This window comes from Megascapheus bottae, chromosome 3 (genome assembly GCF_031878675.1).
Source record: "Megascapheus bottae isolate mThoBot1 chromosome 3, mThoBot2.hap1, whole genome shotgun sequence".
NCBI classification, from domain to species: Eukaryota; Metazoa; Chordata; class Mammalia; order Rodentia; family Geomyidae; genus Megascapheus; species Megascapheus bottae.
In genome coordinates, this window is record NC_143511.1 from 17895551 (window position 1) to 17965043 (window position 69493).

At 43.5% G+C, this 69493-nt stretch overlaps 1 protein-coding gene across 4 annotated transcripts; it reads right to left on the minus strand.

Annotated features, from left to right (window-relative positions):
• Positions 1–23472: 23472 nt before the first annotated feature.
• On the minus strand, positions 23473–53045 carry Psat1 (phosphoserine aminotransferase 1). 4 transcript variants are annotated; one of them, XM_090329605.1, is made up of 12 exons: positions 52963–53045; positions 46806–47020; positions 46553–46632; positions 45839–46023; positions 41789–41849; positions 39771–39840; positions 37833–38038; positions 36958–37130; positions 35540–35709; positions 32468–32596; positions 25971–26108; positions 23473–24617 (listed from the first exon to the last, which is right to left on the minus strand). In XM_090329605.1, exons 2-12 carry the CDS (start codon positions 46811–46813, stop codon positions 24512–24514), a joined length of 1326 nt encoding a protein of 441 aa, XP_090185731.1. In that variant the 5' UTR covers positions 46814–47020; positions 52963–53045; the 3' UTR covers positions 23473–24511. The 4 variants fall into 4 exon arrangements, with proteins under 4 accessions (XP_090185731.1, XP_090185732.1, XP_090185734.1 ...); XM_090329606.1 differs by lacking the exon at positions 45839–46023; XM_090329608.1 differs by lacking the exons at positions 41789–41849; positions 45839–46023.
• Between the last annotated feature and the right edge of the window lie 16448 nt (positions 53046–69493).

A 69493-nucleotide genomic window follows, 5' to 3' on the forward strand; every position in this document is an offset into this window, starting at 1 on the left:
TCAAGAAACATTGTAATCATAACCTGATCTGAAATTGTAACCCCTTTTATATAACTCTTCAAAATAACAATTAAAAAGTAGAGGAGAGAACTGTTTATCTGGAAAGTATTGACTGGGTGACCTGGTTTTGGTTGATTGCTTGGACATAATACTTTTTAATTATCTTTAAATAGTTTTACAAAGGAGTTGCCATTTAACAAAACTGTTTATGAATATAATACATCTTGGTCACTGTCATCTCTTTCAACATTCTCACTCTTCCCCTTTACCCATCTTTTCCCTCACTAAAATTTGTTGTATATCCAATGAATTCCTGACCGCATTACCCTAATTCCTATGTGACACCCCAATATTCTAAGGCATTCCCAACGACACTTCCCCAGAGCCAGATACAGAGTGAGGGGTAAACTGGAAGAAACGAGCACTCAAGGAGTTAATGTGGTAGAATTTCTATGGACACCAGCTCCTCTCAAGCAGCCTCTTAACAGAGATGTCTAATTGATCTTTATTGAGCAGAACCTTCCCTTCTGCTTATAAAAGAAATGATCGCTCTTCCTCATTGCTTCTGTCGTAGGACTGCTTCTGTCGAACAAAGTTAATCACTTCAGTTTTCTCTTATGGCAGGCAGAGATACTTAATGACCTGGAGGCTATCATAAATAGAGTTTATTGTCTAAAAGACAAGCCACATTCTAATCAGCCCCTGACATTGAGAAAGCCTTGTCTGTAGCTGTTAATTGTTCAAAGGATTTTTTTCCCAGCTGACAAGTCCATGGTTCTTGCTACTGGCCAATTAGCAAATGCCTTTAGCAAATAATCTATAATCTGCTGCCAAAAACCCCTAAAGAGGCCATAATCTATACCAATTTGATCCTCTGAGGCAGTAGCTCCCAGATGAGACCCAAGATTTGATCTCTAATTGCTTGCAGGCACCATACAGGAAAATCTACACAAGTGAAACATTTCACATCTTCCAGGATCCAGAGACACCTCCCAGTCAATGCTGCTTGCTACATAGGAAGAGTGGCTGAGAGAACGTTAATACTTTCCAACTTCCTCTCGTTGGTTGTTCAAAGATTTCATGGATATTAGCATTACTGCATGCAATAACCTTCAAACGCAGCCAGCAGGCATGAGTTGCTTCTATTTTACAGCCAGGAAATTTTGGATTAAATGTGCCTTCTAGCACACCAGGTGGAGAATGGATCTTGCCAGTGATCCAGAGGCCAGTACACACAGCTACTGTAAGTGATGATGATATGCAGACGTTCTAAGAGTCATGGGCTTTTCTGCATCTCCTGGCTTCTGGCTTTGCCCACCTGTCACCTGGCAATCCTTTAACCTGTGGCCCCAACTAGCCATTGGAATGAGGTGGACACCTGGCTATAATTTCCAAAGGAACTGTTGGAAAGTACTTGAGACATATACAAATGTTTTTCAGTTAGACAATAAGTCAAAGCTTTGAAACCATGATTGTCCAGAAAAAGCTAACATATGTGATCACTCCTACGGTGTGGCTCTAACAGACTCCCAAGTGACTAGTGAGGTTGAGAAGAGAGGGCCCCCACCATTTACTGACACCAAGAAACCATCAGGACAGGGGAAGGCCCTGAACCTCGGATCTGACCTTGATCCTGAAAAGTAGAGGAGACTAGGAGAGGAATAATCCTTGGTGTTATGACTGAGATTGTTACCAACTCTTTTCAAATGTTATACCCTGAATCCCCTAGAGTAGTTATATTAGCTTTTTCACTCAAGGCTGGTGCTCCACCACTTGATCCACACCTCCACTTTCAGCTTTTTGGTGATTACCTAGAGATTAGAGTCTCATGGTTTTTTCCTGCCCTGGCTTTGAACCACAATCCTCAGAACTCTGCCTTGTGAGTAGGTAGGGTTACAGGCATGAGCCACCAGCACCCAGCTTCCAGAAAGCAGCTGAGTCTCCTTCCTGATTTTCTCTCCATCTGCCACATCACCAGCCCATGAGGACAGCCCAGAAATCCATCCCCTGCCTTGAGCCAGGTCCATACTATGTGATTTACAAGTATTAGCTTTTTAAAAAGTTTTTCCATAGATGTATGAAGCAGGTGCTGATATACTCATCATATGAAGAAGAAATGAGATCCAGCAGGGATTTAAACTCAAGTCTTTCCAGCTTGGAATAGGAATCTATATATGGATGATCACCTGGCTGACACAGGACCTGACCTCTCAGCAGTGACTCTCACACCTCAGCAAGCATCAGAATGGCCTAGAGGGATCCCTGTGTAGATTGGGCTGCCCTTGAATTTGCAGACCTCCAGTATGCTGGGATACACACAGATGTCTTGTGTGTGTGTGTGTGTGTGTGTGTGTGTGTAATATATATGTATGTATATATAATATACATATATATATATATATATGGCCAGTCCTGTGCTTGATCTCAGGGCCTGAGTACTGTCCTTGGGTTTTTCTCAAGGTTAGAATCCTACCACTTGAGCCACAGCACCACTTCCAGTTTTTTCTATGTATGTGGTACCAAGGAATGGAACCCAGGTCTTGGTGCATGCTAGGTGAGCACTCTAGCACTAGGGCAAACTCCCAGCCCAGTTGTTTATATTTTCATTAATGTTTATTAACCTTACATATGAGTGGGGTCCCGCATGATATTTCAAACAAGTATACAAAGTACTCTGATCATAATTACCCACTCACGACATCCTCTTATGCCCCTCTTTTCTTTCCCTCTTTGTTTCCCTTTTACCTCCCTAGTAGCCCCCTCTGGGCTTTCTTGACCTCTATTTCTTTTGTTTCCCCCTCGATTTCTCAAGTAAGAGAAAATATGTGTTATTTCTCAGTCTGGATTATCTCCTATAACATTATGATCTCCATTTACACCCATTTTCCTGAAATTGACAATTTCATTCTCCCCCACTCCCATCAGGCTTGGGGCTTGAACACAGGGTCCGAGTGCTATCTCTGAGCTTTTTATTTCAAAGCTGGCATTCCACCACTTGAGTCACAGCTTCATTTCTGAGCTTTTTGATGGTTAATTGGAGGTAAGAGTCATGGACTTGCTTGCCTGGGCTGGCTTTGAATTGCAGTTCCAAATCTCAGCCTCCTGGGTAGCTAGGATTACAGATTCAAGTCAACTGTGCTCAGCTTCATTCTTCTTTGTGCCCAGTAGAACTCCTTTATATGTGTATATGTGTGTACGTTTGCATGCATATTCTATATGTATGTATGTATACGTATGTATACATGTATGCATATATGTGTGTATGTGTACACACGCACATATATATACATATATATATACATATAACATTTTCTTTATTCATTCCCTAGATAGTTCTTGGGGGCAGGGGGGTTCGTTTTGCTCTGTTCCTAGTATTCTAGGGCTTGAACTCAAGATCTCACCTTTGCCAGGCAAGCGCTTTAGGACTTAAACTATGTCTCCAGGCTTTTTTCCCCTTATTTATATTTCAGATCAGTTTTTGCTCAGAGCTAGCCTGAGACCTCAATTTTCCTACCAATAGCCTGTGGGGTGGCCAAATGACAGATGTGTACCACCAGCCCCCCTTCAAGGAACTTTCTTGTACAGTGTAAAATCTGTCAACCACGCATTGGCAGTCCTTCTCAGCTTGACAAGAATGAAGTTAAGCCAGGTGCTGGTGGTTTGTACCTGTAATCCTAGCTACTCAGCAGGTCGAGACATGAAGATCATGGTTCAAAGCCAGCCTGAGTGAGAAACGTTGTGTGACTCTTATCTGCAATTAATCACCAAAAAAGCCAGAAATGAGGAGAAAAGTATTTTTTAAAGAATGAAGTTAATCTTCCCGCCTTTGTACTTCTTTCTACTTTGTGAACTTTTGAGTTGCTGACAGGAACACAAGAGCTGACAACACCATCAAAATTCACACTTCCTGACTTCAATTTGGACTTGAGTTTGCAAGTAACCATTCTCCACCATGAGGGGAAATCTGAGCAAACAAAGCCCATGCTGAGCTTTCTGATTGGCTGAGCCAGCCATTCATGTAAATTGGCATGAGAGGCTACTATCCCCCTCATTGCTGAAGCAATACATAAATGAGTCTCTTCCCTTAATCCTATACCAAGCCTTATTAATTGGGAAACAGAGCAGTGACAGGTTGTCTTAATGGGCTATTAATGCCTGCCCATGGCTAGGAGCCAAAGGCCAAACATTTCCAGTATTCTAATAGGCAATTAAATTCCACCCAGAGTTGCCTCCTCTCTCTGGGTGAGGAACTTTTTCAATATAAAAAGTCAAGAAGTTCCCAAGAAAGCATAGGTCTGTTTCTGCTTTCATGTTCATTGTTCCTTTTCTTTCCTTACAAATAAAGGGGATTCTGCCCACAGAGGAGGAAATCAAAGACCAGGCCTGAAGGGACCTTGAAGCTAGACTCTGATCTGTTAGCTGGAGGCGCATAAACCCTAAGAGTTGTTTCCTTGCTCTTCCCATTTCCTGTCCGTCTGCCTGCCTGCCCCATCCCCTGGCAAAGAAGGCTGACATTTTTTTGTGAAGCTTCTTCTGGCTGTGGCCTTGTCTTCTGACCATGCCTTGCTCATGAAAACAAGAACTAAGTGTATTCTGGGAAATTCTGGAAACTTAAGGAAGTGAGGCCTGGCTGGTGGAAGTAGATGTTTGTATCCTAAGAGGCCTTCTTTCTCTCTTTCTCATGTTGTTTTCTATTGTAGGCCCAGAATTAAAATTAAGGTTTATGGATTAAAACCTTTGAAATCCTCAGCCAAGATAAACTCTCTCTTAAGTCCCTTAAGCTGTTTATGACTGTTTTCTAGTGGTGATGGCGGTGGTGGTGGTGGTGTGTATGGGTGTGTGTGTGTGTTTGCCAGTACTGAGACTTGAACTCAGAACCTGTTGGTCTCACTTGGCTTTGTTGCTGATGGCCAACATTCTACCACTTGAGTCATATCTAGCCTGACATTTTGCCGGTCAATTGAGATGGATTCACATGGACTTTTCTGTCCAGGTTGACTTTGAACCTCCGCCTTCCAGGTCTCATCCTCCAGAATAATGAAGATTACAGCCACACATGCCTAGTTTATGTCTCCTATTTTGACACAGCAGCAAAAAAAGCTAACACAATTCCCATAGGAAACTCCTGAGGAGAGGACTGTTATTTACAGAAATAGGCACGGAAATACTAAATAACCGCTAGAGAAGGAAGAACTCTGTTTGGTTTTTTGTGCACATCCTAGGGCTAGAATTCAGAACCCAGGTACTGACTCTAAGCTTTTTTGCCCAAAGCTAGTGCTCTACCATCTGAGCCACACTTCTACTTCTGACTTTTTGAAAGTGTATTGGAGATAGGAATCACATGGACTTTCCTGCCCAGGCTGGCTTCCAACCTTCTTCTTCAGATCTCAGCCTCCTGAGTGGCTAAGATTACAGGTGTGAGCCTTGCGGGGAGCGGGGAGCGGGGAGCGGGGAGCGGGGAGCGGGGGTGGGGGGGAGGAGAGCCATTTCTAAACCTAACCAACTCCTCCAATTCTAGTTGTCAGGAACTGGTCTCTATGACCAATGATCTCTTCTGTTTCTCTTGAGTTGATAGTGCAGACCCTGTGCCTACCTTCCCCTAAATTATCTACCTGGCAGTCACACTCTTCCAACAGGCAGATGTCTGCTCTACTAGGAGCTAGTGATACAGGGAGGAGCTAATGCCTGCCAATCAAGCACAACCCTCACCAATACCATCTCTGCCCAGCTTGTTGGGAGAGCAGATTCCAGGACCTTGCCCCAGAACTACAGTGCCATGTCTTGAATTTTAACAAGGTCCACATATTAAAACTGGAGAAGCACTAAGCTGGAACCCAAACCCCTCTCACAATGGTCATAGCCTTCAAAACAGCTAGTTAGTAGACAGCAAAGACTCACTGAGCACCAGCTTTGCTTCTGTCACTGCTCATTAATCCTCACCAGAGCCTACAAACAATACTGAGGCCCAGAATTGTCAAACACCCAAGTTTCGAGAAAAGAACATGACTGAGGCTGCATTCAAACCAGAGCACCTCTGGGGCAAGCTCTTTATCCCACACCACAATAGCCCAACTAAGAGTCAAGGTGGTGAGCCAGAGTCTCCAAATAGAGTTCACAGCACTCTGCAGACACCCCTGAGTTCAAGCCCTACAAGTGACACACACACAAAAAAAATTTTTTCCAATGCAATCCCTATCAAATCTCACTCTTCTGGTTTTTTGGTGGTTACCTGGAAATAAAAGTCTCCTGGACTTTCCTGCCTGAGCTGCTTAAGCTGCAGTACTCAGATTTCAAACTCCTGAGTAACTAGGATTATAAGTATGAGCCACCAGCACCCAGCTTTGACATAACTGTTACAAGTAGAAAAACATTAGATTATAGGCATAGCTCAAATGGTAAAGCTCTTGCTAGCAAAACGTGTTCCTGGGTTCAAACTTCAGTATAACCAAAATAAGAAAAGCAAAAACCTTGCTAAAGAATTTTTTTTAAGTTTGGAACTAACAGATTCATGCAAAAATCAACACAGTAAAATCAATTGCATTTCTACACATTACCAATGAACAATCTGAAAGTGGAAATCAAGAAGAAACATTTGTAATTACAGCTTTTAAGCATTTGGGATTAACTAAGGAAGCAGAGGATTTTGTTCAATGGATGCTGAATGAAATCAAAGATAACGCAAATAGGAAGAAAAATATTCCAGGTTCATGAATTTGAAAGCACAAGAAAGCACAATATCGCTAAGATAGCCATAGCTCCAAAAGCCACCATAGATTCAATGCAAAGCCCAGCATCAGTAGCTCACACTGCAATCTTAGCTTCTCAGGAAGCTGAGATCTGTGGATCACAGTTCAAAACCAGCCCAGGCAGGAAAGTCTGTGAGACACTTATCTCCAATTAACCACTAGAAAATTGGACGTGGTACTGTGGTTCAAAGTGATCAGGCACTACTAGCCTTGAGCAAAAAGCTCAGAGACAGTGCCTAGGACCTGAGTTTAAGCCCCAAAGCTGACAAAAAAAATTTTTTTTTCGATGCAATCTCTATGAAAATCTGAGGTATTTCTGAGAGAAACAGGAAACAATCCTAAACTTTATATGGAATCTCAGAGGACCCCCAAGAACCCAAAGAACCTCCAGAAAGACAAACAAAGCTGGGGGGCCTCGTACTTCGTGATTTCAAAGCACATTGCAGAAGGTGAGCAGTTGAAAGAGGCGAAGGCTAACAAGGGTAATGATAAGAAATATGGTTGAAGTAGTTTATTTTCCTAGATGAAAGTAGGGCAAAAGAACTATTGAAGTTGTGAGCAAGGAAAGGGAAAATGATTGACATAGAGGAAAGGAGAGTCAACGGGGGTAGATGCAAGCCAAAGATCCATTAACCACTGATGGGTAAACAAAGTGACTGAGGTCTAGACTCACAGTGGAATACTACTCACCATTAAAAGGGAAGTAATTCTAGTTCCATGTTACAACATGATTCTACATAGACACAATATCTCCAGCAGTTGAAATCACAGCAAGCACAGCACTAGTTGATCTAGACATGGGGTAGGAGAATGGGAAAGGGCGGGAATAATTAAATGGGTATAGTTTCACTTCAGTAAGATGAAAAAGTTTTGACAGACCAATACAAGTGACTCATGCCTACAATCCTAGCTTCTCAAGAGGCTGAGATGTAAGTATACGAACAGCACCAGGCCCTGAGTTCTAGCCCCAGGACTGGCACACACACACACACACACACACACACACACACACACACACACACAAGTTCTGGTGGTCCTTGTATGGCACTGTGTATAAAATCAAGACTTTCGTGGTATAGGGTTAAAAATAGTAAAGATGATGTATTTAAGTTATACGTTTTTTACCACAATAAAAGAATGATGAGCGAGAGGGAAATGAATAAAAGGTCAATATAAGAAGCTAATTGGTATCATGGATTCTTTGAATTTGGTCATTTCTGTACTGGTTCAAACCCAGCAGAATGAGAAGGAGAGAGGACATCTCAAGGTCCCTCGCAGACTTGGAATTTAATGCCTATTTATTGAGAACCACTTGGTGCATTTGCTCAGTGCTCTTTCAAGATGGAGTTCTCCACACACTCTAAAAGCTTATGATCTGAGCAGGCCAGAGGAGCCTTCATCAGACTGGCTTGGCAGGACTTGGTTTCTAAGGCACCGGCTTTAAATTTAATATAGTGTCATGTCTTTATTTTGCTCCAAGTTTGCTTAAAAGATCATATAAAGATTGTCTTCCATGGTAAGACTTTTATATTATATTTTCTTAACACGGAGGACGGTACATTTACCCTTCATCAGACAGTTGCTTATCACTCGCCCCGCTTTATTAAGAGCACCAACTAGAGGATTCTGTGCCCCTAGCAATAAAAATGTATTTTCAGACCCATTCAAACCCATGAAAACCTGAGTCTTCAGAGCACAAGATAATGAAAATTCTCTAGATCGGTGTCTTTTACTACTTTTAATCTGCTAACAGACCTGGAGTGTCTCTGATGAAAAGTGCCCGAGTGTGAATGGCTGACATTAATAGCATCCCATCCAGGTGACTCTTCATTATCCCAATTTCTCACAAATTTGAACACTTTTACTGCCTCTATAGCGTCCCTAGGGGGTAAGAAAGAAAAGTCCCACACAATTTATTTCTCAGAATATAACTGCACATAGATACAACAAAACTTTATAAATAATGGATGAGGACGAACAGCATGCCAGTGATAAAGCCACTCACTGAGAAAGACATTTGTCACAGACAACAGATGGAGAATGTTCCGGGAACAACAGACTAAAGACAGAAGCACAGAGGAATAGGAGATATCTAAAAGGGGAAAATGGGGGGGAGGGGGGGGGTTCCAGTGGCTTATGCCTGTAATCCTGGCTCCTCAGGAGGCTAAGATCTGAGGATCATGGTTCAAACCCTGCCTGGACAGAAAATTCCGTGCATAGGACTTTTATCTCTTATCTCCAATTCACTGCTGGAAAACTGGAAATGAAGCTATGGCTCCAAGTAGTAGAGCACAGGCCTTGAGCAAAAAAAGGTCAGGGATAGCTCTCAGGTCCTGAGTTCAAACCCCCATAACTGACACACAAAATACATACATACATACATACTTACATACGTTATGATAATGGAGATTAGATAGATGGCTAAATAGATAGACAGACAGACAGAACCAAAATTACAATGTGATCTACCAATCTCATATCTGGGTATAAAACCCAAACAATTGAAAGTAGAGTTCAAGATATACACACATGCTCCAGTGATTTTAGCCGCAAATTAACAGCCCTGTCCAGTGAGATGGAGTTACCTTCCAAAACTGCAACAAGTCCCCAAGCAGTCACCTCTTCATGTCACCTAACAGCCAGCTTCTCCCATCAAGAGATGGAGTGTTTCCCCAGTCCTTTCATCTTAAATTGTCTCTGATTTGCTTTGGCCAAAGAATAGAGCAGAAATGACTGTGGCCCCACCAGAGCTAAAGCCTCAATAGTCTGCCCTTTGGGATTCAGGTTTCACACAAGTACCAATCTGAAGGCACAGCTCACTCAGCCCCTCCACCATGCCGAAAGCGGCACTCCAACTCCCCTACCGCCTCATGCACAACTCCCAGGGTAGGCCAGATGTGTGTTTGCTTGCTTGCTTCATCACTTGTTTTTGCTGATACCAGGATTTGAAATCAAGGCCTCAAACTTGCTCAGCTTGTTTGCACAGGGTTGGTGCTCTAACCACTTGAACCACACCTCCAGTTCTGCATTTTATAGATTGAGTCATGATGGAGTCTCATGGCCTTTTCTGCTCAGGCTGGCTTCAAACTTTGGACTTCCAGATCTCAACCTCTGGAGTAGCTAGCAGGCTGGATTTTGAGAAGGAGCTAAGTCTCAGGGAGCAAGAACCCAGGCAAACATGCTACACCTGTACACCTGGCTACTCAGGCAGCAGAGGTCTAAGGATTACAATTTGAAGCCAGTCCAATCCAGGAGACTCTTATTTCCAATAAGCCAGCAAAAAGCTAGAAGTAGAGCTGTGGCTGAAGTGGTAGAGTGCTATCCTCGAGCACAAAAGCTCAGGGACACTCTGGGAATGTGGCTTAGTGGTAGAGTGCTTGTCTAGTATGCATGAAACCCTGGATTTGATTCCTCAGTACCACATAAACAAAGAAGCTGGAAGTAGTGCTGTGGCTCAAGTAGTAGAGTGCTAGCTAGCCTTGAGCAAAAGAAGCTGAGAGAGAGTGCCCAGGTCCTGAGCTCAAGCCTCAGGTCTGGCAAAAAAAATAAAAATAAAAATGAATAACAGAGTGGCTCAAACCCATGAGGACTTGAGAGAAGCCCCCAGGGTGGCACTGATCTCCCCCAGAGGTCTATGGGGCAGAAACCAAGTGGAGGGGAGAGAATGAACAAAGCCCCGACCAGGTTGAAGGCACAGCCATGTCAGAGTCTATCAAACTGACTCTCAAAACTTCTGGGGAGGTTGATGCCATCGCTGAGTGGTAGCACATTCACTTAACATGGGCAAGGCCCTGGGTTCAGTCCCCAGCAAAGCAAACTGCAGAGCTGCTATTTCTTTTGTTCTCTTTATATGCATCACAATAAATAAATAACTCAGAGTTGGCACTCTAACTGAGCTGACCCCATCCAGAGTTCTCAATTACTTGACCAGAGGGAATCCACCTGCCTTGGCCTCCCCACCACTGAGTGGAGGGCAGCAAGCCCAGTGGTGGGGAGGCAGTGCAGGGAAGAGGAGGGGGAAAAGAAGAGAGGAGAGAGGAAAAGGAAGAGAATAAAGAAAAGGAAAAGGAAAGGGAAGGGAATGGAGAGAGGAGGAGGGAGAGAAGGGGAGTTAATGGAGAAAGAAGGAAGAAAAGGGAGAGGAGGAAGGGGAGGAAGGGGAGCAAGCAGACAGAAGAGGAGAAGGGGGGATGAAGACCAGGACTGGAAGAGAAAGAGGAGGGGAGGTGCTAGAAAGAAGAGGAAGGGGAGATAAAAAGGAATGAAATAAGGAGGAGGAAGAGGGGGAAGAAGTGGAAGGGGGGATGAGGCAGAAGAGGAGAAGATCCATGGAGCTGCTTGGTGGCTGAATGACGTGGTCCGAGTTCTGAGGAGCCAGCCACAAAGGAAAATGACCAAGGGAAGGACTTCCTGAGGCTAAAGGCCTGCAACAGGGACATTTAATTTATATGTCTCATAAATTCAAAGCAGTTTGCTCTGAATTTTTTTTTTAAAAAAAAAAAGGGAAGAAGAATCCTTTAGAGCACTGAAGTTAGCAGCATCACCCACCACTTTTGTGTTGTTGTCAGTTGTGGGTTTGAACTCTGGGCCTAGTTGTCCCTGAGCTCTTCAGCTCAAGACTAGTGCTCTGCCACTTGGGCCACGGCACCATTTCAGTTTTCTGGTGAATAATTGGAGATAAGAGTCTCATAGACTTTTGTGCCCAGGCTGGCTCTGAACCACAATCCTCAGATTTCAGCCTCCTGAGTAGCTACGATTACAAGCAGAAGCCACCAGTGCCCAGCTTTCACCATTCTTTCCATGAGCTGTAGTCCCAGAAATCTCAGACCTGTCCCTGTATCTTGCTTGTTTGATAGAGCATGTGCTCCAAAATACACCACTTTGCTATAAAGATTACTTTGACCTAAATGCATTTTTTAATGCAAGAAAGATATTCTAATCTCGGCTCTTCATGAAAATAGGAGATTCAAAATTTCCATGAGAAAGATGTCTGCGCTGGGTCAAGAGAATAGAAACATTCTAATTTGGGAGCCAAGAGAATTTGAACAAATAAATTCGAATTTTTATCTTCCTTTATTTATTTATTTATTTTTGTCAGTTGTGGAGCTTGAACTCACGGCCTGGGCACTGTCCCTGAACTCTTTTGCTGAAGGGTAGCACTTTACCACTTTGAGCCACAGTGCCACTTCCAGTTTTCTGTGGTTTATTGGAGAGAAGAGATTTACAGACTTTCCTGCTTGGGTTGGCTTTGAACCACAATACTCAGCTTCCTGAGTAGTGTGTGACACTGGTACCTAGCCTTTCTTTAGCTTCCCCTATATCCAGGTTTAAGCCTTTGGCCTTTGCCACATTTCCTGGTAAACACTCCCAGGTTGCAAGAAGCTTAGATCTTTCCCCAGTTAATCCATTTGTGTGTGTGTGTGTGTGTGTGTGTGTGTGTGTGTGTGTGTGTGTGTGTGCCCCAGCCATTATTGGGACTTGAAATCAGGGCTTGGATGCTGTATCTTAGCTTTTTCATTCAAGGCTGGCATTCTTCCACTTGAGTCATACAGCTCCACTTTGGGTTTTTCATGGTCTTCAAACCATGATCCTCCTAGCTCAGTCTCCTGAGTAGCTAGGATTACTGTGTGAGCCACTGGTACTCAGCTCCCCTGTTAATCTTCCTATCAGGTTAAGTCTCAGGCCTGGCTGAGATCCTGAGATGGTGTGGGTAACACTCTGCCTCCTCATGCAAGCAACTTTATTCCTAACTGCATGTCAAGTCCTTCGTTTGGTTCTCAAAGAAACTAAAATTTATCACTCTAGCCTTGTGAGATGCAGTACAGAGGTCTCTAAAATAGTATAGGCCTGGAGCAGGATTCAGAAAACCCAGACCTCATGAATGAGAGAGAGGTTTGTTTGTTTGGGCTGCTGTACTGACTCCAGAAGCTAATCTCCATTTAATATTTGCCCCAGGTGCACATTGAGAGGTTAAAAAAAAAAAAAGGGAGGGCCGGGAGTTTGGCCTAGTGGTTAAAGTGCTTGCCTAGCATGCATGAAGACCCAGGTTCGATTCCTCGGTACCACATACATAGAAAAAAAAAAAAAGCCGGAAGTGGTGCTGAGGCTCAAGTGGTAGAGCTCTAGCCTTGAGAAAGTCCAAGGACAGTGCTCAGGCCCTGAGCTCAAGCCCAGGACTGGCAAAAAAAAAAAAAAAAAGGGAAAGGAAAGGATATGGGATTAACAGTTGATCCAAAGAATCAAAGGGCAAATTCCAACCAAGTGTAATGGCTTAAATGATATTCTGGTTATGTGGATGGCAATGATTTGGTGGTGATCATAGTTCAAGAACAGCATGGACATAAAAGTTTACAGGGCTCAAAGGCCAGGAGTTTGGCCTGGTGGTTGAGTGCTTGCCTAGCATGCAGGAAGACCCAGGTTCTATTCCACAGTACCACATATATAGAAAAAAAGCCAGAAGTGGTGCTGAGGCTCAAGTGGTAGAGCTCTAGCCTTGAGAAAGTCCAAGGACAGTGCTCAGACCCTGAGCTCAAGCCCAAGACTGGCAAAAAAAAAGTTTGCAGGGCTCTATCTCACATCTTTGCTGGGAGAGGCAGAACATGCCTGTTATCTCCAAAAGCAACCCAGCCGAAAAGTGAGAAAATAACCAATGCAAAAAGGGGCTGGAGGTATGGTTCAAATGGTACAGTGCTTGACTAGCAGATGAAAGGCCTTTGCATTCGGTCCTCAGTACTAGGGGAAAGAAATGGGGCTGGAATTGTGACTCAGCTGGCAAGGCACCTGTCAGTGAGCACAACAAGTTCAGTCCCAAATTGGGAGGGGTGGGGAGGAGAAGAAAAAGAACCAATCCTTATAGCCAGACATTGGTGGCTCATGCCTATGATCCCAACGACTCGAGAAGCTGATAGGATGGAGGTTCAAAGACAGCCTGGGCAAGAAAGTCTGTGAAATTCTCATCTCCAATTAAGCACCATCAAAGCCAGAAGTGGAGCTGTGGCTGAACTGTAGAGTGCCAGCCTTGGGCACAAAAGCTCAGGGACAGTACTCAGGCCTTGAATTCAAGCCCTAGGACCACCACAAAATTTTAAAAACTTGGCTCCAAAGCAGCAGCTCTCCTTGGAGTCCTTGATTTTTCTTTGTTGATAAACCCCAAGGAGAACTTGTCAGACTTCCCTCATGGCTGGGGAATGCCACTCAATTTCCTCCCTCTCCAAAGAGAAATAGGGGTGGGGACAATGGTGTCTACTGTCGAATGTGATATGGCCACGAAATAACAAGTATTAAATGATTTTTTAAAATAACAACCAGGGTGTTTATTCTACAATAGAATCAACCTAGAAACCTCATTTCTGGAAGTCTCTTAGGTGTCATTGACACTCAAGAGGGAGACAAGGAGGGGACAGCTGCCATGGACGTTTGGTGGCTGATCAGACAGGCAGAAGATTCATAGAACCTGGCTGGGCTGAAATCCAGTTAGTGTGTGCTTTTTCCATGAACCAGAAGCTTTCGTTTGTGTTTATCTCCATACTCCTCGGTTTATATTCACTGTCCAGGTCCCAGTCACCAATTGGTGTCCCAGGACAGCCTCTTAGAAGCTAGCTAACATGAGAGGGCTGCTCTGCTTCCTCAGGTGGCAGGCAGCACTCTCTGAAGGGACTTTTACTGGTGGCCCTCTTGTGGCCACTTTCTAAAACTGCAGTTTCTCAAGGGTACCATCATCACAGGACATTTAGGATTTTGAATATCCATACAAAATCAAATGACAAAATGTCTCCCCAAGGATGTCTACTTTTTCCTTGTCCCTCTCCTTAAGCCCCAGTTGATTAACTCCTGCATTATCATTCAGATTTCGGCTTAAAAATCACTTGCTAAGGGTTTGCCTCTGACACAGTGTCACTGCTCCATGTTCGTTTCCTAGGTATGATGCAGCCATCTCTCAAGTTCTTTATTGTTGAGATCTATAAAGAGGCTGCAAGCTCCATGAGGGAAAGAGAGAGCAGAATTGGATGTTTTTTGGGACAGTGTCTTACAATGTTATCCCTGAATAGCTTCAAACTTTGAATCCTCCCTAGTATGGAAATTACAGATAGAGAAAAACACACTGCTCAATTTTTTTTTTTTGCAAACTACCCCAGGTTTCCATATGAAAACATCATACAGTTTAGAGGGGATTGGTCCCAGCACACAGTGCCAAGGTTGGGCCTTGATTTACCCCAGCCAATGAAGTCTATCCTTACCTTATTGAGAACATGAACATGATGAGAGCATAGGAGAAGACAGCCCAATTAGAATGTGCCTAGATACCCACAGAAAGGCTGTTTTTCTTTATCTGGGCAACCTATGTGATGAGGTATTGTCAAAACTTCAGGTACCCATGTAAGGGTCACCTTCTCATGGAGACTCTGGAGCAAGCCAGACCAGACACTGGATTTGCTACCAACCTCTATTTCCTTTATTTCCAATCTATTTCCTTTAAAAAGATAATTGCTCTAGATTTAAATGCAAGAGCATTCCCTCCACCATGCTTTATAGCAGGACTGTTACTTGAGGTTATTTACCTGCTCACCTGTCATTTCTCAAGGACCCCTGAAGATTTCTGCTTCAACCCTGGCAGGAAGATGGAGTATCTAGCTGCCTTTTACTCTCTTGTATAAGATTCTCTCTCTCTGTCTCTGCCTCTCTCTGTCTCTGTCTCTCTCTCTGTCTCTGTCTCCTCTCTCTCTCTCTCTCTCTCTCCACACACACACACACACACACACACACACACACACACACACACACACACTTAATGTTACATTTCAAGTCTCATTTCTCAGACAGTGAAGACATCTTCTGCTTTCCACCTTGACTAAATAGAAGCCAAGACTTTTGCTTCTGGGAACAATTCTGTTCGAGTCACCAGGGCAACTGTGAATTAAGGCTGTCATGTGACATCTTTCAAAGGCCAATCAGGCAGTGTGGTTTATGAGCTAGCTCTTAAAAGACAAGTGTTATAAACTACTGAAACATAAGCAACTTTGTCTGGATAGGGAAAGAAAATTCTCCACGTTGAAGTGCCTGTACTCTTCTCTTCTTTCTCCTGGCTCACTAAAAAGCACACTGATCCTCTGTGTGTGTCAGTTTCTATCACTGTGACAAAAAATAAATAAATAAAAAGTTGGCTTATTTTCATTCATAGTTTCAAAAGGTTTTATTTGTTTATATTCTGAACCCAGGGCTTGGGCAATGTCTTTGGGATTTTATGCCCAAGGTTAGCACTCTGGTACTTGAGCCACAGCTTCACTTCTGGCTTTTTCAGTGATTTCTTAGAGATGAGTGTCTCACTGTGGTAGAGAGAATGTACCTATAAATCTAGATGTAAATAAGTAGGGCCGGCAATGTACAAGTGGTTACAAATGAATTAACTGAACTGTAATTGATTCTATGGACAGCTCAAATAGTACAATCTTACAAAGACTAGGTCACAGCCCAACAAAATCAAGCCAGGAAGTAGGTACCTCTAAAAAGGGGGCTTGGAGCCAAGGCAAGAGGGACAGACCAACAAGGAAGAAAGGGTGCAAGAATGAAGTCAAGAATTCATTGTAGGGACCAGGAGTTTGGCCTAGTGGTAGAGTGCTTGCCTAGCATGCACAAAGACCTGGGTTTGATTCTTTGGTACCACATACATAGAAAAAAGCCAGAAATGGTGCTGTGGCTCAAGTGGTAGAGCTCTAGCCTTGAGAAAGTCCAAGGACAGTGCTCAGGCCCTGAGCTCAAGCCCAGGACTGGCAAAAAAAACAACAAAAAAGAATTCATTGTAGATTGAAAAGTAAGGGAAGGGGTGGGTCAAAGGTGTGAGAAAGGGATGACACTGACCAAAATACAATGTATTCATAATCTGCTTTGTTTTATGGCGCCTCCTTTGCACAATTAATTAAAGATTTTTTTAAAAACATTTCTAAGTCTTACTGGCTTTTATTGCTCAGGCTGGCTTCAAAATGCAATCTTCAGATCTTTTGTTCCTGAGTTACTAAGATTAGAGGTGTGATCCATGGGTGCCTGGCTCTTTCAAAAGTTTTAATCCATGGCCGTAAGTTTTCATCTAGCCACAGGCTTTGCTGTCTCTGGGTCTGTATTAGGACATAATCTCATGGCAGGGAGCACTTGTATAGGGAAGAAAGCTGCTCACCTATACAGCCAGGAAGCAGAGAAAAGGAGAGGATTTGGAAGGAAAACCCTATCCTCAGTAACTCACTTGCTCCACTGAGGCCCCACCTTCTAAACTTTCCACATCTCCCAACAGCCTATTAAGATCCAACTCCATCAGGGAGGGTGTCAGACCCCTGGGAACCCAGTTGCCCCTCAAAAACTGCACCCCAGAAGACTTACTGCAAAGGAGATCAAGCTTTCAGCCCTTGAGCTATGAGAGGGTACTTCAGAGCTTAACATAACAGCCAGACTGATCATATTCTGAGTTGCTAGAATGCATATCCTTTTCTTTTTACATTTTCAGGTAGGTGGTTGTTTTGGAGAATATAAACAGATCCTAAATCATTTCTTTTTTTTTCGGGGGGGGGGCATGGGGCTTGAACTCTTGGCCTGGGCGCTGTCCCTGAGCTCTTCAGCTCAAGGCTACCACCCTACCTATGGAGCCACAGCCCCGCTTCCCATTTTCTAGTGATTAATTGGACGTAAGAGTCTCAGATACTTTAGTGCAGGCTGGCTTTGAACCTTGATCCTTAGATCTCAGCCTCCTGAGTAGCTAGGACTACAGGCATGAGCCACAGCACTGGCTCATTTCATTTTTTTCCCCATCATATAATACCACTTGTAAGCTGGGTGCACCCAAACCTGACCACACACAAATCAAGAGCACATCTTCCCCACAACTGACCTGCAGAGACTTTCACAGACTGGCAAGAACTCAAATATAAAGAGGCTGTGGAAGCCAGGTACTGGTGGCTCATGCCTGCAATTCTAGCTTCTCAGGAGGCTGAGATTTGAGGATCATAATTAGGAGCCAGTCTGGACAAGAAAGTCCATCAGTGAAATTCTTTTCTCCAATTAACTACCAAAACAGCTGGAAGTGGAGCTGTGACTCAAGTGGTGGAATGCTAGCTTTGAGACGAAAAAACAAGGAAACAAAAATCAACAACAAAAACCCAGGAACAGAGCTTAGACCCTGAGTTTAAGCTCCAGGATTGACATTAAAAAAAGAAAGAAAGGGGGCCGGGAGTTTGGCCTAGTGGTTAAAGTGCTTGCTAAAGAACTGGCTCCTATTTCCATGAAGACAAAGAAATATTCATCACCAGGACTGTGGTGTGGATGTGGGGCTGAGAAACACAACTGCAAAGGCCATGCTCGGGGTCCCTGACACAAGTTGAGAGGGGGCTGTGGCTTAGTTAAAAAGGTATCAGTGGTGCGTTTCTGCTCTAGATCATGTCAGAAAACATCCTTCAGTCTTAGGAAATAAACACCATGGGGTAGATAGACACAGGGGCATGGTGTATCTATCACCCCCTCAAAAGTTCAGAGATACATGTTACCACGGAAAGGTCAAATCCAAAGCCCATGGTGCCAAATGCAAATAGCGGTGACTCTATGCAAAACATACACCAAAAACAAGCTCTCTGTGCCTAGATAGCAAATTTTGCACTGATGGAATTCTATCTACGTTTATATATTTGTTATCATATAGAGACACCATGAGTGATATAAGTTTATAACACATACAACAGACAATTCAAAATAAACCTATGGGCCAGGCACGGTGGCTCACACCTATAATCCTAGCTACTCAGGAGGCTGAGATCTGAGGATCAAGGTTCAAAGCCAGCCCAGCACTAAAAAGTCTGTGAGACTCTTATCTCTAATTAACCACTAGAAAACCAGAAGTGGAGCCTTGGCTCAAGGGGTAGGGTGTTAGCAACACCCAGACCCAGAGTTCAAGCCCCATGACAAAAACAAAACAAAACACCCTCTAGGGCCCAGAGAAGTAACCTAAAGTCCAGTCTCCTTATCAGTTATCTTGAGGCCATACAGAAAAAACAGCTAGATCACCAACAGAGAGGAGACCGGTGAATTTATTAATCTTGTTTGTGTTTATATTATTATTACCATTATTATACTGGGAATTGAAGAGCCTCAAGATCACTGGGAATGTGCTGCATCACCTGAGCCTCCCACCCCCTCCCCAAATCCTTTTGCTTTTAGTTTGTGTAGTAAGGTTTCACAGACTTACCCAGAGTGTCCTGTGATCCTCCTAACTCCACCTCCTGAGTAGCAAGGATCTTAGATGTGAGCCACTGTGCCAGGCTCTTCTCTGTCTATATCTCTATTAACTGACTTTTTCACTAGGGATAAAATATTTCAGGCTTCCTTAAACTTGGTGCAGGCTCACTTGTTCAAAACCTCAACATACAAATTCCTGTTTCCCAAATGAGGTTCAAAGCTGTCCCATTTTCTTGTACACCAACTAACTAATGACCATATAACATGAAGAGTAGATTGGCATCCCTACTTTCACAGAAAATCCAATTTATATCTCTAGGATTTCAAAAACAAAAGCTACTGCTCCTGTCACATCAAATGGATTGTTTTAATTCTTTAGCTTATTTAAAAATTAAAATCAGTAAATCGTTGCTCACTACTGGCTTTCTTGCTCTTAACATCTCTTTGATCAAAATTTTCTAACCACTCCAGAATAATCCAGCAGTAATTAGAACTTCTTACCTGGTTTAGCCCAAAAGGAGCCAATTTATCAAAAACTGTCAGTGTTACATCACCAAGAGCCCAATTACCTACAGAAGCAAAGAATCTTCTTTCCAATTAAAGTGATTGATTTCTTAGCAGACTCAGTAGCATTCCACTTTTTTTATATATTATACTCATTCCAGTCAAATGTGAAGAAATGCCTCCTCATTTTACTTTCCTTCCAAAGGATACAATACAACAAACATGAATCACATAATGAAAAAGGCCAGATTCAGCAAAACCTCTGGCAGACTTGGACATCTAACAATGGATAAGGGCCACTTTTTTCATTTATTTTTTATTTTTTGACAGTCCTGGGGCTTGAACTCAGGGTCTGAGCGCTATCCTTGGGCTTTCCCAAGGCTAGAGCTCTACCACTCAAGCCATAACACCATTTCTAGCTTTTTCTGTTTATGTGGTATCGAGGAATTGAACCCAGATCTTCATGCATACTAGGCAAGCACTCAACCACTAGGCCAAACTCCCAACTTTTCATGTCCATTTTTATGGTCTCAATAGCTTCGTCAGCACTGAAGGAGAAAGAAGGAATAATGTCATTACCCTGCCTAGTTCATCCCACAGTGTGCCACACCTTCCAGTCCCAGTTACAATGCCCTGACAAAGTACACCACGTACTTCAGTAAACAGTCTAGCAAAGGAAAAAGGAGTTGGAGACAGAGCCCAATTTTGCTTTGTGTGTGTGTATACAAGCTGAACTTCAGCACTACAGATAAACCCACATGGAACGCAGGAACATATTTATAGGGTTGTTTTGCGGGGGGGGGGCTTCTCACTGGGATATCAGAATGAGAATATCAGAAATAATGTTGAGAAACCAGGTACTGATGGTTTACATCTTAGTCCTAGCTACTCAGAAGAATGAGATGTGAGAGGATTATGGTTCAAAACTAGCCTAGACAAGAAAGTCTGAGATTTTGGCCTAGTGGTAGGTAGAGTGTTCACTTAGCATGCATGAAGTCCTAGGTTCAATTCCTTGGTACCACATACCCAGAAAAAGCCAGAAGTAGTGCTGTGGCTCAAGTGGCAAAGTGCTAGGCATGAGCAAAAACTGTCCAAGGAGAGTGCTCAGGCCTGAGTTCAAGCCCCAGGACCAGCCAAAAAAAAAAAAAAAAAAAGGTCTGAGATTTTGATCGCCAATCAACCACCAAAAAGCTGGAAATACAGTTGTGGCTCAAGTGGTAGAGCACCAGCCCTGAGGGGGGAAAAAGGTGTTGCAGGACAGCTCCCCAGACCCTGAATTCAAGCCCTACTCCCAGCATAACAACATAAAGAATTCTGAGAGAGAAAAATGCCAAATTCAGTTTGGGATCAGCAACCATCGGGAGAATCCCAAAGACACATCAGGAAGCCCCACATAGCCACAAGATCTCCACATGTCTGTGTACCTCCCTTTTCATCCAAAACCCCAACCCTCCAATCTACTGCCCAGCGCTGGCTGCTGGGCCTCACTTTGCTTGAAGAGGTCGAGTTCACATACCTAAGACTGCTTTCTAGCAAGCTTCAATCTCTGCTGTACTCCAAACCTGTGACAGGATAAATGGCTACCTTTGTACCCGCACATCTGTTCAGCATATTCCAAACCTTTGGTATTCAAAGAATTCTAAGGCAGTCTTTAAGACTGAAGTATGGAGTCTTATGTAACCCTTAAAGTAGGAAATTAAGATGTAGGGCCGGGAGTTTGGCCTAGTGGTTAAAGTGCTTGCCTAGCATGCATGAAGACCCGGGTTCAATTCCTCGGTACCCCACATACATAGCAAAAAGCCGGAAGTGGTGCTGAGGCTCAAGTGGTACAGTGCTAGCCTTGAGAAAGTCCAAGGACAGTGATCAAGCCCTGAACTCAAGCCCAGGACTGGCAAAAAAGAAAATTAAGATGTATTATATGCTAAGCTTTTGGAAATTGAAGGGAATATGCATGTAATGGGAGTCTCTGTCTCCCCTCCTCCAAGCTCAGGTGCAAGATTGAAAAGGCGGGCAAGGCTTTACATTCATTAGATCTCATCTCCAGAGGGCAAGGCAGAGCAATTTAGAACCTCAGTTCCTCCACGCTGCTTTATAGGGAAGAGACAAGCAACCAACTGGTCACTCAAAAAAAAAAGAAGAAAGGTGAGGTATTATTTGCTTTGTGGACACATGTATGACTCTGTGTGTGTGCACACATGCATGCACTGGTTACTAGGGCTTGAACTCAGGGTCTGGGTATTGCCCCTCAGCTTTCTTACTCAAGGCTGACACTTGAGCCACAAAGCCACTTCCAGCTTTTTGGTGACTTAATTGGAGATAAGTCTCATGAATTTTCTTGTCTGGGCTGGCTTCAAAGCACAATCCACAGATCTCAGCCCCCTGAGAAGCTAGGATTACAGGAGTAATTCACCAGTGCCTAAGGGAGGTGTTCACCAAGGGCAGAAAACAAATTCTATCAATAGAGGAGATGCAAACAAGGTTACATTGGTGGGCATGAATTCTGAAGGGGGCACTTACAGAACAAAAACTCTGGGCTTCTGTGCTCATGTGGGTACAGGCATGTCATATTCCAGGAACTGCTAACACAGGAGGCCTGGCCAAGTGATACAAAGCTGTGAGTATGGTGCTAACTTTCTACATATACATGTGTTTTTGAGACAGAAATGCTATTTACCTGCTTCAGATTGCCAGGTGCTGGATGCATAGGCACGATCCATCTAGCCAGGGTTGAGGGCTGGGTTTTTTTGTTGATAATATCGACAAAGAGCACAAGGCAAGTCATAATCCAGTTGGCTAGGGTGGAAAGGATGGACTGAATCTAGCCACAGCTGACACAGTAGAGCTGGTCATGTGAATAACTAGTCTTGAGAAGTGTGGGCTTTATAGCACTGTATGTGGACACATGGTTGGACCCAGACCACCTTTGGCTACTTTAAGACTATATTGTGGTTATGCCTCCTATCCTGCACCCAGCCCTGTGGTATGCGGGGGAGTTATTTCAACCTTCTGCTTACAATTGAGAACCAAGTCTAAAGGTTTCAACCTGTCCAGGGGACCCTACTAAGCAGTGACCAGAAGAGAAACCAAGCAAATGGCACAGGAAGAATACAAAGCCATCCTGTTTGCACACTTCTGGGACTAAGGGGTCAGAGATCACAGAACATCAAGCTATGAGTTGAACTGCAAAATGGTTCGCTGATAATGTCCACTCCAAAAGCCAATGGTTCAAACTTTCAAAACACAGGTTGCACAAGAACTAAATCTGACCCTTATCAAGGGCTATTTTTGGGTTTTTTTGCCAGTCGTGGGCTTGAGCTCAGAGCCTGAGCACTGTCCTTGGACTTTCTCAAGGCTAGAACTCTACCACTTGAGCCTCAGCACCTTTTCTGGCTTTTTCCTATGTATGTGGTACCGAGGAATCGAACTCAGGTCTTTGTGCGTGCTAGGCAAGCCCTCTGCCACTAGGCTAAACTCCCAGCCCCTCACAGGCTATTTTTAGACTCACCCCACTGTAGAAGTGAGAATATTTACTGTCCAAGTGGTCATATGACATTTGAAGGGTAGCCACCATTTCATAGGACAGCTGCTCTGATTAAGTCACATCCTGTTATAACTATTAATTTTCTAGGGGCTGGAGGCATGGCTTTAAGTAATAGAGTACCAGCCAAGTAAGGGTTGTTTTTCCTGACAAGCTGTGGCCAGATGTCCCAGTTTTGGCTGACTGCTCATACAAAACCTTTAACCCCCTTCAAACTAGCCAATCACACAGGATCGTGAACCTAAGTTCTGACCAATCAGAATAAAAGGATAAAAGCCATGCATGTTGCCCACCCAGCATGCTTATTTACTTGGCTTCCTGTCAGTAGGACAGTCCTTTGTACAGAAGGACTAAGTTCCTTTTGAGTTGGTGTCCTTAATCTTATGCCAGTAGCCTGAGACATTCCCAATACTACCTATCACTTAACAAGAAACACTGGTCTGAAAGGCAGGTGGAAGAACTCACTGACAAGGGTTTCAGTGGTATAGGCCTTTAATGTGCTTTACATGTTCAACCCAAAATACCAACAACAGGTATACAATGGGGGAAAGACTCCCGCAAAGACTCTATAAAATGGCAATATTGTCAAACTCTACATAGAAGCCAGTCGAGTGGCTGTAGCACAAGGGAGCCCAAGGCCATTTTGTGGAAAACCAGAACTGGAAAAAACAAAAAACAAACCCACCTACTGAAAGGAAAAGGAATAAATCATAGACGGTCTATGAAGCAGTTTAGAAGGTGGAGGCAGGTTTGCAGGGGGAGTGGGATGCACAGGGGAGAAGAGACAACATCTGATGTTAGTGAAATGTTATGGTGCAGACATCAAGTACTGTAACGAACTCTGAAGCCTCTATGTTCATCACTGAGAACAGTTTTTTAAGAAATACAAATATAACTGGGATTTTTAAAAAGACCTCACCATATAAACACTTATGTAGCAAATCATGTTTTTCTTTATGAGCGTAACAGTATAAAGATCTACATTCTGCCCTTTGTCTGGAACTCTAAAACACTCACAAATGTTCAATACCAACCTCAATCAACAGCTGAGAAGCCCTCCCCTACCCACGATAGTGGGGGAGACCCACTGCTGTCTACGTTCAGCACCTTGAAAGCTCCCCAACCTTCACATGGTAAGTTCATGTGACTCCAGAATTGCACCTAATTGCAACTGGCAGAATTAAGCCTGAGTCAAATTCAAAGACTGAGATTTAGTGAGAAAAAAAAGTACCTGCAAAAACAGAATAGACTGGGATTGGTTAGAAAAGCAACAAAAAGGTTTTTGTTTTCCTTTTTAAATGCTTCCAGTTCAAGTTAGAATGAGGGTAGCCATTGGCTAGTGGTACCAGGAGCTGGTTATTTTGTCATTATACTTGAAAAGAATCTATCACAAGTATGTTCGTTTAGGGAAAAAAAAAATAATGCCATGTTTGTTAAGTTTCTGCAGCCATTCCCAAATGACTCTAAGCTCTGTATGTTGGTCCAAAGCAGAGTACATGCTGGCTCAGTGTGTTCACAGCTGATGCATCTCCAAGAAGTTCTTCATGAAGGTGGCTAGTTTCTCCACGTCTTCCACTGTCACAGCATTGTAGAGAGAAGCCCGGATGCCTCCCACTGACCTACAATGACCAAAGAGCCCAACATGAAGAACAAAAGCAAGCTGGAAGTGCTCATGCAAGCCTCTAACCCCAGCACCTGAGAAGCTGAAGCAGGAGAATGGTCAGTTCAAAGTTTACATGGCATAACTCTTGCCATATAGTCTGGGCTGGGTTGTATGGAAAAACTCATCTCCTCCCTAGGTGAAGAGCCATCCGTGTCTGTGATCCTAGGTACTCAAGATTCAGGAGGCAGAATTATGAAACAACTGTGGTTCAAGACCAGTCTGGGCAAAACGTCACTATCTCAATCCGTAAGCTGAGTATAGGGGTACATGCCTGAAATTACAGCTAGGCCAGAGGCCGCCAGTATGAAGTCCATTGTCTGAGACAGACCACCCCAGAAAAAGAAGATGCAAAACCCTAGCTGAAAAGTAACTAGAGCAAAACAGTTGCCACGCAACTGGTTGAGCACCTGCCTAGCAAATCCTAGTTCAAATCCGGGGAAGGGGAAGGAGGAGGGGGAGGCAGGCATGCAAAGCATGCCTTGGGCTAGGATGCAGGTCAATGCTAGAGTGTTTGGCTAACATGGGCCCTAACTTCGCTGAGTGTTCCTTGGAGGCTCAGCACCCGAGACTATAGTGTCCAGCCTCCCACCTGAAAACCCAACAGGAGGCCCATGGGCCCCACGTTCCTCTATCAGGAGAGCCTCAGCATCCTACGGATCCACTCAAACTCCAAACTCTTCCCTTACAACACAGACAACAGTTGCACGAGGGGAAGGAAAGGTCAACCGGACTCAAGAGGGTGACTGCGGGACACCCACGCCAAGCCATACCATGCCACGCCACACCACATTTGAGACTGAACAACAGGGACCATGCAACTTGTTGCTGATCTTGAATATGAGGATTTTCTTTTCTTTTCTTTCTTATACAGGGGCTTGAACTCAAGGATAAGGCTCTGTCCCTGAGCTCTTTCCTTTTTTGGCTTAAGGCTAGCTCTCCACCACCTGAGCCACAGCTTCTAGCTTTTTATTGGTTAATGAGAGATAAGAGTCTCACAGACTTCCCCCATGACCCCCGACTAGCTTCAAACCTTGATCCTCAGATCTCAGCCTCCTGAGTAGCTAGGACTGCAGGTGTGCGCCACCAGCACCTGGTTGAGACTCTTTTAATAGTTTCCAAAATTACTATCCCCACCTTCTGCTCCTATGGAGGCACAATGAGACTTGATGGGTTCCATCAACAGGGTGAAGACATACCCCACAGCAACTGGTGTCTCCCAGCAAGCTCCTACACAAACTGAGCAGGCCTCTGCCTTTGTTCCACTGTGCATCTGGAAAGCTGAGAAGCTTGAGACTGCAGGTAGGCTCACCTGTGCCCTTTCAAGGAGATCATGTTGAGTTCAAGTGCTTTATCCAGAAATCGCTTTTCTAACGCCTCATCTCCTTTGGCATTGCCAATACGAAAAGGAATATTCATCTTGCTTCTATTCCGAGGCTCCACTGGACATCTGAAACACACATTTGTTACTGCAGATACTTTTCAAAGTGCATGGATGTCATCAATAAATCTATGGGCTTCTAACACGTCTTCTAAATGGTAACAGGAGATTCCAATTTAAAACAACAGCAACAAAAATAAAACTTCTCCAGGCTATTTATACAGGAAAGACAGGCCAGGGAACAACCTGAGCTGAACTTGTCAACCTTAGTCATTCATCTGAATATCAGGAGTAGTGCTCCATTTCACTCTAGATGTGATGGTTCAGTGCCACAGCCTTCAGTGCCGAGCAGCCATTCTGTGTCAGGCTGAAGAGATTCAGAAGTTGGCACTAAGCTGGACGCCAGTGGTGTACTAGCTACTCAGGAGGCTGAGGTCTGAGGATCATGGTTCAAAGCCAGTCAGGGCACTAAAAATCCATGAGACTCTTATCTCCAATTAACTACCAGAAAACTGGAAGTGGCACTGTGGTTCAACTGGTAGAATGCTAGTCTTGAGCTGAACAGATCAGGGACGATGCCCAGGCCCACAACTGACCAAAAAAAAAAAAAAAAAAAAGAAGTTGGTTCTAACCCCATGAAGACTTAGATCCAATGAGAAGCAACTTTCTAAAGACTCACCACCATGTATTGTTCTACTGTTCTGAGTTGTATAACCTTAAGGAACTTACTTAGCTTCTCTCTCATCTAAACAGTGGAGACATCGTGCAATCTACTTTAAGAGATGCTTTATACTAGTCTGTGTGGCAGTACACCCTGTAATCCCAGCTGAGGTGGGAAAATCTTAGTGTGACCCTATTTAAAAAAGAAAAAGAAAGAAGGAAGGAAAGAGACAGGGAGGGAGGGAAGACAAAGAAAGAAAGCTTGCTTCTGTCTCAAAGTGGTAGAACAGTAGTCTTAAGTAAAAGAGCTCAGGGACTCAGTGCCCAGGCCCTAAGTTCAAGCCCCAAAACCAAAACTACACATAAATACAGAGAGAGAGAATGAGGAAGAGAGAGACAGAAATAGAGACAGAGACAGAGACAGAGAGACAGAGACAGAGTTGAGTGTCAGTGGCTCATGCCAGTAATTCTGAGCTACTAAGGTAGGCTGAGATCTAAGGATGGCAGTTCAAAGCCAGCCTGGGCAAGAAAGTCCATGAGACTCTTTATTTCCAATTAGCTGCCAAAAAAGCTGGAAATAGAGATGTGGCTCAAGTAGTAGATTGCCACCCCTGAGCAAAAAAGATCAGGGACAGCACCCAGACCCTGAATTCAAGCCCCAGGGCAGGCACAAAAAGGAAAAAGTAATGCAAAAGAAGGAAGAATGAAGGACCTAGACCTATAATTCACCACACCCCCACCCTATAATTTACCCATCCTACTGTGGAACAAAAACCACAACAAACAAAACAATCATGTCAAAGAAACTAGAAACTGAAAATTAAATCATTATGCAACAGATATTTACACAGCACAATGACCACATGCTTCTGCTAACAGGGCAGGAAAAAAAGAAAATCCAAGAGTCAAAGGCTCCCAACATTAGCAAGAGCCAGCACTAAAGGGAATCTCTCAGGGCTAGTAACTGTACAGGGTTTATGGAGTCAGCTGAGCAAATAATTCTGCTCAGAACTTTGACAAGCTTCAGAGGAAGGATGTGTGGGCAGACAGGACTAGACATAGGAGGAAGGATATCCCGTACCACAGAGGTACAGAAGCTTCTGACTTAGCTGCTCGCCAGAGGTGGCTGCTAGAGTGCAGGATCTGATCGATGGAAGGAGGCCCAGTGGACAAGCTCTGCTAAGGACGCAACTGAAACCCTGACCAATGAGAGGCTATGATTTGGTGACACAGTAAATCTAACTATGGCACAGAAAAGAGACTTAGAGGAGGCTGGAAAGCTCGTATTAAGAACCAGGGCCAGTGCCAGTAGCTATGTCTGTAATCCTAGCTACTCAGGAGGCTGAGATATGAGGATCATGGTTCAAAGCCAGCTAGGCAAGAAAGACTGTACGATCTCCAATTAACCACCAGAAAACCAGTAGAGCTATGGCTCAAAGTGGTAGAGTGCTAGCCTTGTGCACGAAAGCTCAGTGACAGCACCTAGATCCTGAGGTCAAGCCCCATAATCAACAACAACAGGAGGAGGAGGAGGAGGAGAAGGAGGAGAGGAGGGGGAGGAGAAGCGGAGGAGAGGAGGAAGGCAAAGAGGAAGACAAAGAAGAGGAAGACGAAGAAGAAGAGTAGGAAGAAGGAGGAGAGGGAGAAGGAAAAGAAGGAGGAGAACCAGGACCTGGCCCAAGGTGCAATTTCAAGCATGGAACACTAACTCCAATGCCCAGTACTCCTATAAATGATCACCTTGATGACACAGCATGTGTGGATGACAGTCTTTACTTCCTGAGAAAGGTGTTCTCCCATCTTTTCTCCAAACACAAGCCCTCTCAGTGCTGGTAGCACACACCTATAATCCTAGCCTCTCAGGTAGCTAAAATCTGAAGTCAGGATTCCAGGCCATCCCAAATAGAAAAGTCCATGAGACTTCTCTCCAGGTAACCAACAAAAAGTGGAATGCAACTGTAAGGACCTCCAGGATAAGGAAACATATAATGAGTGATTGTTGTCCTTAATGTACTAAAATGTTATCTCTCATCTATTTTGCTGTCCCTTGGTTATCTTATATTGTTACAATATTTCACCTTGTTATGTGATATATTTTATACGTGCTTAATTGGTTAGTTGAAATTGGATAGGGAAGGGGGGAATTCAAAATGAGCAGGGGGAGGGTGGGAGGGAAATGGGGACCATGTCATGAGAAAGGGTATCAATGTTTGTGAAGTTATGCACCTTCTATCTGGTGAACATAATGTAACCCTTCTATTAATCACAATAAAAAAAAAAAGTGGAGTGCCAGCCTTCACTGGAAAAGCGAAACAAAGGCACAAGGTTCCTGAGTTCAAGTCTCAGTACAGGCACAAAACAAACAAGCCCCCCACCCAAAATAACAAACCCCACAAGGGACACACAATGTCTCAGTCCGAGCTTCAGAGTCACAGAGGCTAAGAAGATATCTGAGTTTTTAAGTACCTCTCCAAATCCCAATAGTGGCCTAAATAATAAATGCACGCTAGCAAGCAGTACTAGTGGTTCACCTGGCCAGTGCTCCCCAGATTGCGAGCGCTGGACTTAACATGAGATTTCAGGAGTGGATATGGAAGAAACAAGAGCCAAAGATGACTGAAAGGCTGAGTGAGGGTCCCCATGTTAGGAGATCCCACAGCCACAGAGGCATACGGGGTAGTGCACTGAGGCCCGAACACATCAGGTACAGAAGGAATCTGTCACTTGGACATCTTTACAACAAAAACATGAGCATATACTATATGTCCTCAACATATAGTATGATGTCGGCATTATCCAAGGTGCTGTATACAGTAATAACCACAAAGAGTAACAATGAAAAATGCTACGATGGGCTACCATTCTATCTAATGCTTTATACAAAGAAACCAGCATTAAAGCTCACTCTCTTAGCCCCTCTGTGTTATTCACACATCTCCATTCCATTCTCACAACGGGTCACAGGAATCCACCTACTGCCTCCACTGTACCGATGAGAAATCCAGCTTATGGCAGTCAGATCGTGTGTTCAAGACCCCTGCTAAGTTAAGTGGTGAAGCCCACTTTGAGGCCCACAATGCTATGCTCTCTAGCAGGAATGGCCCACGTGCATTCAGCTCCCAGTGGACTCATAGACTTGCCTTCTTTTGTCTTAGATTTCCCCACCGGGGATTACTGACGGGGCTGCTGGAGGCTCAGCAACCAGCTAGAGCCTGCAGAGGAAAGACACTGCCTCCAGAACACAAGTAGGGTGAGGGTCGGGGTAGACATCATAAACAGAAAACTAAGAAGCACAGGGAGCAAAAACTAACAAATACTAATCAGCCTGTCCACCTCCCTGTTGAGGCTCTGTTCCAAAAAAAAAAAAAGAAAGTGAAGAACTTCCTGAGAACTCAACTGAGTGCAGGATCAGCTAAGGAGGGCCCACAGCTGCGGACAGAGCAATAACTAACATCTGCTCTTGACTCTGGTAAGGAGATTTTCTAGGCAGGCAGCCAGCAGGGTGACAGGAGTTCCCGGATAGAGGCTGACTGTGAAGAGAAGCCAGGGGGAGGCAGAGGGTGTTCATGAGTGAGTGAGGAATTCTGACCCGATTCCCACCCCCCACACACACCCAAATAAGAGGATGACCCACCACCTTCAGGAGATTCCTAGCCTTCTTTCTACACTTATTATGTCTCGAGTTCCTCATGGTTTTTTTCGGAGGTAACCATCACTCTATCCTCTAGTTTTGTGTCTCATTTATTGTCTGAGAAATACATCTAAGCAAAACTAACAGGAAAATCGGTCTCTCTTCTACAATATCCAGCAGATGCTTTACTTACTTCTGGCTACTCTCGGAGAGCCAAGGAAAAAAAAATTAATGGCTCCAGTAAGCACTGGCGGGGTTTCCCAGGCTTTTCTCACAAAGTGGCATCAAGGTCAGTGTAGAAACTTCCTTCAACCACCTCCCCCACAGCTGGCACTGGCCTCTATTGCACAGAACCTCAGGGCAGACAGGAATGTGCAGTGATCATCCCTTCCCTAAGTTGGCATGTGGAGGGGAAGCCAAAGGCCAAGGCATCTGGCCAAGCAAGCTCCCTCAGGGTTTGTGGCTGGAGAGTCATTGAATGCCAGTCACTCACAGAAGCAGGCAATAAGCATTTATGGGGTAAAGATGGTAGTGGCAGCAGATGCTACATTCTAGCTGTCCAAGGAATACACCTCCATGAGGGAGTCATAGAGACACGTTTAGCAAAACTGACCTGAAAAATTCCAAGTTTAAGATCAAGGCTTCATTTTCTTCTATTCTATATGGTACATGGAATTCTCAAAGGGAATGTAAATTCTTTCATTACTGTTGGGCAGATGTTTCTGCTACAACAGAATAGACCTCTAAGAATACTGAACACACAGAATGGGAATCCTTGCTTGGTAACTGAGAACACACACACACGTGTGTGTGCATGTAATAATGTATATATAAATAAGGAAAAATCCTATTTGCAGATCTGATTACAAAAAGGATCCTGGACTATGCTGCAGTGTGAGAATCCCCTAAATCAAATGACCTGTGCTTAGAAGAGACAGAAAAATCAGACAGCGCTGAAAAGAGAAGGTTATGACAACAGACTCAAAAGACTGCCACAAGCCAGGGCCTCCTAGGGCCACCAAAAGCTGAGAAAGGCAAGAAATGGATTTTTCCTTGGAGTCCTTAGAGGGGGACAAGCCCTAGAACTTCCAGCCTCCAGCAGGACAAGAATTCCTGTTGTTCTAAGCTACCAAGTTTGAAGTATTCTGTTACAGCAGCCTATGGAAATTAGCACAAGATACATACATTTTCTATACATGTCTTGGACCAAGACGTGTTCACTCATCATTTTGTCAAGTAAATATCAAACCAACCATCAGTTCTCCTGTAAGCAAGTCCACTTGGAATATCGGGTCAGAATGAGAAGCAATGAACATGGTTTTTTTTTTTTTTAAAAAAAGGAAGGAGCCAGGAGTAGGAAGGAGCTCAAACAGAAAGGAGCTTTGCCTGATCCCAGTGGTTGGCAAAAGATTTTCCCTGAATAATAAAAACTATGTGTCTTGATTGAATCTCTGAGATAAAATGGGAGATTGTACAAGAAAATCCAGCAGCTGTTTCAGCAGGATGACTGACAAACACAAATATAGAATTCAGCTGATGGCCACGACAAAGGACATAAAATTTGAAGACTGGATTCAGCCAATATCATTTCCACTTAATACCAAAGTGAACAAACTTCAAAAAATGCAACATATTCTGAGAAATGAAATCTATTCTTCAGAAATTTTGTTTGTATAAAACAAAATATTTTATATTAATATGTATGCTTACATTTACTTACGTGGTGTTATATTCATTTGTGTTTATGCATTTATACATTTTATATATTTATAGCTGTTGTCATATTAGACCATAAAGTCTTCCTGTATAAAAAAAAAAAAAAGGAAGGAGCCAGGAGTAATTGCTTACATCAAGAGAGGCCTTAGATAAAGTCAACAATGAAACACGTTTTTTTTGTGGGGGTGGGGCAGGGAACCACTCTTGGGATTTGAACTCAGGGCCTGAGCACTGTCCTTGGGATTTCTCAAGGATAGCACTCTACCACTTGAGCCACAGCACCACTTCCAGCTTTTTCTATGTCTGTGGTACCAAAGAATCCAACCCGGATCTTTGTGCATGCTAGGCAAGTACTCTACCACTAGGTAGATAGTTTCTGTTCACAAGAGGCAAAATGTGAGCTAGAAAGCCACGGACTTACACATAGAAGCCTTGAGAATTGTCAATAATCTCGTAGATCATTTGAGATTTGACGGAGCTGAGCTTCTCCATGGCTGCTGCCCCACCATTGTTCTTAATCCACTCCAGGACCACACCCATGACATAGATGCTGAAAAAGAGTACAGAAGAAAATGCAGTTCTATTCACAGCCAATGGTTTCAGTTGCCTTCAGACTAAACCATCATTAGAAATAGGCAAGATAAAAGCAGGTCACCTGTGAACAAGGATGCCATGAACAGGGCCTACTCAATCCAATTCTGTCTTCCTTTTCTCTGTTGTTTTTGCCAACAGGGTGTCACCACATAGTGAGGCCATACGCCCTGGCCTCAAATCCTCAATCATCCTGCCTCAGTAGGAGGATTATAGGCATGTTACTACACTGGGATGGGTCCAAAATTCTAGGTCCACAAGGGACCAATCTAAAGGATGACTAATAAGGACACTTGGGTGGTTGTTACAGCAGTCCCTCTAAACCTAATGTAAATTCTCCATGAGCACATTTCCCTATCCCAAAGTATTACTATACCCTTTCCCAACCGTATGACCTAACTCTCAGCTTCCCGAACCCCCATTCTAGCATGAGTTCCTTTATTTTATTCCTCTGCATACTTGTGTTTTATGCTCTATAGTCCTGCAAAGCTAGAAGCTCACATTGTTCAGCTTTTCTATCCCATAGTTGGAGCTCAGTATCTTCCATGGGCAGAGTCAGCCTGGTATAATGGCAAAGGCAAGCTGGTGGTGGTGGGTACACCTGTCATCCCAATTATAGCAGAAACTATAAAATGGGAGGATAAGGTGCAGGGCCAGACAGGCAAAAAGCAAGAGCGTATCTCAAAACTCACCAGAGTAAATGGTTTGTGCTTATAATCCTTACTCTGGAGGCTGAGATCTAAAGATTTCAGCCAGGACATATATAAATCTGAGAGTCTCATCTCCAATTAACAGCAAAAAGCCTGAACTGGAGGCATGATTCAAATGGTAGAACTCCAGCTGTGACACAAAAGCCAAGTGAAAACATAAGGCCCTGAGTTCACACACGCCCACAGTAAGAAGGGTAGCCTGGTCAGTACATCCATCCTTCACCTCTAATTCTTACTGAATTGAAGTAACTGAATCAGAATTGTGTTACCTTTCTTCATACTGCAGCTAAAACAAATCCATGCTTAGGGATTCAGTCAGACATAAGTAAAATAAAAAATTAAAAGTTGCCAGGCACCAGAGGCTCATGCCTGTAATTCTAGCTACCAAAGCTGAGATTAAAGATCACAGTTCCAAGTTAGCCCAGGCAGGAAAAATCCATCAATTAAAAACAAAAAACAAAAAACAAGCACCAGTGGCTCGTGCCTATAATATTACTAGTACTCAGGAGGCTGAGATCTGCGGATCACAGTTCAAAGCCATCATGGGCAGAAAAGTCCCTGTGAGATTCTTTTCTCTAATGAACAATTCACAAACCAGAAGTGATGCTGTGGAAAGTGGTAGAGCACTAGCCTTGAACACAAAGAGGCACAGAGACAGCATCCAAGCCCTGAATCCAACCCACAGGATGAGAACACACACGCACACACACAAAACACTTCGTTCAGATATAAACGATACTTGGGCATCTTTTTCTCTACCCACTAACTGGTCTCAGATGTTCTGACGCTGGGCTGAAGGGAGTCTCACTGCGACCCTTTATTCCAGCCCAGTTCACTTGTCAGGGTGAAAGAGCAGCTATCTGTGTTCCAGCTGATCAAGCACAGTGAAACAAAGATGCAAGGAGGGACCTGTAGCCTTCCAGCCCTCACCAAACTAAACAAAAAATTAAAAAAAAAATTTAAGAAAAGAACACTACGGCATCTTTTCAGACACCAAACCAAGCAAAAAAAGGAAAGAAAAAAAAAAAAAGAAGAAAGAAAGAAAAAAATACTACGGCATCTTTTCAGAGAGGGTGGAACTTCATCGGCCTCAGTGATGAAAAGACATAGGCAGGGCTCTCGGTGTCCTGTAGGCCTGGCAGTCAAGGGCAGAGAAGGGACAGGATAGATTTTTGTTTCATCTTCATGTGAGATGGATTTCACTGGACCACTGTCAAACCCTGAGTGCTGAAACCCTGCTGATGAGCTCAAAATACTTCAAGCAGGCCCCAGCCTACATCCATCCAAACACTGCCAACCTGGGTGTGAGAAGTAACTGGGTAAATGAGCAACGCAATACCCCACTTCCTGGGACAATGAGGGACAAAAATAAGGACTGTTCTGCATCACAAGGGCTAGCAAAAACCCAGAGGAAATGTCCATCACAATTCTAACCTTGAAAACAATTTTTCACCTGCCTGCATTCTCTTCCCTTCCTTCCTTTCTTCTACCAGAACTAGGGCTTGACCTCAGGGCCTCAGGCTCTTGCCTAGCTTTTTCACTGAAGGCTGGCATGCTATTGCTTGAGCCACATCTTCACTTCCAGCTTTTGGTAGTTACTGACAGATAAGTGTTTCGAGGACTTTTCTGCTTGGTCTGGCTTTGAATCTGGACCCTCAAACCTCAGCATCCTTGGTAGCTATGATTATAGTGATGAGCTACCAAGGCCCAGCCCTTTGTTTCTTAAAAGGTGTAAAAGACACTTTCCTACAGAGAGAGGGGGAGCTCTAACCAAGTCCTGACAGGTAAACTCAGTGCTGTGCTAGCCTGATTATTTTATTCTAGAAAGCTGCACTGCTAGCTCAAAACAGTGTGATGATGTGATCACACACGCACACACACACACACACACACACACAGTTCTAGTGATAGGAAGCAAACCACATTCTCTACTGGAGAACTACATTTCTGACTCTGAATTATTTGCTTGAAAAGTAGCCCAGAGGCCTACATCACCAGAGAGCCCCGGGTTAACGGTGAGCAGCCAGATCACAGATTAGCAGGATCAAACAAAAAATAATACACAGCATCAAGAACTGAGCAGACTGTGAACACAGGATCAAGAGAAGAGGCAAGCAGAGCACGCTGAACAGGTACTCGAGGCTCTAGTTGCACTCCACACAGAAAGCAAATCAGCTGTACCCTGGAGTTACCTGAAGCATGGAGGCGTGTTGTACAGCGAGCTGTTGCCAGCCTGCACTTTGTATTCCAGGACGGAGGGGCACTCTTTGAGGGAAAACCCCAGCAGGTCATCCCGGATAATCACCACAGTGACCCCGGCAGAGCCAACATTCTTCTGGGCACCAGCAAAAATCACACCAAACTTAAAAAAAAAAAAAAAAGACATGCTGCTTTAGAATCATTAGAATCATTTGTAGTCATTCATGATCAGTGAAAGTCAGTTCTCTAACAAGGGCAGAAAGTCCATGAGACTCTTATCTCTAATTAATCACCAAAAGGCTGGAAGTGGAACTGTGCCTCAAATGGCAGCACTCTAGCCTGAAACAAAAATACCCAGGGTCAGTGACCAGGCCTTGAGTTCAAGCCTCAGCACTGGCACACACACACACAAAAGAAAACAACAGATCAATTTAAAGGTACCGCAGGTTGGGGACAAAAACATGAGAAAGGGTATCAATGTGTAGGAAATAATGCTCCTTTTATCTGGCGAATATAATTGTATCCCTCTATTAATTACAATAAAAAATATGAAAAAAAAAGGATACTGCAGGAAGTCTTGTACAAGAAAGAACCTACTTCTGTGTCACCCCATGAAACCTAAGAAATCAAGTTGGGCAATGATTCATGGCTGCTGTGGTTTAGAATAGCCAGTGCCTGGTGATAATTAAAAACCTGGGGTGGGGGTTTTGGTTTTTGGTTCAAGGACTGGCTTCGAACCAAGATCTCGGCCTCCTGAAGAGCTAGGATTTCAGGCAAGAGCCATTGGTACCTAACCAAAAAAAAAAAAAATAGCTTTAAAGATCGGCAGTGATATCAGTTATAAAACCATGTGACAGGGCAGGGAGTTTGGCCTAGTGGTAGAGTGCTTAACTAGCATGCACAAAGACCCGGGTTCAATTCCTCGGTACCACATATGTAGCAAAAAGCCAGAAGTGGTGCTGTGGCTCAAGTGGTAGAGCCCTAGCCTTGAGAAAAATCCAGGGACAGTGCTCAGACCCTGAGCCCGTGCTCAGCCCAAGCCCAGGACTGGCAAAAAAAAAAAAAAAAAAATGTGACAAATCTTAAGGCAACTGAACTCCGTACATGTAAAGTCTAAACTTCCTGATGATGCTTTGGAGTGAAAATGGACATAGGCTTAGAAGTAGGGGACCCCTTCACCCAGGTCCCCAGAGCTGGCTTTGTAATCTATATTAATCCCTGGAGATGACATGACCAAACATTCCACCCCCAACCCGCACCCCAGCAAGGACTGAGATGTGGGCATAGATGAAGTAGGGGAGAGGCAACCATGTCTACCAGGCTTGAGACTATTACCCTGCTTGATGGCATTGCCCTGGCTTCAGGGACTCCACCTGCCTCTCCCACCACCCAGCCCTCTTTAATACAGCACCTTGGAAACATCCACTGGCTTCGACAGGAAGTTAGAGGACATGTCACAAACCAGCACTGCCCCCTTGACGTCAGGAATGAAATCAAACTCCACGCCGTGCACCGTCTCATTGGCGCAGAAATACACATAGGATGCATCGGGGTTAAGGTTCCAGGTGGTCGGATCAGGAATTTCTATCACAAGAAAGCAAGTTGAAGACATTGACATTCCGTCCCTTATGCTGGTGGGTATCGCCTGAGAGACTGATGCTTTCAACTGGCAGAGAAAGCCTTGGTTCCCCAGCACCTCATCATTGACAGCACAGTACTCCCCCCCAACCCCCACCATCACTACACACATCCCATGACCAGGAGCAATCTCCCACTTTGAAGTGAAGGGGGCGGTAGAATCACAGATGATATGCAAGACATATAGGGGGTCTTCTTTTGTTACCCAGCATCCATCTCTCCCACATGAGTCTTCTGTCTAGAACTTCTTCCTGGGTCCCCAGCTCTCTCCCACAATCAGCCCATTTGGTTCCAACAAAGCCAGAGGCAGAATGTGACTCGAGGGACAGAAAGATTCATACTGGGGGGACATGGGACAGAGGTTCCTGGGAATGTTCTGACAAAAGTCTTAAAACTTGGAAGACCAAAGGTCAAGAGAGCAGCTGCAGCTTTCCAGAAAGGGGACCTGTTGTCTTCCTAACCAGGAAGCCACTATGGAGGAAAAAAATGGAGACACCAAGGCCTAGAGACTCTGTTGGCAGCCCTGGGGTTTTCTATTAAATGAACCAGCCTCTAGGTACTCTCATCATAGAAGCAAGTTGCCCCCCCCACCATGCTAAATGGTATAAACTAATTTCCCACAAGGTGAGAGGTGACCCTAAAACTTACTTGTGTAACTCCCAAGTTTAGGGTGGACGATATTCACAGTCCCAAACTTCTTTGCCTCTTCAGCAGCCTTGGCTGACCAAGCTCCCGTCACCACATAGTCAGCACACCGTCCAGGTTTCAGGCCGATCAGGTTTAAGGGGACAGCACTGAACTGGCCAGACCCGCCTCCCTGCACAAAAATCACCTTGTAGTTGTCTGGAACGGCTCTAGAAAGAAGCACAGGTGACAATATACAAGTTCATGAGGTGAAGGTGGTCTTGGTAATGCTTTGTCATAGAACAGTCCTGATTTGGCCACACTGTCATTCCTGGCACAGCCTGAGGGAACCATGGTGGGAGGTTATGGTTATCATATGAACAGAAATGCTTCTTCCTTTGGCTAACACCAGCCCTCTGCTGCTCACAGAATTCAACTATAGCCAATCCCAGCTGCTGGAGATGAGCACATGACTCAGGCTGGCCAATGAGATTCTGAGACCTTGGCTCCAAGGCTCTGAAGAAGGGCTTTTCCTATTTATTGTAGGCGTTAATCATATAAAACCTGATGACTACGTGGTAAACCTTTTTTGTGTGTGTGCTGGGATTTGAGCTCAAGGTATTGCACTTACTAAGAAGGCACACTTCTATTTGAGCCATAGCTCTGGCCTTTTAAAATTATATGTAGTCATGGTTCAGGTAGGATATCAAACCAGGATCCTACATATTGCTGCATCTGGCCTTGTGCATAGCTAGAACCATCATACTTAGCTTACTTAGAGTCTTGATAACTTTTTGCCCAGGATATTCTTAATCTTAGTCCTCCCAGTCTTAACCCCCAGAGCAGCAGGATTTCCACACATGAGCTAGTACACCCTGAGAGTCTTCCCAATGTCAATTGAACTTCTCGGTCTTCCTGCACTTTCCTTATACATAGTAAGCAGTCCCATTTTTGCTTAAGCCAGTAAGTTGAGTTCCTAAAGTCCTGAAATTTTCTGTGTTAGGCACTATCCTACAAATCAGGCAGACACTGAGAAACATCTTTGATTATGTTTTGGATCTGGGAAAGCAGAATGGACAGGGAACAATTTGAGCACGGACATATACATAAAAAAATTAAGGGCAGAGCAAGGTGATAAGGCATAGTTCATCATTAATTTAATACAGTTCATGTTGAATTTGTAAGGTACAGCCTGTTCTTGAACTTTGTGCCATGAATGTGCTTTATTTCAAAAACAGTGAGGTGATTGTACTTCTATGTGCACATGCGAGTGACTGTGTTCCCACAATGTGGAACCCTCTTCTAAACAGACTTACCTCGGAAAGGTTGAGGCCCTCTCAGATAGGAAAAGCAAGGCATGTCACTCATAAGGCAAGAAGAAATCAACTTTCTCCAGCCATTACAAATCAGTAAACATAGGAGAAGGGATATTGAACTTTTTGTTTGTTTTTGCTGGTCCTGCTGGGTGTTGATCTTGGGGCCTGGGAACTGTCCCTGAGCATTTTGCTCAAGGCTAGTATTCTACCATTTGAGCCATGGCTCTACTTCTGGCTTATCGTTGGTTAACTTGATACAAAAGTCTCATGGACTTTCCTGCCCAGGCTGACTTCCAATGCTGATTCTCAGCCTTATGAGTAACTAGAATTACAGGCATGGGCCATTGGTCCCTGGTTAAACTTTTTAATATCTACCCTCAACTAAGTGACAGAGGCCCATTTTTAAGCCCCCAAAGTCAGATAAACTCATCATACTGACAAAGGTGACCATTTTTTGTTTCATGAAGTCCCTTTGAAGCCAGTTCCCTTACCATATCACTGAACAATCTTCTCTACACACAATGATTCCACACCCTTAGAAATACAACTTAAAATAAAAACGAATAGAAGAACAGAGCAAACAAGGTTACAAACACCCAGATTTATGACATGCTGAACCACAGTAATGGAATTTTTATAAACTTACAACAATTCCCGCACAAGATTCTCTGTGTTGTTAATAATCTTAGCGAAATCTGATGACCTGTGGCTCATTTCTGTACAAAGAAACAATTTTTTTAAAAGTTTAGTTCAATAACAAACATCTATGCAATTCACAAAGATACAAAAAAATTTCAAATGTAGGGCCACCCTCGCTTAGTATAAAGGCCAATCAAATGGATTCTCAGATTATGAACACTTTTGCTCTTATAGTCACTGCAGAATGAATTTTCCAGTATCACATTCAATTAATAAGCCACTATGTATCACCACTCTTCAGAAGGTATCACTCTCACAAACCAGAATCCAAGTGCAAATGCTGACTTTAAGGATGAAATTCAAAATTCCATATGATTTCAATTCACAGAAATCTAAGTATATGCCAGACATGGTAGCACACACTTACAATCCCAGCACTCAGGAGGATGAAGCACAAAGATCTGTAGTTCAAGGCTCACCTGGCTACAAAGAGGAGAAAGAGAAGGAAGAGAAGGAAAAGGGGAGAAAGAGAAGGAAGGGGGCAGGATGAGGGAGAAGGGAGGGAAGAGAGAGAGGAGTGAGAAGGGGAGGGAGAATGGGAAGGAGGGAGAGAAAGAGGAGGAAGAAGAGAAGGAGGAGGAAGAGGAAAAGTAGGAAGAGAAGGAGGAGGAGGAGGGAAAACAGAAGCAGAAGCAGCAGCAATGGCTCTTGCCTGTAATCCTAGCTACTCAGAAGGCTGTGATCTGAGGACCATAGTTCAAAGCCAGCCCAGGAAGGAAAGGCCATGAGACTCTTATCTCCAGTTAATCACCAGAAAATCAGAAGTGGGGCTGGGGCTCAAAGTGGTAGAGCGCTAGCCTTGAGCAAAAGAGCTCAGACAGTGCCCAGGCCCAAGTTCAAACACCACAACAATTTTTTAAAAAAGAATTAAATAGAAGGGCCGGGAGTTTGGCCTAGTGGTAGAGTGCTTGCCTAGCATGCACGAAGACCCGGGTTCGATTCCTCGGTACCACATACATAGAAAAAAGCCAGAAATGGTGCTGAGGCTCAAGTGGTAGAGCTCTAGCCTTGAGAAAGTCCAAGGACAGTGCTCAGGCCCTGAGCTCAAGCCCATGACTGGCAAAAAAAAAAAAAAAGAAATAGAACGTGAACTTCAGAATGCATACATTCTGTTCTTCAACAGTGTGCACACACAAACACAAACACACACACACACACACACACACACACACACCTATCAGATGAATGTGAAATAGTTTGTATTCAGTGGCACAGGTATGCAAAGGGATAGTATCTACTGCTTCTAGATCCTATGATGAGAAAAAGCAATTATGAAATCCTCTCACCAACATTTATACTATGTTCAAAACTGTTTCTAAAATCAGGTGTAGTTGTACATGCCTATAATCTGGAGGCAGAGGTAGGAGATTCTGAGTTTTTTTAGGGCAGCCTTGGCTAAATAATGTTTTAAAAAAAAAAAAGTTTCTTTCAAAATGCAATTGAAGTTACGAAAGGTTAAAAAGGTTTCTCCCCTCCAGCATCCTAGACAACCGGCATACAACCCCACAATGCCCCAGTCCAGGAAGAAGTAACCAGAGGACTATGAACATCCTATTATCAAAGCAAAAATGCCAAGATGTCAGGCCACTGGGGAAACGGGAGGCAGCCAAGACCACTCCCGGGTACAGAAATACCACCTCCCTACTGCCTTAGCCTCGGGCACCCGATCTCAAAACTGCACATCTGCCCCTCGTAGGAATTTCTACTGATTAACAGTTCCATGTTTACCCCACCCATAAAAATCCCACCTGCAATCAGACCCAGCACATCTCTGGGTTCGCCAAAGGGGTTTACCTGGGAGCATACCCCAATAAACTTTCCCCTACTTGCAAAAAAAAAAAAAAAAAAAAAAAAAAGGTTACTACAAAGTCCAATAAGAAGATCCTGTAGGAAATGGAGACTGGATGCATTTATTAGTTGACTTTGAAACTAGGACGTTCACAGAATCCAAAAGCAAAATCTTACCAAGGACACTAATGCCAACTCCTTTGTAGTCTAATAATTCTTTCTGTATCTCTAACAACACCTGGAAAAAAAGACAAAAAAGGGAAAAGAAAAAGAAGGAGATGGTTTCAGTATGCTGTGCACAAGTTTCTCTCTGAACACTGGAAGCAGGGAAGGAGTGGGGGAGGGAGGACCCACTGTCTGACCCTCAGCCATCTCCCTCCCCCTTCACACAAACACCACCAAGATAACACACACGAAAGCTGAGCCTGGAATTAGACAATATGACTGATGCTAAAACTTTTTCCAAAGGCATGAATTTGCTGATTCCCTAGAGAATGTCTCCACCTCAAATCTCACTGTCCACTTGCTTAAAGCTAAAAGAGCAGGATGCATACAGTTCCCCGTTCAGAGAGCGACAAAAACCAACAGGTTCCATTATACAGGTAAATTCATTTTCCGGTCTTTTTTGACTCAAAGGGCTAGATTTGGACAAGTGGAGAGAAAAGAAGGGAAAAACCTGCTATCAATTAATATGCATGCCAATCAGCAGTAGTGCTGAAAGCCTGTAATCCCAGCATTCATTAGAAAGTAGGATTACAGAGTTTGAGGTCAGCCTGGACTATCCATGAAAACTCTGACTCAAAACAATGTTCAAAGATCAATGCTAGAGCCTGAGGATTTATGTGTAGCACAATTGTAGAGCATTTACTCAGCATGCAAGAAGCTCTGGGCTTAATAATGCTATTTAGAATTTTTAAATTTAATTTAAAAAGGCCAGATGTCAGTGGAGGCTAAGATCTTAGGATCATGGCTCTAAGCTGGACTGGGCAGGAAAGTCCAGGAGATTCTTATCTCCAATTAACCACCAGAAAACCAGAAGTGAAGCTGTGGCTTACCAAAGTGGTAGAGATCTAGCCTTGAGCAAAAAAACTCAGAGACAGTGCCCAGGCCTAAACTTCAAATCCACGACACACCAAGAAAAAGAAAAAAACAAACAAACAAACAAACAAGGCCAGGAATTTGGCCTAGTGGTAGTGCTTGCGCCTAGCATTCCCGAAGACCCGGGCTCAATTCCTCGGTACCAAATACATAGAAAAAAGCAAAAGTGGTGCTGAGGCTCAAGTGGTAGAACTCTAGCCTTGAGAAAGCCCAAGGTCAGTGCTCAAGCCGTGAGCTCAAGCCCAGGACTGGCAAAAAAAAAAAAAAAGGCAAGAAATCAAGATCCTAGGTTGCTTAAACAACACTGGCAACATACTGATTGCTGCCAAGTCTGACAGATTTGTGCAAGCTCATTATATAACTCTACTTTCATGTTTCCACAATAAAAACAAAAAGTATATACAATAAATAAAATCTTTAAGCCCAGTGATTGTATATAGAGATTCCCTTCTTAAATACTTGCTTATTAAACAAGACATTTGAAATATGATGTAAAAATCAATATTAATAAAATCTTTTTAAAAAAATGATTCTAAAATGAAAAAAAAAATCTTTAAGCCAACACCAGTGGCTCAAGTCTGTAATCCCAGCTCCTCAGTAGGCTGAGATCTGAGCATCAAGATTTGAAGCCAGCCCTGGTAGGAAAGTCCATGAGACTTTTATCTCCAATCAACCACCAAAAGAAAAAAAATACAACAGAAGAAGAGCTGTGACTTAAGTGGTAGAGTGTTAGCCTTGAGCAAAACATCTCAGAGACAGTACCTGGGATCCTGAGTTCAAGCCCTACTATTGGCACATACACCAAGGAAAAAAAAGAAAAATGAAATATAGTGTCTAAAATGAATACAAAATGTAAAAAATTTCTGTAGAAGAGTCTAAATAGGAGATGGCTTCTTTAAATGACTAAGAACTGGGTACTGAGAAATATGCCTGTAATTTTAGCTACTGGGGTTAAGAATAAACTGAACTATAACTTGTCTTTTAAAGAAAGAAATTTTGGGGGGCCGGGAGTTTGGTCTAGTGGTTAAAGTGCTTGCCTAGCATGCATGAAGACCTGAGTTCGATTCCTCGGTACCACATACATAGAAAAAAAGCCGGAAGTGGTGCTGAGGCTCAAGTGGTAGAGCTCTAGCCTTGAGAAAGTCCAAGGACAGTGCTCAGGCCCTGAGCTCAAGCCCAGGACTGGCAAACAACGCCCTGGGTTCAATTCCTTAGTACACACAAAAAGCTGGAAGTGGTGCTGTGACTCCAGTGGCAGAGAACTAGCCTTGAGAAAAAAAGGCTGTAAGTTTGGCCTAGTGGTAGAGTGCTTGCCTAGCATGCACAAAGACCTGGGTTCAATTCCTGGGTACTACGTACACAGAAAAAGCCAGAAATGGTACTGTGGCTTTAGCCTTGAAAAAGAGCAAGGACAGTGCTCAGGCCCTGAGTTCAAGAATGGGGGAGGGGGAGATTAAAAAATAAAATAAAAAAAGTGAGTCACCGTGGCTCACCTGTAATCCTAACTACTCAGGAGGCTGAGATTCGATGATCAAGGTTCAAAGCCAGCCCAGGCTCTAAAGAACGTGAGATTCTTTTTAACCACTAGAAAATGGGAAGTAGGACTGTGGCTCAACAGTAGGGCAGGAGCCTTGAGCTGAAAAGCTCAGGGACAGTGCCCAAGCCAAGAGTTCAAGCTCCAAGATAGACCAAAAACAAGAAAAAGTTTCTCCCCAGCAAGAATTAGACACATGAAAAGGAAGAGGAACAGGAAAAGGAGGAAGAGGAAGAGGAGAAGAAGGAGGAGGAGGAAGAAGAAGAGGAACAGGAAGAAGATGCCTTGTTTCTGGAACTGCTGAATGCAACACCCTGACTTCCTCTGTCCAGGTTGTATGGGTGTTAAGATAACCTGCAGATGTGTTGAGGTGTCTCATAAACACATTCAGTTATCACATAGCAATCAAAAACTGAAAAAGAAAAGCAAGCATTAGTGAATCCGTTCTTGCAGTCAAAGAAATAACCCTTTGTGATAGATGGGTTTTCTTTTAGGCAAGCAGAAAAGTGTGGGAATTGAGTACTAAACTCAGGGCCTGGATTTGCCAATGCTAGGCACCAAGCTAAGCCTCAGTTTCACCAATCATCTCCAAACTCGTTTTACGACAGTATTCTATCATACAGGCAACATTCCTCGAAAAACAAATGAAAGTTTATAACTAAAATCACTACTTTTTTTTTTTTTGGTCAGTCATGGGGCTTGAACTCTAGGCCTGGGTGCTGTTCCAGAGCAATTCATCTCAAGGCTATTGCCCTACCCTTGAGCCACAGCCCCACTTCCCTTCTTCTAGTGTTTAATTGGAGGGAGATAAGAGTCACATTCTTTAGTGTCCAAGCTGGCTTTCTGAACAATGGTCATCCTCAGATCGCAGCCTCCTGAGCAGCTAGGATTACAGGCGTGAGCAACCGAACTGGGCTTACACTTTTTAAAACAAGACTTCTAGCTAAAAACCAAAGCCTCATTAATAATCCAGTGGGTTGTTTTTGTTTTGTTTTGTTTTTATCCCAAACTACTGAATGCAACTGCTTTTGTGAATCGCCAAGCAATCTGCCTAATAAAACAGAACAGACTGGAGTAGACTAGAATACAAAATAGTGCATGCCATCGGTAATTAAGCTTTATTTCCTCAGGATATTTATGACCATTTATAACCATTATAATGCTATGTCTGTACGTCATCATTTGTAAAACACATTTCCCATGGGAGTTGCCTGTCAAGAAAAAAGTTTGTAAGTCTCTATGGCTTTACAATTCAACTAAATCAAGACAATACCTAAAAAGCGGCAACGCCGACTCCCCTCACCCACCCCTGCTTCCTTGACTGGGCAACCAATGACAAAAATCCTCCCGGTGGGGGGGGGGGGAATAATGTAATTGTATGATGGATGTCAACTGTCATAATAATCCAGTTACACTGGCAACATGCAAAATGGGGGAAAGGGGAGGGGTGCAGGAATGGCTTCCACAGTTGCAGCAAAACAAGCCCTGTTCTCTGCTACTGGAAGCCTGTCCCTAAAAAGCAAGCTGTCCCTTCCCTCTCCAGGGTAAAGGAGCCCTGTCCTTCCTCCACTCCACCCCCCCCCACACACACACACACAGAGGAGGCAGTGTTCCCCGGGAGATTTCCCCGCAGGACAACAATAGATAGTTGTAAAACTCTTGGCTGAGCCCCCGTGTGGCCGCATCATATCAGATGGTGGTGGCAGCTGCTCCACTGGGTCCAGGGGACACCGGAGGCTGGCTTCCAGGTCTCTCCCAGACCGCGAGGCTGGCAGGGAAGCTGAGAAGGGAGGAGTGGAGAAACGGGGGCGCTTAGGAGTCTCGCATGTGCTGGCTCTGTGTGGTGGCCCAGACAATAAGAACTTTATATGTGCCCCGGAACAAATTTAAGACCATTTGGCTAAGCCGCGCGCCCATGGTTCATGGCTTATAATCCTAGCTACTCAGGAGGATCACGGTTCAAAACCGGCCAGAGCAGGAGGGGAAAGTCTGTCACCCTCATCTCCAATTAACCATCAAAAAAGCCTGAGCTGACAGCAGCCGCTGCTCCTCCTCCGCGGTCCCTCTCCACCCCGGCTAGGGGGGGTGGGCTCCCCGCACGCACCGCGGGGCAGCACGCCCCGGCCCGGGGGCGGCAGGGGCGTCAGCCCACCGCCGCCCCGCCGCCCGGACCCCCGCGATTCTTCCAGAAGCCTGCTTGGCAAATGCTCCGAGTGCCGCGCGGCGGCGGGGCTGGGATCCCGGCAGCCCACCCTCGCTGGGTGCCAGCCCGCCCGTGCGCGTGCTCCCGCCGGGCCCCGGGGACTCACCGAGCGCGGAAGCTTGGCGGGCCCCGGCCCGAAGTTGACCACCTGCTTCAGGATGTCCATGGCGCGGACGGACGGCGAGTCTGCGAAGCGAGGGCTGAGCGCGTGGCCACCCGAGTCCCCCCGCCGGCGGCTGCGGAGCAAGAGCCGGCCGGCTCCACCCCTCTCTCCGCCCCGCTCCTCCCAGCGCCGAGCCCGCGCCCCATTGGCCCGCCCCAGTGGCCCTGCGCTGATTGGGTGTCGGGACCGGACTCGCCTCCCCATTGGTTGCGCTCACGCGGTGCCCGGCCCCGGAGCAGATGCGGCCCCAGGGTTCTAGTTTCAACCCGCCTTTTCCATCCATGCAAGGCACGCGGGAGATTGCACCAGCCGATCGTTCAGCGTGGCCGAGCGCCCCGGCGAGGATCACGGGGAGCAGGCGGAGGCTGCTCGGGCCACTCTTCTTCTACACCTCCCAGCCCCGAGGATCGCCTGGAGGAAATAACATGTAAATCAATGATTTCCCAGTCATCAACCTCTCCACCAACTGTGGTTTGTGTGTGTGTGTGTGTGTGTGTGTGTGTGTGTGTGTGTTTCTCCAGAACAAACAGTCATTAATTCACCTAACTTTTCTAAACACACACTCAGCCATCCAGTGATGGGTAAGGGGAAGAATGGATGGAGGAAAGTGAATGGATAAGACTCCTGGAGTGCTTACCTAGCATGCACGAAGACCCGGGTTCGATTCCTTGGTACCACATACATTTAAAAAAAAAAAAAAAAAGACTCCTGGGTGCCAGGCACAGCAGAATGTTTGAAATATAAAAATACCACCACTCAGGAGGCAGACTCAGGAGGGTCATGAGTTTGAGGCCAGCTGGGTCTATATAGTAAGATCCTGCTCCCCCCCACCCAAAAAAAAAAGCAAGTCTTAAAGAAAAAAAAAGGGAGTTGTACTTATACTTGCTCTCACCCCCGCGTTCCTGCCAGATGAAAGAATGGAGAGACCAAAACTGGAAGCCTCATGCCCCAGGAAAGTCCTTGAAAGTTGCTGATTCTCCATTTTTCTCCTTTGTGCACTGGCTAGAGCTGGAATTTAGCTGATGGAAACTTTTGGGGATATGCCTGCGTGGACACGCTTTGAGTTTAGAAATGTGAGCAAACATGAACAGGAACATAATACCCAGGAGACGCTGCAGCCAGAGGAACACGGTGAGGGGGGCGGGGTTCGACAGAGACAAGGTGGGCACACGGCCAGATCAGCTCTAATGTTTCTACACAAGTTCACTTCTCAAAAGAACTACAGTAGAGACTCCCAAGGGATTCTGAACTAGGAGACACATCCTCCTCCCCCTTTTCTGCAACACAGCAAGTTCTCTGACATTTGGAATGTCATTTTGCTTCCTGTTGCACCATTTAACCCAATTTCTTTTACATGAAAGTATTTCATGCTCAGAAGTACACTGGAAAGCAGTAACACCAACCACTGATTAGTGTGAGAATGTTTTCCAATATGCCTTTTACAATTTTTGGCTATAATTGCTATCTGTGGTTATGAGGGCAAAATGGGGCCTGAAAGCAGAAATGTTGCTTTGGGTTTGGAAGTTGGAGGGCAAAGTTTCTAGAAAATCCTGAAATGAATAAGGTTCTTCCTTGGTTCCTTCATTTAGAAAACTAAAATTGTTGCTGGTGACTAGTGTCTCACATTAGCTAAATTAGGGTAAACCTAACGCTGAGAACTAGAAGATCACAGTTCAAGTCCAGCTTGGGTAGAAAATTTCACTAGACTCCATCTCCAAAGTAAACAAGCAAAAAGCAGGACTGGAGATGTGGTTCATGTGCTCAGATACCAAGTTCAAATTCCAGTATTGAAAAGGAGGGAAGGAAGGAACGAAGGAGGGAGGGAGGGAGGGAGGAAATTACAAAACTGAACGGACAGCTTGAGTGATCTCAGCCCATAAACTGTGGTGTGCAAAGATTGTATTATATGTATTGTATATTTTACATACAGGAACCCCAGGAATTTACAATGTTCCAGGGAGTAGTTAGAAAAGAAATGGCAAGCTGGGTGCAATGACTTACACCTGTAATCCTAGCTACTCAAGGGGGCTGAGATCTGAAGATCAAGGTTCAAAGCCAGCCTGGGCACAAATGGACCTGAGACTCTTATCTCCAATTAACCTCTAGAAAATGGGAAGTGGGGCTTGGCTCAAGGGTAGGGTGGTAGCCTTGAGCTGAAGAGCTCAGGGACAGTACCCAGGCCAAGTTCAAGCCCCATAACTCAAAAAAAAAAACAAAAACAAAAACAAAAAGTAAGAAAGAAAGAAAAGAAAAGAAGTGAAAGCACATCCATTTGGCGCTCTGTCTATAGAAAACAGGACAGGGTTACCTTCACTTTCCATTCCTCTATGGCTGCCGTTCCTGAGTTCTCAAACTACTTGTGTCTCTACATAGAGGATTATTGGGGGATGGATATAGGTGTCCATTTTCTCATTGGCTAAGATACTCCATGTAGCCATTCCACAATCGAGGGTCCTGCATCTTCCAAGACACTAAATCTAAGTAGCTGGTCACATGTCCCCTCTACTCAGAACCCACTGGTCTCTGTCTTCCAGCCTGATCCACTTATCTCTCCTTTTTTTTTCATGGCGGGGGTGGGGGGCAACTCATCCTGGGGCTAGGCACAGTGTCTAAGCTTCTGTGCTCAAGGCTAGCACTCTACCACTTGAATCATAGTTCCACTTCCAACTTTTGGTGCTTAATTGGAGATAAGCGTCTCACCAACATTGAATTTCCTATCTTTGGACCATGATCTTCAGATCTAAGCTTTCTTTTTTTTTTGCCAGTCCTGGGCTTTAGCTCAGGGCCTGAGCACTGACCTTGGACTTTCTCAAGGCTAGAGCTATACCACTTGAGCCTCAGCACCACTTCCAGCTTTTTTTTTTCTATGCATGTGGTACCAAGCAATTGAACCCAGGTCTTCGTGCATGCTAGGCAAGCACTCTACCACTAGGCAAAACTCCCAGATCTCAGCTTTCTGAGTAGCTAGAATTGTAGGCATGAGCCTTGCTGATCTCTTTTAATCATTGAGAAAATCTATCTCTTTCCTTGTGTCTTCAAGAGCTAACCTACAAGACCCCTAGACCACAAACACATCTAGAGGCCACTCTGGGATAAGAAAGACAGGTAAGGCGGGGGGGGGGGGGGGGGGGGGGGGGGGGGGGGGGGGGGGGGGGGTTGCTGGAAGCATAGCCTAGTGGTAGAGTGCTCACCTAGTATGCACAAAGCCCTGGGTTCAATTTCCTGGTTCCACATACTCAGAAAAAGCCAGAAGTGGTGCTGTGGCTCAAGTGGCAGAGGACTAGCCTGGAGCAAAAAATGTCCAAGGACAGTGCCCAGGCCATGAGTTCAAGCCCCAGGACTAGTTAAAAAAAAAAAAAGAAAAAAGAAAAAGAAAAAAGAAAGAGGCTGGGAGTTTGGCCTAGTGGTTAAAGTGCTTGCCTAGCATGCATGGAGACCCGGGTTCGATTCCTCGGAACCACATACATAGAAAAAAGCCGGAAGTGGTGCTGAGGCTCAAGTGGTAAAGCTCTAGCCTTGAGAAAGAGTCCAAGGACAGTGCTCAGGCCCTGAGCTCAAGCCCAGGACTGGCAAAAAAAAAAAAAAAAAAAAAAAAGACTTTAAAAAAAAAAAGAAAAAAGAAAGAAAGACAGGTAAGGGAGGGAAAGTGAAAGAAAAACATGGGAAGGAGTAACAGTGTCCAACAAGAAATATACTCATTGCCTTACTATGTAACCCCTCTGTACATCATTCTGACAATCAAATTAAATTTTTAAAAAAGAAAATAAAAAGGAAGATAAGAACTGTGGTAACTTGAGTTTGCATGCCTATATGTGGCATTATGTGACCACTGCATGTTTAATTTGCATTCCAACAATGCAATAGAACGGTCATCATGAAGTGGCTACCTAGACTCGCTTGGTATATCCCAGCAACCCCTGCACTCAGGCAGCCATATGTCTGGAACCCACCAATAGCATGTGAGTGGAAGATAAACTCGACAGCCAACATGGTGGAGAAATGAATGTGTTCATCCATGTCCATTTTGTTTTCCATTCTGAAAATGGCTGGTTGAAAACTTTCAGAAAGGAAGAAAATGTCTTTCAAACACCTTCTTGGTCTTATGCCTCTGAAATTTAAAAGGTTATGTCCTTGAGTAGCTGCTGCTATTCTAATTAGCCCATTGCTCTAACTAAATCCAAGGAAAGTTCAGATTCAGATTCAGCTGATTGTTGCCAGGTGGGAAAGGGAGATTGTAAGAACTAGCTTCACATTTTGGAAGAAAAGCCAGAACCCCATACTTTTTTTTTTTTTTTGCCAGTCCTAGGGCTTGAACTCATGACCTGGGCACTTTTGCTTGAGCACGTTTGCTTAAGGCTAGTGCTCTGCTACTTGAGCCACAGCACCACTTCTGGCTTTTTCCTATGTATATGGTACTGAGGTATCTATCCCAGGGCTTGGCACATGCTAGGCAAGCACTCTACCATCAGGCCACACTCCAGGCCCCAGAATCCAAGATTTTTATGTGAAGGAAGCAGAAAAGGAAAATCACTGAGGGAAAGAAAACCGATACTCAAAGTATTATTCTGTCACCCTTGTCTGCTCTGCAGTGTAAATGTATGGAGACAGCTAGAACAGGGAGTCCTGCATTTCAATGGGGGCCCTCCCCTCCTTCTGTAGTCTGGTTCAGATCTTAGAAAGGTGCTTCTTTATAAAACACATATCTTATTAAAATGCAGAATTTTAATTTTCAAAAGTCACAACGTCTTGTGGAACACGGTGGTTCTTGTCTATAATCCTAGCTATTCAGGAGGCTGAGATCTGAGGATCAAGGTTTAAAGCCAGCCCTGGTAATACTGAGAGACTCTTATCTCCAATAATCAGTAGAAAATGGAAGTGGGGCTGCAGGGTAGGGCAGTAGCCTCGAGCTGAAGAGCTCAGAGACAGCGCCTAGGCCAGAGTTCAAGCCCCATGACCAAAAAAAAAAATTTTAAAAAGTCACAATATCTTAAGACATGAGAAATGATGAGCTGTCCTGCCCCTCTAACTGAAGTTTGTCTGTACAGGCAAGAGATGAACAAGAAGAGTAGGCAATTGAAGCAGTGATTATTTCTGCTTCCATTTTTGTAGCTGGAGACAGGTCCAGTTCTCTCATTTGTATTCCTGGAGAAGATGAGGGAGGAAGAGACAAAGTAATCATAGAGTACTTAGCAAAGAGAAACAAATTCCAATTCTTTGTATTACATTCTGGAGTTGGGGGGCACACAAGTACTGAAGCTTGAACTCAGGGCCTAGGTACTGTCCCTTAGCTTTTTTTGCTCAAGACTGGTGCTCTAGCACTCTAATCACAACTCTGCTTTTGGCTTCTTGTTGGTTATTTGGAGATAATAGTCTAGTAGACTTTGCTGTCTGGGCTTGCTCTGAACCGAGATCCTGAGATCTCAGCCTCCTGAATAGCTAGAATTTTTATTCCAGCCCCTACAGACAAACCCATGTTACTACCTAAATATTCTTTACTTTGTTTTTTTGTTTGTTTGTTTTGTTTTTTGTCAGTTGTGGGGCTTGAACTCTGGGCCTGGACGCTGTCCCTGAACCCTTCACCTCAAGGCTACTGTCCTACCCTTGAGCCATAGAGCCACTTCCAGATTTCTAGTGGCTAACTGGAGATAAGAGTCTAAGGGACTTTAGTGCCCAGGCTGACTTTGAACCTTGATCCTCAGATCTCAGCCTCCTGAGTAACTAGGATTACAAGCGTGAGCCACTGCGCCTGGCTTGCTTATGCTTTTATTATAACAAACCTACCTAATCAAGTTTACCATGTTAACCAATTTTTTTCAGTACAATTCAGTGGTATCAAGTACACTTACATTATTGTGTGAGTTGAGTGTCTGTACCATCCTTCCCCTATCAACTTTCTTTGTTCTCCCCTATCAAAACCATGTCCACTAAACAATAACTCCCTATCCCCTGGCCTCGCAGCCATTATGCTGAGTGTGTGTTTGACTTTTCTAGGTACCCCTTGGAAATGAAATTACAGACTTGTCCTTTTATGACTGGTTTGTTTCACTTAGCATAATATCTTCAAAGATTATCTGTTTTGCTTTTTTTTTTTTTTTTTGCAAGTCCTGGGCTTGACCTCAGGGCCTGAGCACTGTCCTTGGACTTTCTCAAGGCTAGAGCTCTACCACTTGAGCCTCAGAACCACTTCTGGCTTTTTTCTATGTATGTGGTAGCGAGGAATCAAACCTGGGTCTTCATGCATGCTAGACAAGCACTCTACCACTAGGCCAAACTTCCAGCCCCCCATTTTGCTTTATTTTTTAACCAATTGTTATAGAAAACCTTTGAGAGCAGATTCTATATAAATAAAGTACCTAAAGGTGAATGAATGTCTGTTACTTGACGAGAAGTCACATCTATGGACCAATAGGCAAAATTATACAGGGACTGCCTCTTGCATGCTAAAAAAATAAAAAGCTTTGATGAGGAACAAGGCATGACTTTCCTATTGAAACATAAAAGTGTACTTTTCTTCTTTTTATTATTTATTTTTAAGATAGGGTCTGATCAAGTAGGCCAAGCTAGCCTCAAATTCCTAATTTTCCTGCATCAGCCTACCATTTTTCTGATTTGGAAAGGCACTAACTCCTGGCACTATCTCTGTAGTGTCTGGTTGGCACAACAGAATTCTCTACTATAATCCTACCATGTTGGCTATAGACATTTGCATCTAGAGTAATCAGCACAGGTCACCAGGGCCACCTTTTTTAAGGGTTCCACATGACAACAGGCCATAGAGTTCTTCTCTTGTCTAATCACCTGGGCAAAGTCTAGAAGCACTGCTTACAACCAGCTATCCAGTCTCAGCTTTGGAAAGACTTTGCTGAGTTAATAATCTGCTTGATGTTTTTTTCTTTCCTTGTCTTTGGGGAGCCAAAGGGGGGAAAAAAACACTATGGCAAAAGATGCAGAGCAAATTCCCACATAATAGGGCCTAAAAACTCCTATTTCTTCCCCAAATCAATCCCTACTCCATCAATCACCACACACACACCGCTGTGCAGAAAAACCGTTTTTTCATTTTATTTCTTGAGTTTGGTACTGTGGGAAGCCCAGATTAATTAGGAAAAGTAAACGGCATAAGAATTAAAAGCTTCTAGAAGCAAGAGGCATTTCTGGGATCATAGAATGAGACTGGGAAATACAAAGTACAAAGAAGTTGCAGGGAATGCGGAAAAGGAAGTTTCAATGTGCTGCAGGGTATGCCTGTGGCCCACTGCTATAGCACTGTTAAAATCGTGTGTGTGTCTGTGTGTCTGTGTGTCTGTGTGTACATATGCACATGCATACACATGCACATGAATGTACCTGCTGAAAACTCACACTTTCACCTACCTTTCTCTCTTAAGACTAGTGCTCTGTCACATGAGCCACAGCTTCACTTCTGGTTTTTTAGTGGTTAATTGGAGATAAGAGTCTGACAGAGGGGGGGAGGGTAATGGGTACCAAGACATGTGAAAGGGTATCAATGTATGTGAATTAATGCACCTTCTATCTGGCAAATATCATGTAACCCTTTTACTAATTACAATTAAAAAAAAAAGAAAAAAAAGAGTCTCACAGACTTCAGTGCCCTCGTTGGCTTTGAACAATGATTCTCAGATCTCAGCCTCGTGAGTAGCTAGGATTATAGGCATGAGCTACCAGTGCCCCATATCTTTTGAATGGTGTGGCAATATGCTCTGTGAGAAATACTATAAGAAAAGAGAAGTTGCTTCCCCTCACTTCCATAATGAAACATCTTCATTCACACACAGCCAAAGATAACATCAATACCCCTACAAAAACATGAAAATAAAATTTAAAAAAAAAACCTCCTCCTCAGAGTTATACCCAAATTTAGACAATCATTAATCATCTCCAATCAGAGGCATTAACAAATGCCTTCAGATTTAATCATTCAACTTTCAGTTGGTTACTTTTTTTTTTTTTTTTTTTTTTTGCCATCCCTGGGCTTGAGCTCAGGGCCTGAGCACTGTCCTTGGACTTTCTCAAGGCTAGAGCTCTACCACTTGAGCCCCAGCACCACTTCCGGCTTTTTTGTATGTATGTGGTACCAAGGAATCAAACCCTGGTCTTCATGCATGCTAGGCAAGCACTTTAACCACTAGGCCAAACTCCCAGCCCCTCAGTTGGTTATTAAAACAAACGAAAAAAACAGGACAAATCTGTTCATATCAGAGACCAAAACAGATTTCATTATTAATAGCCTGATTGTTGATAAACTAGCTCCTTCCCCATTCAGCAATGTTTCAAGGAGGGTTTCCCTTTATTCTCTTATCGATCTGCTCCTACTCTATCTCCATCTGTCTACTTCTTCTCCACTAAGATTGTATAGCTGAGTTCCCATAAATCTCTTCTAGATTCCTGGGCTTGTGGAGGTTTTGTTTTGTTTTTGCATTTACTTCACCTCCTAAGAATTCATTTATCCAAACAACAACCATAGTCAACTTCTCCAGACACATATCAAGCAGATCACACAACTCTACTGTTCAAAACTCCAGTGGCTCTCCAAATGCATGTGGAACAAACAGACTTCTCACAGTCCCCCTTCTCCACTTCTGGGCTCAACTTTTAGCTATCACTCCCATAACATACCAGTCTCTGAAATATTACCTCTTTATCGTCCACCCCTCATTAGCACATAGATTCTTGGTTCATAACTGTATCCACAGTATTAAACTAATCAAGAGCTTGATAAATATTCTTTTAATTTGGTTTTGTTTTGCTTTGCCAGTACTGAGTCTTCAGCTAAAGACCTTGAGGACCAAGAGCATGGCCTAGTGGTAGAGTGTTCATCTAGCATGCACGAAGCCCTGGTTTTGATTCCTCAATGCCACGTACACAGAAAAAAAAAAAAATAGAAGTGGCACTGTGCCTCAAGTGGTAGAGCCCTAGCTTTGAGAAAACCCAAGGACAGTGCTCAGATCCTGAGTTCAAGCCCTAGGACTGGCAAAAATAAACACACATATTTGTATACACACATAAAAACATATATATGTATATATACATACAAACATGCATACACACACACACATATATATATATATATATATATATATATATACATACATACATACTTCTAGCTCTGGCTTAGATTTTTTTGCTCTACCACGTTTTTTGCTAGTTGACTAGAGATAAGACTCTCTTAGATTTGTTGCTCCAGTTGGCTTTAAATGTGGATCCTCAGATATTAGCCTTCTGAGTAGCTAGGATTCTAAGTGTGAGCACCAGTGGCTGCTGATGAATATTTTTAAGTAAATATATAGACCAGGAAGGAGGAAATAATATGGGGGGGTGCAGTTAGGATTCAAACCAAAGACTTTGGGCATGTCAGTCCTTTGCTTTTACTTTTATTTCATTTTTCTTAGAACATAAAAAACTGCCTTCAGTCTTTGTTGCTGTGAAACATTCTGGGTATTCATTATTTCTTCAAAATTTCTTATAAGTAACATTTAAAACTTAATAGTCATCTTAGAAAAAGTTGGCTATTTGGCCAGTAGCATGGCCTAGTAGTAAAGTGATTGCCTAACATGCACGAAGCCCTGGGTTTGACTCCTTGGTACCACATACACAGAAAAAGCTAGAAGTGATGCTGTCCTTGAGAAGGTTCAAGGACAATACCCAGGCCATGAGTTCAAGTCCCAGGATTGGCAAAAAAAAAAGAATAATGGCCCGGAGTTTGGCCTAGTGGTAGAGTGCTTGCCAAGCATGCACAAAGACCCAGGTTCAATTCCTTGGTACCATATACACAGAAAACAGCTAGAAGTGGTGCTGTGGCTCAAGTGGTAGAGGGCTAGCCTTGAGAAAGCCCCAGGGCAGTGTCCAAACCCTGAATTCAAGCCCCAGGACTAAAATTTTTAAAAAGTTGGCTATTGTCAGGTGCCAGTGGCTCATGTCTATAATTGTAGCTACTCCAGACGTTGAATTCTGAGGATCACAGACAGGAAAGTCTTTGAGACTCTTAATTCCACTAAACTACCAAAAATGGCTGGAAGTAGAACTGTACTGACGTGGCAGAGCAACAATAGCTTCGAGCAAAAAGAAGGTCAGGGACAGAGCCTGACCCTGAGTCCCTGAGTTCCACAACCAGGACTGGCCACACACACACACACACACACACACACACACACACACACACACGTTGGTTATTTTTAAAAGCTCAAAATGAGCATTGCCAGGAAGCCCTGAGATTCTGAGGTACTGCTTTGCAGGCTCTGAGAGCTTGTGTTTGCAAGATCTTTCTCTTCCTGTGGGCTGAGTGTAAATATCTCACTGGGGACTAACATGTTACCATGGATTTAGAAATCTAGGCCTTGGTTAGCAGTTATGTGGGAGATTTCCAAGTAATTCACTTTTTCTATTCAACTTGCACTAATAGATTCAGTCACCATTCTCTGAATTTGCATAACAAACAAGCAATGTTGGCAGTAGAGATCAAGCCCTTGTGGAATGGCTGAGTTTTGGGTGTCAGGAGAAGAGGTAAAGAGACCTTGTAAGAGGCCAGGGACATTTGTTTCCCAAATTCACAGAGCTAGAAGGGATCTTGGAATGTCATCTAGAATTATCTACCCAAAGGGCCTGGCAGCCAGCCTTTCCCACTTTTGTATTGAGGCAGTGAGAAGGAAAAATTACATTCCCCTGTAAATCAGCACAGAGCTGTTCCCAGATGAAGGGCCAAGGATTTGGGAGGAGATTTGCAGAACTGAGTAGAATGAAAGAATTTTAAAAATTCACATTTGTACTAACTCCAAATAACCTAACCAGTAAGTGTATCACCAAAAGGGAACTCTGAGGTAATGTAAAAAAAGGCCTGGAGTGCAGCTCAGTGGCCCTGGGTTCAACTCCTAGCACAACAAAAACCATAAATGCAAGTAGAGACATTCATTTGGGAGCTCTAGTGCCCATTTATCAGCCCAGCAGCATTTGGGAGGCTGAGACAGGAGAATTATGAGTTCAAGGCCAGCCTGGACTACATAGAAAGGCCCTGTCTCAAAAAAAAAAATACAAATAATGATTTGGTGTGCCCAGAGCATTGGTATTCTGCCCTCTGCTCTGTTTTCAAGTGATGTAAAGGTATTCATAAAGTCATTTAAATTCTCCCAAGGGGAGAGAGTGAGGGAAGGGGCAACATTATCCAAAATAGCCGGGTTCTTTACCCGGCTTATGTAATTGTAACCCCTAAGTACATTATCTTCATAATAATACAAGTAACGGAGTGTGATCTAGGGGTAGCATGCTTGCCTAGAATGCTCAAAGCCTTGGGTTCGATTCCTCAGTATCATATTCACAGAAAAAGCCCAAGTAGTGCTATGACTCAACTGGTAGAGCCTTGAGAAAGCTGAAGGACAGTGCCCAGGCCCTGAATTAAAGCCCAAGGACTGGCAATAAACAAATAAACCAACATCTAAATTCTCCCGAGGGAGCCAGACTCGATCAGATAAGACAGAGAAAGTGAAGGGTGTAAGAAAGAACTGGAGCCCTGCACAAGCATGGGATATTCCCTTCCTTACCCTGCCAAAGGGTGTTGCTATTCCCACCATAAAATGCCCCACCCATTCCAATGGCAGATGGAGCTTCTTTCTACGGAAGGCCTCCAACCTTGGCAATTGCAGGTTTGATTATAGTGTCTTTTGCAAACTTGGTTAAGGGTTTTTTGGGGGGTGGGGGGCTGGCAGTACTAGAATTTGAGCTCACTCTTGCAAAGAAGGTGTGTCGGGGACATTCTCCCCTTCCCTGAATTCTTAGTGTAAGAATGTGCCTGCATCTTATAATTAGGTCGCTAAGCAACACATGCCTGCTTGAGTTGATATGCAAACATCCTACTACCTGGCCTCTACCCCGAGCAAACATCCTACTACCGGACCCCCTACCCCAGCAGTCCCTATACCCCAGCCCCCTCCTGCCTCTCCTGAAGAGGCATATGAACCCCTGTGTAAAAAATAAAATTTGCAGCTTGATCAGAACACTTGTCTTGCTGCCTTCTTCGTGTCTCCTGTCCCTCTCATTCCTCCCTGTAGGTTCTTGGCCCTAGTTGACATCCCGCTGGACGGGACAAAGGTGCTCTATCATTTGATCCTCATCTCCATCCTTTTGTGCTTGAGCTGCTGAGCTGTTGTTTGGGTAGGGTCTTGTTCTTTTTGCCTGAGTCTAGGTCTTTTTACATGGATCTAGCCTTACACTATCATCTACCTACCTATGCACCGACATAGCTGGGATAACAGAGGCATACCACCACACGTGGATTATTTGTTAATATCGAGTGTCACTGTTTTCCCAGGCTGGCCTCAAATGCTGACTCCTTCTAACTGTCCCTTTGGAGCAGCTGGGCTTATACAAGTGTGTACTGTCATGCCTGGCCCTTTTCAGTTTGCTCTATAGAACTATGGCTTATTTCCATTCCAAGCAAATTTTTGTCTCTTTTCAACTTTCCTCACCAGGTTAGGCATTGCCAATTACTGTAGTACTTAATCTTTCTTCATCTAACAGTAATAGCTCAGAAGAGAAACTATTGGTTTACAATAATAATTTTTACTTTTTCGTCCTATCCTTCCCCTGTTTCCTGGCTGCCATAAAAGTGAGCAGCTTTGCTCAACCCTGCCCAGACATAATGAAGCCATCATCCATGGACTGAAATTTCTGACATCAGGAACCAAAATAAATTTTTCTTCCCTCAGTTTTTTTTTTTTAAATCAGTTCTCGGGCTTTCTCAAGGCTAGAGCTCTACCACTTGAGCCGCAGTACCACTGCTGGCTTTTTCTGGGTATGTGGTACCAAGGAATTGAACGAAGTCTTCGTGCATGCTAGGTAAGTAGTCTACCATTAAGCCAAACTCCCGCTGCCCTCTCAGGGTTTTTGTTTGCCTTTTTTTTTTTTTTTTTTGGATTTGGGGATTGAACTGAGGGCCTGAGCACTGTCTCTGAGCTCTTTTGCTCAAGTGCTCTACCACTTTGAACCACAGTACCACTTCTGATTTTCAGGTTGTTAACTGGAGATAAGAGTCTCATGAACTGTATAGTTCACTCCTGTAATGCTAGGTACTCAAGAGGCTGAGCTCTGAGGGTTGCAGTTCAAAGCCAGCCCCAGCATGAAAGTCCATGAGACTCTTATCTCCAATTAACCACCAGAAAACCCAAATCAGTGCAGTGGCTCAAAGTGATAGAGCACTAACCTTGAGCTCCACAACCAAAGAAAAAGTCTTATGGACTATGGACTATCCTGCCCAGGCTGGCTTTAAACTGTGATCCTCAGATTTCAGCCTTCTGTGTAGCTAGGACTATAGACATGAACCACCCGTGCCCAGATTCCTTGGGCTTTTGTTCTGTTTTGTTTTGTTTTGTTTTGTTTTGCCAGTACTGGGCCTTGAACTCAGGGCCTGAGCACTGTCCTTGCGATTTTTCAAGGCTAGAGCTCTACCACTTGAGCCACAGCACCATTTCTGGCTTTTTTCTCTGTATGTGGTACAGGGGAATTGAACCTGGGTCTTCGTGCACTCTACCACTAGGCCAAACTCCCAGTCCTGTTTTTGTTTTTTTACAGCAGCTACAACAACAACACAAACACAGAAAGCAACAACTCCCTTACTATTCTCTTTCAAAGAGAATGATATTACCATGAACGTTATTTCATATCTATACCTGTTTTTTCATCTGTAAATAGGGATGGTAATACAACTATTTGATGGTTAAATGAGAAAATATAGAGTATTACCTTTGGGTCACACATTCATTCCTGTACCCAGGGTATACAGCAATAAAAATGGCAGCACCCAGTGCACCAACTGCTGAAGAGAGGTGGGCTGGGCTTGACTCCTCCTTGCCAAAGAAGACTTGTTGAGGGCTGGAAAGACAAACACTGTGTTTCCACTTTACCTTTTCTCTTCCTTTACCCAGCTGTGTCCAGTGCCCTCATCTCAACGTTTGCCCACATTTTGGTGACATGCATTGTATCCTATGCATCTCATTTCATCATCCACACAGGAAGATGCTTTGAATGAGTTATCAGCCTACGAAATCCTTGTTTCCACAGAAAATCAATGATTAACATTTTACCTCAAAACAGGGCATGAGGTGATAACAGCAAAGGCAAAAGATTTATTTGTTTTTTGCTGGTTTTGAATCCAGGACCTCCTAGTTGCTGTGTTTGCTTGTTCAGGGCATGCTGTACAGTTTGAGCCATACCTATAGCCCAGATTTTGCTTTCTGTTATTTTGGAGTTAGAATTTCTCATTTTTCTGCTTTGAACTGCCTTTCTCTGATCTCAGCCTCCTGAGTAGCTAGATTCCAGGTGTAAGCCACCAGTACCCAGCTAAGAAGCTTTTATTTTAAAATCACTAAATCTTTTTTAGTATATTTTTATTGTAATTATTAAAAGGGTTACATTATATTCACCAGATAGAAGGTGCATTACTTCACAAACATTTCTCATGTCTTGGTCGCCATTCCCCCCCCCCCCCAAAAAAAATCACTAAATCTTTATGGTTCTGACTTATATCTGACCTTACATGGCTGAACTCTGAAAATCATATACTCCTGGGAATAATGGACATGGAAGAACATTGTGAATAATTTAGAACTTCGGTGAAAATGTGCATCTTTCCTGAGCAACTTGTCCTGCCATTTCAGATTGAACTTTGGAGATTTATGTATTTTTTTTTGTTTTTCTGAGTTGGATAACTAACTTTCTATAAGAAAATTTTGTGTTTTTTTCAGTAGAAATCTCAATGACTCTTTAGCTCTATTTAGGAATTTCTTTGTCACAGATATTTCAGCTTGGGATTCTAGCATCTTCTACTAAAGTATATGAAGATCATTTGATACTTCTCTATGACAGGAAATTCATAAATTCTGAATTGATTCAGGCATTATTAACTGCTTCAAGATTGATCTCCTTATCCAGAGGGTGTTCCCCCCAAATGCATGCTGTGAGGGAACCGGAAGATGCAGGAGAGAAAATGAAAGAGGCCATGCTGCAGCTTGAACAAGTTGCTCCTTTAGCCTCAGAAAAAGGCAAGCCTACAAGAAGAGTGAAGGCAGACGTCTCACAATCTCACCCTTAGGATTTAGGGTGACACTTAAAGGGAAGAGAAACACCTTGCACAGCCTCTGTGCAGCTCTTCTTCCTGGCAGGTCCCTAGGAGGGCGTGGGAGCCATCCTGTCATCCCTTGAGGCTGCTTGCTCCCGCCAGACTGATTATGAGTCCTTCAAGAGACCTACTGAGATCTGTGACAGAGCTCTGAAGGTTCTGACATGGGTCTGGATGGCACACTAACTGAATTTGCTCTCAAGTCTGTGCATGTGCTGGTATAGAAATTCACTCCCCCATCTGTCTTCACCTAACACTTTCCCAGGGAGGATAATCAGGAGTACTCACTGGAGATTATGCAATGTACTCAGATCAAGCCATAAAACCGTTCCAATAAGAAGTGCCAATAATATTAAAATGCCCTGATTTAGACCACATGAAATAGCTCATGTTATTAAATTCTTAGGGAGATATTAAAGTCCAAAAAGAAATTCTTTTCCTTGAAGGTTGAGGTATAAAGAAATTAAAAGTCCAGACTGATTTTCTGCCTGTTTTCTTCAGGGGTAGAGCTTGTCAGAGGGCCTCTGCGGTATGGTATGGGCTCTATTAACAGTTGCCATCCTTGCAGGATAGCTGTGCCTTCGCCAGCTGTCTGGAGTCTGTGTTTTCTGGGTGTGCCTGGCAGTACTGCAGCCTTGCAAGGCCATTCTGCTGATGTGTATTCCAGGCTGGCTGCAGCCTGGTTCTCCCCAGAGCTACTTCTGCTTCTCAAAACCCTTGAAAGTAAACTCACCTCTGAGCAGCATCTCTGCCTGCTTTAAAACTTTAATTCAAGCAAACACCAGGCCTCTTCCATAGGGCACTCTGAAGTCCCTGAAAAAAACAGAAGTTTCTAATTTACCCAAGTCTCTCTCCTAACAAGAGGCCATGAGACCCTAAGCTTATACTCAGAGGTCAGGGCCAGCAAGACCAACTCTCTTTACCCTTCCCTCATAGAGAGGACAGGTGAGATGGAATAGCCAGCAAGAGAATTAATTAATTATCTATTTAATTTATTTAGAGATGGGATCTGCATTGCCCAGATTGACCTCAAATTCCTAGCTTCAGGCAACTCTCACACTTCAGCCTCCCTGAGTAGCTGTGACCCTCAGCTTAAAAAATGTTTTCAGGGGCCGGGAGTGTAGACTAATGGTAGCGCATTCGCCTGGCATGCACAAAGCCCTGGGTTTTATTCCTCGATACCACATACTCAGAAAAAGCCAGAAGTGGTGCTGTTGCTCAAGTGATAGAGCGCTAGCCTTGAGAAAGCCCAAGGACAGTGCGCAGGTCCTGAGTTGAAGGCCCAGGACTGGTTAAAAAAAAAAAAGTTTTCATTGTTAAGAACAATCATGGATCTCAAGTTGATCAAAAATGGACTTAGAGCAACATCTTAAACAATCAAAATGTTTGTAAATTGCTGAATGATTTAATCTGAGTTGGAGTCATGTTCCTTTTTCAAAGGTCCTGTTTGGAAAAACACTAACCACACCAAAAAACTCATAAAATACATGGTAAAATCATGGACAAAGGACTGACTTGAAGTTCAATTGGAACTTAAAGTATGTCTAAAAAGTTAACTCTCAGGAAAAGATTCAGGATAAGTCTATTATTATTTGTGGAGAACATTAATCTATGTTTTAATCTATGTTTTGTCTATTGTAATCAACATCTAGCCCTTAAAAACTGTGGTCTTTGACTGGGCACTGGTGGCTCACTTGTAATCCTAGCTACCCAGGAGGCTGAGATCTGAGGATCTCAGGTCAAAGCCAACCTAGGCAGGAAAGTGTGAGACTCTTTTTTTTTTTTTTGCCAGTCCTGGGCTTGAGCTCAGGGCCTGAGCACTGTCCTTGGACTTTCTCAAGGCCAGAGCTCTATCACTTGAGCCTCAGCACCACTTCCGGCTTTTTTCTATGTATGTGGTACGGAGGAATCGAACCTGGGTCTTCATGCATGCTAGGCAAGCACTTTAACCACTAGGCCAAACTCCCAGCCCAAGTGTGAGACTCTTATCTCCAATGAATCATCAAAAAGCTGGAAGTGAAGCTGTAGCTCAAGTGTTAGAGCACTGTTCTTGAATAACAAAGCTCAGGGACAAAACCCAGGCCCTGAATTCAAGCCCCAGTACCAGAACATACAAAAAAAAAAAGAAGTTTTTCTTGTAAAAGTACTTCATCTTATTCCAGCCAAAATGGCCATCATCAAGAACAGGAATAATAGCAAAGACTGGTAAGGATACAAGGAAAAAGAAACCCAAATACGTAAGACTGTAAGTTAGTATAACCTGTATGGAAGTCAGTATGGAGATTACAGAAAGAAAGACGAAAATAAGAAGGAAAGAAAGAAGCTATTCTATGATCCAGCAATATTACTGTTGGGCATTTAACCAAAAGGTTATAAGTCAGGATACAATACAGGCACTTGCACACCCATGCCCACTGCTGCACTATTCACAATAGTGAATATGGAAGTAGCTAAGGTGCCCTATGACCAGTCAAGAATCGAGAAAATGTAGATTATGTGTATAATGGAATTTATTCACCCATCAAGAATCTGAAAAAAATTAGGCTGAGTAAACCACAAGGTTTCTCTCAAACATGGAAGTTATACCTAATAGACATGAAGAATAACATATGGAGACCATAAGCAGATAGATATGATCTAACTGACAAATGCGGTATATACAGGGGTGGATTTCCATAGTGTAACCCATTTGAGCAACTAGCAAACAGCTTAACAAAAAGAATACCAGGAAGTTGATTGGGGTGCAGATGAATGGGGGAAGAGTAAATATAGACATAATTCTAAATATAAGTACATAAACATGGAACTAAGGAATTGAGGAGGCAAGCAGGGCTGGGTAAATGTTGAAGGAGACTGATGAAAGTAGTGACGTTGATTGAGATGTATTGTATACATGAATGACATGTGGAATTAAACCTCTGTACAGGTATTGAAATAAATAAGTACCGGGGTTTTAATTCAGGATGTTGCACTTGCTGAGCAGGTACTCTACCTGTTGAGCCACTGCACTTGTGCATATGCCACTACTCCAACCATTGTGCTTTCCTTATAGCTTGGGAAGAAAAGCTTACAGTGTCAGCTCATCTGGGTTCTGAAAAGCTTTTTGCTGGTTCTTATTTTATCTTCATATAGTGGAAAAGGGCAAAATATCTCTCTATTATCCCCTTTATGCAACATAACTCTGTGTGTGTGTGTCCTGGGGCTTGTCTTCAGGGACTGGGCTCTGTCCCTGAACTTTTTTTGTTAGTCATGGGGCTTGAACTCTGGGCCTGGGCACTGTCTCTGAGCACTTCAGCTCAAGGCTACTGTCCTACTCCTTGAGCCACAACATCACTTCTGGTTTTCGGGTAGTTAATTGGAGATAAGAGGCTCATGGACTTTACTGTCTGTGCTGGCTTTGAACCTCGATCCTCAGATCTGTCTCCTGAGTAGCTAGGATTATAGGCATGAGCCAGCGCATCCAGCTTCGTAGAGGTTTTTTTTTCCTCAAGGCTAGTGCTCTACCACTTAAGCCACAGTAGTACTATTTTTTGGTCAGTTAATTGGAAATAAGAGCCTCAGGGACTCTTCTGCCTGACTTTGAACCATGATCTTTAGCCACAGGTATCTGGCTTTTTTTTCCTCGCATGAATAATTTGCACAAAGGCAGGGGTTTGTGTAATTTCCCCACATGCATACAATATATTCTGACCAACCTTATCCCACTCTCCCTCTCCAAAGCACCCCAAATAGATTTCATTGTTCTATTTCTCATTCATCTTCCTTGCTAGCCCTCCCTTTTCTTACTGGTCTTTACCCGGGCAACAGAAGCTGCTCTTGTTTCCTATCACTCATTTCATTTTAGTGTACATTATTTGCACCAAGATGAGCGTGTATATCTTATTCAGAATAATCCTTTCTTTTTCCCTGCCTCCCACAAACCCTCCCATAGTCCCTTACTGATCAAAGGTTTGGAGATTCTTTCTGCCTTTATATGTAACTTAAAAAAAAAATCTAGGCTGATCATGAATCACAATTACCTATCCTTTCACAAGTAACTAGAATTACAGGCTTAGGCCACCACACCTGGCTTCTAGTTTTAACTGTTTAGGATTTGGAATAGTTTTTCGAAATAATAATATATTAGGCAATTTAAAGTTATAACTATTATAGTAAGTAAACTGAGGAAAGGAAAGAAACTATTAAACACAATAAAAACCTAAGTATATCCACAGAACATAAAAGTAAGAAAAACTCATTTCACATCCACTCATTGGTTCTAATCTCTTAACCAGAAATGGCAGCAGAGATCAGGGTATCACTTAATGCTGCAGCTTCTCCATTTTCTTTTCCAGTCCTGGGACTTGAACTCAGGGTCCAGGCACTGTCCCTGAGCTTCTTTTGCCCAAGGCTAGCAGAGTCACAGCATCACTTCTGACCTTTTCTGTTTATGTGGTACTGAGGAATTGAACCTAGGGCTTCATGCATGCTAGGAAAGCCCTCTGCCACTAAGCCATATTCCTAGCCTGTAGCCTCTCTTGATATAGAACCCTGTTCTTTTGTAATGGCAAGCATTTGTAGAATAAACATCTGTGTAGGAGAGAGTCCAAAAGGCCATACAATGGGAGAAAACAGGTTTGGAAGTTAACACTTTAAAAGATAACATTGAAATACTATATGAAAGCCCTCCCTGCCACGCCCTTCCCAGTCTTAGTCAGGGTCTTGAAGTGTAGCCCAGGCAGTTACTCACTCACCAGTATGCCTAGTTTAGAAGTCTCTCTGGTCTGGCATACAATGAGGGACTATGCATCTTTGTACAACTAATACCAAGTTTGAGATATAAAGAAAGCTATTTAGCAAATTGATTTTTTTCGCCGTGGGTCATGGAGCTTGAACTTGGCATGGGCGCTGTCCCTGAGCTCTTCAGCTCAAAGCTACCACCCTACCCCTGAGCCAAGCACCACTTCCCATTTTCTGGAGATAAGAGTCTCAGGTCATTTTGTGCCTGGGCTGGCTTTGAACTTTGCTCCTCAGATCTCAGTCTCCTGAGTAGCTAGGATTACAGGCGTGAGCCACCACACCAACTAGCAAATTAATTTTAACATTTTCAAATTCTTTATCATTGAAGATCCTCAATTACGATGATCTAATAAGATTTTGTGCAAGTTTTTTTTAATTTTAGAAATTAGGATTTTTTTTTTCTTTTTTGCCAATCCTGGGCTTAAGCTCAGGGCCTGAGCACTGTCCTTAGATTTTTCTCAAGGCTAGAGTTCTACCACTTGAGCCTCAGCACCACTTCTGGCTTTTTCTAAGTATGTGGTACCAAGGAATCGAACCCGGGTCTTCGTGCATGCTAGGCAAGCATTCTACCACTAGGCCAAACTCCCGGCCAGAAATTAGGGATTTTTTTTTTTTTTGCCAGTCCTGGGCTTGAGCTCAGGGCCTGAGCACTGTCCTTGGACTTTTCTCAAGGCTAGAGCTCTACCACTTGAGCCTCAGCACCACTTCCAGCTTTTTTTTCTATATGTGGTACCAAGGAATCGAACCCAGGTCTTCATGCATGCTAGGCAAGCACTTTAACCACTAGGCCAAACTCCCGGCCCGAAATTAGGGATTTTTGAGGACTATTTTTCTAAACCATTAAACAAAGTAATCTTCCTGAGCCTCACTGAATTAAAGTCAGATCCCCAGTACCAAAAAAGAAAAGACAAAATAAATACTATAGTTAAAGTTAATAATTATTTTGTCTATAGCAGTTTTTTTTTTCCTTTTAAAACTGGTTTAAAATGTACAAAGTGTACCAAGAACATGGGCATGAAGCCCTTCCCACCTCTGAGATACAAACTTGTGTGGGGAGCAGTGGGGTGGGGCCAGTGAGTGCTTTAAATCACATGTATTAAAATGATTTCATCAAATTGAATTTGAAAATTATGGTTCAGTGTTGGCTTTTAGTGTTATACATTCCTAAAAGGAGCTTCTATGGAAAATGATCACAAAATGATTGAGAGTTGAGGAGCTCCAAAAAGCTAGGCACAGGAGGTAAGGTCACAAAATAAAGTCAATATGAGAGAATGGGCCTCAAGTAGCAGTTTTGTGACCCTCGCCCAGATTGGACAGCAGATGTTTGAAATCCTTGTGCCAATGATTTCACAGTGAGATAAGACCTGTCAGTGCATTGTGAAACACAGAGTTAAAGCAGAGATTTCTTAAAACAGGATAGAACACACCAGAGTGAGTCACTAGAAGTACATTAAGAGTTGCTTGATTGATAGATTTCCCATTCATCATATGAAACACACAGGTAGGTGGGGACAGGACAATTATCTCTTAGTTTGTAGAAAAGACAAGTTTTACTGTGGGTGGCAGCTCATAAAGACATTTGAATATACTATGTTGTCCACTCATATACTCTGGGATCCCAACTCTGAAAGAAGATTCATAATGAAGCTCATTTTTACTGAGAAAAGGAAATTGGGAAGACAAATTCTGAAGGGAAAAAAAATCAGGCATAGGATGACAAGAGATTACACATTTTCATCTTCCAAGTTTTTTTTTTTCTGATGGAGGGTTTAGAAAGTTACTTGTGAGATATAAAAATGGGATTATTTCTGTATGAAAACAGAATAAGGACACTTGTTAGATTTGTTTTAAAAAGGGGCAGTGGCTACCTGACAAATGTAAATGCCCCTTTATACATCCCCCCCCCAATAAAAAATCTTTAAAATTAAAAAAGGGAGGATAAGGAGGGTAGTGGAATAGGGAATGAGGGAGTTTGATTTGAATACATTGTACATGTGAGGTAAATGGTACAATGATCCTCTCCCTTATAAAACTAATGTATGCTAATACATTGGAAAAAAACAAACATGAGTTTGTTAACGAACCAACTTCTGTGTCCTAAAGTAGCAGTTACATGAATCTGTACAATTGATAAAATGCAGACAACTGTATAACCCTCAAACTTGTACTGATCTAAGCTCATCTGAAGGGCAACTAAATTGCAAACTATTTAGGATTAATAACTGCTCTGTAAGCCTGAGTGATTCTGAGATCTGGTACTAGAGGAAGTTTTACAGATTTTAATTTACTTTTCAGGAAATAGAAAAATAGCTATAATAACAATTTGGAATCTAAAATATAAATGAGTAAGCCAAAAGAAGGTAGAGATGAGGAAATAATAGCATAAATAGCAAATTTGGATCAATGAAGGTATAACCATTTCTGAAGCCATAGATCTGTTCTGTCACTATAGTTTTGCCTTTTCCAGTCTATGTAAATGAAACCACACAGTAAGGAAACCTTTCGTTTAAATCGCTTCCTTTTCCTTCAGTTTTCAAGTTTACTTTTCACTCAGCATGAAGTTGAGGACTAAAGTTGTTGCTCATAGTAACTATTTATTCCTTCTTATTGATCAGTAGAATTATTTCATATCGACATTTACCCAATCAGCTGATGAGGACTGGTGATTATTTCTCATCTCTTAAGTATTGTGGAGCAGAACTGCTGGATTGTATGCTATGCATTTGTTCAATATCGAAAGAAACTGCCAAACCGTCTGTGACCACATCACTCCTTCACAGCTGTCCAGAATTTCAGTTGCTTTACACACTCATCAACACTTGGTATTTAGTTTATCCACTCCAGTAAGTACGAAGTGACTCTGAAGAATGAAGGTACCTCACTTGTATGTTCTGGTAATGGGGTGTGCACTCAGGGGCAGGAGCCTGTTCCTTGGCTGTTTCACTCAAGGAGGGCAAGCTATCACTCAAGCTACATCTCCA

Coding starts and splice junctions, on each gene's coding strand:
- Psat1 (XM_090329605.1), bottom strand. Junction 35,710..36,957: donor AGCCAGTGGATGTTTCCAAG/GTGCTGTATTAA, acceptor TTTTTTTTTAAG/TTTGGTGTGATTTTTGCTGG. Junction 32,597..35,539: donor AACACGCCTCCATGCTTCAG/GTAACTCCAGGG, acceptor ACTCTTTTTCAG/CATCTATGTCATGGGTGTGG.